Source organism: Henckelia pumila, chromosome 4, assembly GCF_033568475.1.
Source record: "Henckelia pumila isolate YLH828 chromosome 4, ASM3356847v2, whole genome shotgun sequence".
Lineage (NCBI taxonomy): Eukaryota > Viridiplantae > Streptophyta > Magnoliopsida > Lamiales > Gesneriaceae > Henckelia > Henckelia pumila.
In genome coordinates this window covers 179571383-179643471 of record NC_133123.1, presented here as the reverse complement: position 1 = coordinate 179643471, position 72089 = coordinate 179571383, and the positions used below count along the sequence as shown (strand labels likewise).

At 35.7% G+C, this 72089-nt stretch overlaps 1 protein-coding gene across 1 annotated transcript; it reads right to left on the bottom strand.

The window, feature by feature from the left end:
* Positions 1-20000: 20000 nt before the first annotated feature.
* On the bottom strand, positions 20001-28644 carry LOC140866900 (uncharacterized). The gene is made up of 11 exons (XM_073271964.1): positions 28244-28644; positions 27768-27892; positions 27092-27536; positions 26881-26996; positions 25888-26671; positions 25114-25551; positions 24725-24913; positions 24399-24626; positions 21248-21596; positions 20943-21126; positions 20001-20827 (listed from the first exon to the last, which is right to left on the bottom strand). Exons 1-11 carry the CDS (start codon positions 28436-28438, stop codon positions 20350-20352), a joined length of 3531 nt encoding a protein of 1176 aa, XP_073128065.1. The 5' UTR covers positions 28439-28644; the 3' UTR covers positions 20001-20349.
* Between the last annotated feature and the right edge of the window lie 43445 nt (positions 28645-72089).

The following is a 72089-nucleotide window of genomic DNA, read 5'->3' as shown; positions in this document are numbered from 1 at the left end:
AGACAGTGGATGTTTTAGACATATGATTGGGAACAAAGATCTACTCCAATCCATCAAACCAAAGGAGAAGGGAACTGTCAACTTTGGAGACAACAGCAAAGGAGTAATTGAAGGAATCGGCTCAATAGGTATATCTAAATCTTGCTTGATTGATGATGTACTCCTAGTGAAAGGGCTTAAACATAATCTACTAAGCATAAGTCAATTGTGCGATAGAGGTTATGAAGTCAAATTCACTCCCCAACACTGCATTATATCACTCACGACTGACAAATCCATAAATTTCAAAGGATATAGAAGTGAAAATGTATACAAGGTTTCTTTAAATAATTTATCTTTATCAAATATCAAAAGTCTTGTATCCTTGAATGTTGATGACAACATTCTTTGGCATAGACGACTAGGTCATGTTGGTCCTAGTACCATAGAAAAACTTTTTAAACTTGATTTAGTTGTTGGTATGCCAAAACTCAATTTAAAATTAGATTTTGTTTGTGATGCGTGCCAACTTCGCAAACACACAAGGGAATCTTTTAAAAGCAAAAATTTTGTATCAACTTCTATGCCCCTTGAACTTTTTCACCTAGATCTATGTGGTCCCTCGAGTAACTCTAGCCTAGGAGGGAAGCTTTATGCATTTGTCATTGTGGATGATTTTTCATGTTTCACGTGGACACTGTTTTTAGCCCACAAAAATGATGTCTTTGATTATTTTAAAACTTTTGTCAAACGAGTTGAGAATGAGAAAAATCTTTCAATAAAACAGATCCGTAGTGACCATGGAACTGAATTTTAAAATGAGAGTTTTACAAACTTTTGTGAAGAGAAAGGCATCGGTCACAATTTTTCTTGTCCTAAGACTCCTCAACAAAATGGGGTCGTTGAGAGGAAAAATAGGACACTTGTGGAGATTGCGAGGACCATGATATGTGAGCATTCTCTACCAAAATATTTTTGGGCTGAAGCAATGAACACTGCCTATTACATCATCAATCGTGTAACAATAAGGTCAATTCTCAAGAAAACTCCATATGAATTATGGAGAGAGAGAAAGCCTAACATTTCATACTTTCGGGCCTTTGGATCAAAATGCTATTGATGCAACCTGATGGCTTTGTTGATGCATTATTGTCTGATCATGTGTTTAGACTTAACAAAGCATTGTATGGTTTGAAACAAGCTCCTCGAGCTTGGTATGAAAAACTATCAACTTTCCTTCTCTCAAATGGTTTTTCGAGAGGAAAGATTGACATTACTTTATTTACCAAAAATGTCAAAGATGATTTATTGATTGTGCAAATTTATGTTGATGACACATAATTTTTGGTTCTACTAACGAAACTCTCTGTCAAGATTTCTCCAAACTTATGCAGGAACACTTTGAGATGAGCATGATGGGGAAACTTAACTATTTCCTCGGATTGCAAATCAAACAGTGCAAGGATGGGTTCTTTGTGAACCAAAGCAAATACATCAAGGAGATTCTGAAGAAGTTTGGGATGGAGAACACAAAATCATCATCCATACCGATGAGGACAGCAATTAGACTCGACAAGGATGAAAATGGTAAATCTGTAGATCAATCTTCCTTTCGTAGTATGATTGGCTCCTTATTATATGCTACTGCTAGTAGACCGGAAATTATGTTTAGTGTTTGCTTGTGTGCACAATTTCAATCATGTCCAAAGAAATCACATTTGTTCGCCTTAAAACGCATTTTCAAATATCTTTCAAATACTCCAAATCTCGGCTTGTGGTATTCGAAAAATTCTTTCTTTGATTTAAAAGCTTACTGTGATGCCGACTTTGGTGGATATAAGGTGGACAGGAAAAGCACTAGTGGAACCTGTTTCTTTTTAGGAAACTGTTTAGTTTCTTGGTTTTCCAAAAAGCAAAATTGTGTTGCGTTGTCAACGACCGAAGCCGAATATATGGCTGCCGGTAGTTGTTGTGCGTAAATTCTTTGGATGAAGCATCAATTGCTTGACTATGGTGTATTTTTTTCAAAAATTCCTATTTTTTGTGACAATACTAGCGCCATATGTCTTACAAAGAATCCAATTCAGCATTCGCGCACCAAACATATTGACATTCGTCATCATTTTATTCGTGACCACATCGAACGAAATGAAGTTGAACTTCAATATGTTGACACGACAAATCAAATTGCCGATATTTTTACAGAACCACTAGATGAAAATACTTTTATTCGTTTGCGTGGTGAACTTGGCATGATTGAGTTGTAATCACTTGTAGACATATTTTAAATGTAATGTCATATTAAGGGGGAGCTTAATAACAAATTCGAGCAACTAAATTTTGGATAATACAAATTAATTGTATTTATTCAAAATTATAAAGCTCACATTTTATGTGAAATTTATGTGTTGCATTTTAGAAATCATATTTCAATTCTCTTGTTTTACATTTACTTTTCCAGTCTTTTTGATTATCACAAAAAGGGGGAGAATTAGTTTGGTTAAATACTTTAACTAAGGGAGAGAATTAGTTATTAGATGCTATAACTAAGGGGGAGAATTAGATGCTTAAATGAAGATATAATGGGGAGAATAAAATTGGTTATTTGATAAACAAACTCTTCTTAACTAATTGTTTAATTTAGGGGGAGTTTTATTCATGGAATTTTATTGTGCAAATTTAAATTGTTTATTTAACATTGTACATTTATTTCTCCTATTTAACCAAGTTTTGTGATCATCAAAAAGGGGAAGATTGTTACACCTTAAACGCATACAAATCGCGTGTGATAAGATTAATGTTTTTAATGCATTAACAAGTCTCATAATATTATGTTTTGATGATTACAAAACTCGGTTAATTGTTACTAACTATTTAAAGTGAGATTTTGCAGATTAGATTTATTGACAAATAAATTATTGGAAGTTATTTTGAAGCTATAAATGTATTTATGAAGTCTCATATTGCTCATATAATGAACACAATGTTATGTGGATGTCATGAAACATTGTTATGAGGATATGAAGAAAGGGACAAGAAGAAGCCAAAGTATGGAGCAGCAACTTCCAAAAATTACTGGGCATTTTTTATGCATTGAAATCCGATCTCCACCAGTCATAATCTTGATGAGGAATTTTTACATGTACTGTCCAAATTTGAGAGAAATCCAACGGCTAGATATGGAGCTATGATTTTTCCACAAAAGTTGTGCAGTACCTATTTCTGCAGAACTTGAAGCGAAGGATGAAGAATCAACTTCTGAAAATTACTGGACGTTCTTGAGACATCCAAATCAAATATCCACCGAGCAAAATCAATATCCGGATGTTTTCAAACTTATAGCGAAATTTCATTTCAATCCAACGGCTAGACATGGAGCTATGATTTTTTCACAAATGTTGCACAGTACCTATTTCTGCAGAACATGAAGCAAATTATGAAGAATAAAATTCAAAAAATAACTGGGAATGCTTGAAACATCCAAATCAAATCTCCACCAATGAGATTCAAATTTAGGATGTTTTACAACCTATGTCCAAATTTCGTATCAATCCAACAGATGGATATGGAGATATAAATTTTTAAAATTTGTTGCACAGAACAAGTTCGAAAACTTGATGAAGCGACTTCCGAAAATTACTGGAAATGTTTGACTCTTTAAAATCAAATCTGCGCCTTTCAGAATAAAGATTCAGATGTTTTAAAGCTTTGGTTTAAATTTCAGATCAATCCAACGGTTAGATTATGAGATATAATTTTTCCACAAAATCCGCTCAGTGCTGAGAAAAAGTAGGCAGCGGCGCCGAACACTTTTTGTCACTCCTTGACTTCTCAACACATGCTCCATGCACTCAAAGCAGATTCAAATCTTTGCCAACTATAAATAGAGGCCATCCAAGGTCATTTGGAGACATCCCAACTCATCTCTTCTCTCCTTTGCAAGCAATTTCTCACTATCAAAGTGTTTGTGTGATATATTTGAGAGTGTTTGTAAAAATAGTTTTTTTTTTTTTTTAAATGCAGCATATAAACATTTTTTTTTTTTGGTACAAAAGTACATCAGAACATAAGACATAAAAGACTACAAGAGTCCGTTTGTAAAAATAGTTTGTGAGTTGGTTGTGCTATTGTTGTAAACACTTGAGTGTGAAGCCAAGTGTGTTGTGCTATCGTTGTAAGCACTTGAGTGTGAAGCCAAGTGTGTGTTGAGGCTATCCTTGGAGCCCTTAAGGCCAAGAGTATCGAGTTGTATCGGCGCGGTGATCGTGTCAAGTTTTAACCGCTATCCTTGGAGCCATCAAGGCCAAGAAGTTGAAGTGCTAGTGAATCCTTGGTTAATCGATCTTAACCAAGAAGGGGAGACGTAGACGATTTATCGTCAAACTTCCATAAACATATCCTATCTCATTTATCGCTTTATTTTTTTTACGCATTTATTTACCGCATTTATTTTTGATTGTTTTAAGTCTTCCGCTTGCGTATTTGCATAATCGCTTTAAATTGATAAAGTTGTCAATAGAACCCAAATCCCCCCCTTCCCCCGTTAGGTTCTAACATTGTGTGTACTTTTTAAACATTTGTAAAAAGTTATTTCTCAACAAGATATCGGCTCCTGTATCATGGAAATATATTGGTGGTGTCTTTACCTTGTACCAAGGAGTCTGACCTGCGCCTCCCATAAGGATTTCTGCTTGTTTTATTCATCTACAAAGAATAAGAATTCTTTTCGAGAAATCACGTCCAGCAATTTTTGGCAATTCTTCTTCACAATCTGTAGAGAAGACTCCTCTTTTTGCTGTACGAATTTCTGCTCCTGAATCAATATATGCTGCAAAGTATTCAGCCTTATATTGTTCATACAACATCCCTATCGGAATGTATATGAAGAAAGGACTTGTTGTCATTTTTTAAAGGGATTACTAAATGGCCCCGCCATCTTTAACAGACTGTGTTGTAACTCAGTAATCCGATTAAGACTATTCACCTTTAGTTTTTCTAAGGCCTCAGAAGGTAGAATATGGTTACTCATTTCTATTTCTTCAATGCGTTCTAGTAAATCATGTTCATGACTTACTAATTTCAAAAGTTGCTTCTTCCTCTGTTTGTGAACAGAGTTTCTGAATCTGATTAAGGGATTGTCCCTTATCCAATTCTCTTGTTTTTCCATCTCCTAGGATTCTTATTGAATTCTCCAAGTTTTTTTTTCCATGAACTTTATTTTTTTTCAAGGCGTTTTCATGGTTTATGATCTTCCAGGAATTCTAAGCCAAGAATTAGTTGATCTATTTCTTTTCCCGGGATCCCCGAAATTTGAACTTCCAATTCACCAACATTTATTAATCCTTGGTAAGTTCCTTTTACCTATTGTTCTAAATAGTAAATCGAATTACAAGAAAATTGGTTCATGTGACTTGTAATTTCGAATATTATTTTGACTTCTTTCCATCCTTCTGGGGATCTAAGTCTTCCTATTATAGAAAACTCCTTTTCTTCGGGTGGAATTTCCTGAATAGGAGATTTATCACAACTTCGACTTGTCATTCGGTCTCCTTGGAAAGATAACCTTCGGGGTTCTATTTTAAGTTCTCTGCATAGAACCGACTTATCTTGAATTTGAATGTCTGTTTCCTGAATTAAAGAAAACTCTATTCTTTTCGGGTATATTTCTTGAGCAACTTTTTCGAAGATCTCTGGAATTTCAATAAACTCATTTCTAATAAATAATTCATAATGGTGAGTATTAGAAAGAGCATATGAAATTTGGTATGTAATAGAATATGGCCTATTACATTTCTTCATTAATCTTTTTTTCTTGAAGTTTTGATGCAACGTCAAGGCTCGACTAAAGTCTTTGTCAGCTAAATTGTAGGCTATTCTCGGATAAATAACTCCTACAATTTTTCCTGCACATAGATTTCCTGAGATAGTACCCAGAACAGCATCTTGGATATTCCCCATTCTTTTATCACATACTACGATATTTATGGGTGAATCTATTCCTTCTTTAAAAGTTGCCTTGATCATTATTTGGATTGCTCCAATATGAATCCAAGACATCGTCCTTGCTACCTCACTTTTCAGCTTTTGCAATTCCTCTCTTATTTCTTCAAAAGGAATTAATTGCATCTCTATTTGATTACTCGTTAACTCCATAGGGATTGCCATTTCCCTTCTGGATACTTTGTAAATCAAATGATGTCTTCTTTTTCTAAACCCCAGGTTGTCTAAGACTCTTTCTACTTGTCCTGCCAAAAATCCTTGGTATTTAAAGTTAGATTTTCTCTCATAATTCTTTGGACCATATTATGAGATATCGTGGTTTGACTAAAAAACCCAGCCAAACTCTCATGTGTTTCATGTCGAAACAACTCTTCTTTATTTTGATTCTGATTCTGATTCATCATCAGATTTTTCTTGGTTAAACAATATCTCTTTTTCGTATATACTTTTATCTGAGGAGATATCCTCAAATTGATATACTTGGACTAGATCTTGAAAGAAGACCGCATCATCCATATCTGGTGTTGCTTCAAAGATTTTAACTCCTTTTTTCTCATTTTCTGGACAGTTTGTAGATATATGTCCTCTTGCTCCACATGTCCAGCGGTTGCAATACTTGAAACTTTCACTTGCTCTTGTATGAGTTCTTCTGAAAGTTTTTCTAGATGGTGTTCTTCCCCTGCTTTGCGACGAGATTGTTGCTGGAGATGTTCTTGTAGGTCCACTTCTTTTTTCCGATCTATAAGATCTGGCCTTTTGTTTGGACAAAAATGTTCTTGGTTTTCAAGAACTTCTCATTCTTTTATTGTAGGGATTATTTCTGAATTTCTTCCTCTTAAATCCTTTGATCTGCTCCCAATAACTGTAGGGAGATCATTTTCTCAATAACATAAAGGAGTATGCTTATTAATACCCCTTATCTTTTTGTAGTTCTTTTGTAATGCTGCCATATGACACCATTTTGCCAATTTCCTTTAAGAAAAGAGGCTCGTCTTGCCAACGTATCTGGATTACCTGGAACGTATTCTTTTATCAACATTTCTCTCCAGGGACTTGGCATCTTTGCAAAAAATAGCTGAATAGCTATATTTTCCTCGACTCCTGAATTCCATCTGTATTTAGTGAATAACATAATGTATTCATCAACTAAACAGATATCGTGCAATTCGCCAATTCGAGACTATACAGAGCTTGAGTATATCTTCTTTTTTTCTCTGTATCTTGATTATTAAAATAATCCACTCCTATAAATTGTGCCTTGAATAGGGTGGCCATTCTTCCTCCAATTTCGCTTAGAGATTCTCCTGCTAAGACTGATTCTTTAGTCTCTGGCATGGTCATTTCCCAAGCTATCTTAACAGATCCCATTAGACTCATTTCCAGAAGTTTGATAAATCCTTCTTTATTGAGATCTAAAGTTCCTGCTGCTATTCTCATAGCTGATGTCCAATCATATATGAGATCTTCTCTGTTTTTGAAGTCCAGAACATCAAGGTTTAACATAACCCCGTAAGGATGTATCGGATCTAAAACAGTTTCTCCGTAAGGAGTTTGATGTAGTGGTATCTTACTCTTTCTTGACCTGGTTCCTACTGGATGTGAATTTTCCCCGACATGGAACTCACTTTGTGGTTATTCTGTTTTAACCACATATCTTGGAGGATTCCCTATGTATTGTTCACCCTCAGGGGAATTCATTTTTAGATATACTACTTTGAGATTCGCAAATGAATCTGCAAGATCTTGTAGATCCTCGAGATTTAATCTTTCTAAAGTAGTCATCAGATAGTATTTTTCTCTGATACTGCTTTTATAAGATTAATCATCATTTCTTCATCAGCTAAAGGTTTTTGTACCATTTTGGTTTTACCTTTTTGATGTAACAAAGGTTCGGTACCAAACGAGAGTGGTAACCTGCCTCTTGTATTCCTTTTCTAGAACCAGAGGTGTGTTCTAGATTTATGATTTTTGTTTGAAGATCCTTTAGAGTTCCAAGAATTTCTTCTTGTTTTTTAAGGATTTCTTTAATCTGCCGAGGTATTTCATACAGCTGATTGCTGTAATATTGTACCATCTTTTGAATTTCTATAAGATCTCCGGAGATTTTAGAGGAATCTGGTGTAATTTCTAAAAATTGAGAATTAGAAATCATAATTTTTAATTTCTTTAGAACGTCTAAAAGACCCAAGTCTTTTTAACTTCTATTGTAAATAATCTATTTTAAATAGATTCACTTGTTTATGGGATTTTATGTACATGAAATTCTTCTGGTTCAAACTCTCGTTTGAATCCATGGTTTGTTGAAAATCTCTTCCTCAACAAAGAAAAGTATGATTTAATGAATAATATAAAAACTGAATAAATTACCTAGGCTTTGATACCATTTTTTGAGCCTAAGGGAAGAATTAAAATGACATTTTAGTCTAAGGTTATTATAGGAAATTTTTAGTCTGGAGGACATATCAGGGAACATTTTTGTAAAAAGAGGGACATAATTGGAAACGAATAAAGTGTTAGTATATTTTTGGGAAACTAAGGAAAATTTAGGGACATAATTCATTATTATCCCATTTTTCTCCAACATATTGTGCATTCCTTTCAAATTTAAACTAGGTGCAAATTTCATCCACTATTGATGAAGCTCTTAATGACCCAAAATGTAAAGCGCTTGTGTTTGATGAGATAAGGACTTTCGAAAAGAACAATACATGGAAAATTTCTAATCTTCCACCAGGAAATAAAACAGTTGGTTGCAAACGGATCCTCACGATTAAACACAAGTATGATGGAAGTATAGAAAGCTTCAAAGCACAACTTGTAGCCAAAGGGTACACACAATCAGATGTTATTGACTACCAAGGAACATTTGCTACAATAGCGAGACTCAACACCGTTCGAGTCCTCTTATCAGTTGCTACCAACTTAGATTGACCGTTTCATCAACTTGATGTGAAAAATGTGTTCCTTAATGGAGATCTTGAAGAGAGGTATACATGGACATTCCTTCTGTTTTGCATAAACATTCACAAAAAATAAAAGTGTGCATATTTCAAAAGTTACTTTATGGTCTCAAACAATCACCCAAGGCCTGGTTTGTCCGATTTTCCAATGTCTTGAATGGGGATGGACACACCCAATGTCAAGTTGATCATACTTTATTTGTAAAGCATTTGGGGAAAGGAAATACTACGGTACTCATTGTTTATGTAGACGAAAATGAGAACACCGCACGAAGACTGGGCAGTGGTTTGGTCTCCAAAATTTGGTCGCGCACCTCATCAAGTGTGTTGTGAGGCCCAAAAAAAAATTAAAGATTCGCCTTTGTTCCATAATTTTCTGATAGCATCTTTCACGTCTGGGCATTTCCACTCGTAGGTCTCAAAGAGATCGAGTTGTTGCCAGTGTCGAGCGAGGGTGGTGAAGTAAGTCGTCGCTATGGAGTCCTTTTGTCGAAGGTCATGCAAGTTGCTTTCAATGCCAAATAGATCCGATTATATTGTCTATGGAGGAATAGGTGTCACAGACAGATCCCATATCTCCCTTGTCGAATGAAATAAGAGGAAGTTTTATCTGATTTCTGTTGTTATCAAGTTGACTAGCCAAGACATAATCATATTGTTCTCGAAGTTCCACACCTTAAACTTCGGATCGGTGGATTCAGGTCATTTGATGCACTAGAGATGAAGTCTTCCTTTCCCGTGCCTCAAATAAACATGAGGACAGACTGAGACCATTGCAGGAAGTTTTCTCTGTTTAATTTTTGGCTGGTTATTGGAGTAGGATTAGGAGAGGTGTAAGGCCCGAAAATAATAAGTTCTTAATTACTGGATTTAAGATTTAAATTCCGAATAAAAGTGAAAAGATGAATTTAAGAATTTATGAAAATTAGAGATTTCAATTTCGGGTCAGAAATATTTAATTTGAGGATTTTCGGATTTTAAGATTTTAATATCCGAAATTCTTAAATTAAAAGATTAAAAATATTTGAATTGATATTTATGGAATTTAAGATGTGAATTCCAAGATGATAAATATCAAAGATTGAATTTGAGGATGAAATCCGAGCAAGGACCCATTTGAAAATATTGAGCACTTCAAGGACTAAATTGCGATAAGGTCCAAAATGATTTAATTTTAATTCAAGAATATTTAATTTGAGAATATTTAGAGTTTAGAATTAAATTCTATTATTCTTAAATTATTTAGGATTGAAATTGAATTAAATCGCTTGTCCGGGGACTGAATTGCAAATATGCCAAAGTTAAGGGACTAAAGTGCATTTTGGCTTATATATGTCTTCTCTTCACCTTGTGTTCATCAGATTACACGTGATTATATGGGAAGAAGATCAGAAAAACGTTTGAAGCCATTTTTGTCCCTTCAAGTTCCGATTAAATTCAATTCGCCCGGTAGAATTTCTGATTGAGCATATTTGCGATCACAGCTCCGAGTGCTACGTTTTGACGTAAGTTTTAAGTTCTACCATGTTTGAATTTTATGATGTTGCTATAATTAAGATTTTATTGTATCTACATGTTCTAGCATATACGACGATAGCATATCTAAGACGGATCGTGAAAAGATCGTCGTTTGATCATGTTTTCGAGTTTTGAAAGAATTTTCGAAATTTTGAATTTATGAGGCAGATGATTTCGAGATTATGCTAATGAATTGGTGATGATATTGAGCTTAAATGATTAACAAGATGATGTTTATGCTTTTGGAAAGACCGAAATCGTACCGTTACGCCGCCGGTTATTTTGAATTGATATGCATTCTAAAGGTCTAGAGCTCATCTTCAAGTTTATTGTAGATGAATTGAATATGAGATTGAGTTTAGAATGTAGATATAATGAGATTTGAATCAAAAGATTTATCGAACTCGAATAGTGGCGACGTCGGTTTGAATTCCGATTGTATTAGCAAGATTTGAACTGTATAAGCTTTAAAGAACCATCGATTCAGATTGGAATTGATGTTTAGATATCTTATAATCTATTTCAGATTTGAATTGAAGATTATCGAATTTAAATCAACGCGTTCGAGTTCGAATGACTTGAAGTGTTTGACGTTGAATCAAGAATACCTTCAAGTAGCACTGATTGAAAAAGCAGATTTTGATGACCGATTTGGCTAGCGTTGAGATGATCATCATTGGCAACAGATTCAAGAGGTTTGAATCGCGATGAAAGGTATGAATCGACATTATTCCTGCCAGGTAGAACAACTCGAGAACGTGGTGGTTTTCGAGTTATCCTGAAATCACATACTTAGTTGTTTAAGTGCTCTTATGTGATTTACTTGTTTTTGTTGCTATGAATATTGACTTATGTGTTCAAGATGTTTATCAGTATTTATTTGATTAATGCATACAGATTATGTTGCATTCATCTTGAACCCTACCTTGAATAGCACAGAGGGCAGAATGGCCTAGAGTGCATATGATGTTTGGAGAACTGTAGTGAGTGGCATGAAATATAGATTTACTTCCAGAGTCAGATGTCTCATGGCACGGAATATAGATTTATTTTTCCAGAGCTAGATGACTCACTATAGTTGCACCAAAGTCAGGAAAATTGAGATATTTAACACCACCTCGATTGGGAGAGTCGGTGGGTAGTTAAAGATTTTATTCCCCGGGATCCCAAGAACTAAGCTTATTGATATCAGATTTGATAGCCTATTCCTTGGCACATGCATTGCATTTATGCATTAACCTAGAGTTTTCTATGGTTTAGAATATGCAGTTATAAATGCTAGCATGTTGTGATATGTCATTCTAGATATGAATGTTTTATTATGTTTTATATACTATTGCTTTAGATGAATCGTTATGTGTAAGAATTTAAGAGTCGATGATGATTCTATGATCTACATGTTATTACATGTTTTATGATTTTAGAGTTTTATAGCATATAGATTCCATATGCTTTCATGATGTATATGCATGTCTTTCATACTGAGATTTATCCTCACCGGAGTTATTCGGCTATTGCTTTGTTTGTATATGTGCATTGCATCAGGTTGGGGCATGATCAAGCTAGAGTTGGCTTGGATAGCTTGAGAAGAGAGATAGCATGTGGTGATTCGGGTTTTAAGCAGATGATATGTATTGTTCATAACATTTAGAAGACCAAGAATCTTGTACATGTTTCTATTTAGTAAATCCTAGTTTATATTCATGAATTGATGTATTTATGAGTTAGGATTTATTTGTCAATGCATGTATATTATTTTGTAGCTTGTATAAGACTAGATGTCTTTATATTCCATGTTTGACAGCATTAAGTTGCAGCAGAATTTCCAGAATTTGGAGCCCGCTCGATCGGGTGACTTTTGCGGATCGAGCGCGGCCTGTGTTTGCAAAAACAGAGTATTGAGCTTTTGGGCTCGCTCGATCGGGTGATTTCCACCGATCGAGCGAGGCCAAATATGTTCAGACCCGAGAGCACGATATTCTTGCTCGCTCGATCGGGCAAGTTTACCCCATCGAGCGAGGTGCTAAGATTTTAAAAAAAAAAATTGTTTAGCTCTTAGTTTGAATATTCTTTTAATTGTTCGATTAATTGTTTATTAATCATTAATTGCCCTAAGATGAGATTAGCAACCCGGGTCCCCACAACAGGTGGTATCAGAGCGTAAAGTCTTGGACTAAGATAAAAGTTGAGCGGGGTAGATTGAGTCTCATGCATTTATAGTATTGCATGATTATGCTTTACTTGCTTTACAGAATTGTATGCGACGATGATTGTTTGATTGAACACTGCTTGCTTTATTGATATGCGAATTACATGCTTATATACTGATATGTATGCATGATTTCTTGAATTCATTAGAATAAATGAATTCGTTGTAAGCATGTATTATGTGAAAAGCATGAGAATTTGCAAGCATGTGTTCTATTTAAAAGAATATTACAGGTAAGTGAGTTAATTCTAGTTAACCTCTTATATATTGATTTCATAGTATACAGTCATAGATTAGTGATTTGTTATGCTATAATCCGTATCTGATGAGCCTTTATTCAATGTATTTGCTGAGATTTTTGCCTTTGAGTAGAAGAAATGCATTTGAATGAGTAGACAGAGAAGATGAAATACAGACTTGAGGAAATAAGATTGAATATGCTAATATCAGACGTGAGATATTAAGCTAGAATGCATTATAGAGATTAATGCAATAACTGAGTATCAGATAAGAGTTGATTGAGTATGTGCAGTGATTACGTTAGATCAGCAATAGCAATGAGTAGAGATCTATTTGATATGAGTTGCAGAAATAACTTTCTATTATGTCGGTACTGTTTATATCACGATGATCGTAGAAGAATGTCAGTAGAAGTCTAGTCGATATATTGAACTAGTACAGAATTAACCTAGAATTGACAGCTATGTCAGTGGTTAGAATGTACAGAAATAGTTCAATGACATATTTCGACCTTTCTACAACATGAATGCAGTTCTATATAGAGTGGTGTCTAGTACAATGGTATTATGACAACTTTTATAGAAGAGCATTATTGAAACTGAAGAACTTCAGAAACAGCTAGCAGATTGCGTAGAAAAGAGTTATATAGTACCGAAATGATGATTAATTCTATGACAATAAGTTAAGTCGAAAAGAGTATATTCGACTATTGTCAGCTAAGAATTAATAACTGAACTCATGTCAATAGAGAATAAGAAAAATCAGTTACAGTTGAGCGTTATCTTCAATTTTGCTGAAGCTATTCCATCATAGAAATCATGATTCTTGAATTTCTTGCTATCGATTCTGAGGTTTTTGTATTCGACCTCGATCGATTTTGATTGACTCTTATTCCTTTGCTAGAGTCTGTTTTGATTTATTTGCATTGAGTTTTGAAATGCAAGTGAGTTGTTTTCACTTAGTAGATTTTGTCATTCAGAATAGTTGATTTTGGATGACTTTGAATTGAGCGAGTTTCTTTGATTTGAAATTTGAGAATTATTGATTATTTGATGTGTTTATTCAGTATATCTTGAAGTATTTGGCTCGTAACTGATAGAAATTCATATTCAGAATACTAGCAAGATTTCTGGGTTTTAGCTAATTGATGGAATTATTGGGTACAGATCTGTACTTGTTGAATGTTTATGCTTGGCAGATACTTAAACAATCAGAATTGTTGTGATCCAAGCTAAACTCGAATTAGTTTGGACAGATAAAAGCAACAGATTGATTGAGAATGCTAGATTAAGATAAGAGATAAGACAGCAGAGCAGAACAGATGAATGTTTGTGGTGATTAATCGTTTGATTGTGCCAGATATTCTAGATATGGAATATCAGATTCTGAAATAGGCATATGACAACATATTTAATATCTATTCAGTTGTCTAAACATGTATGACTTACATGTAGTATTTACTTGGAATCAGTATTGATGAAAGAAATGAAGCAGATACGACAGTACCAATATTAAAATTCCAGTAAAAGAAGCAGAAAAGAAGAACTCATGTGGTTTATGTAACAGATTAGTTACATAAGAGTTGAAATCAGATCAACTTTGTAAATGACTTTAGTTCTAATCTACTTGAATCGTCATGCTTTTGCAATGTAGATTGTAGTAGATTTCGACAGATTCATGAATATGTTGTATTGGATATGATACAAACATAAAAAGATACTGGTTATGCATTTAGCAAGATGATCAGATTACAGGAATTCTTGAAATCTATTGTCGAGATAGAGACTTTAGATTTATTTTCTAGATTGTGGCATTGATTGTCAGATGTTCTGAGTGTTTGGTTGTATGAGATTTCATTATACCATCCTCTGACTAGTGGACTATCAGATGTGATTATCCAGATTTCCGAGAATATGCTCAGAACTATAGTACTAGATTCGGTACTAGTTGATTTATTATGTGCCACGTGATTACTATGATTCCTGTGACAGCTATTTGATAGATATAAAGACAATATTTTGATGATTGATTGATCAGAAACACAGAATTGTCTTTATATTGAAACAATCTTACAGACATATCAGCTATCAGACCAGATATGAGTCAAGAAACGATAGAGAATGTGAAGATTGTTTCGAACATAATAAGACTAGAGCAGCATTAACAGAGCTAGTAGATGAGTAACCGATAGAGAGTTGAAGCCTGAACAGAATGATCAGAAAAGAAAATTTTCCCAAGCATCATTAGGTTCAGAAAGAGGTTTCAGAATTGATTCCTATGAGTATTTGATCTAGCTTATGGATTAATACTCGAATTGTCAGATAGATGAATTGTTATCCATATGCATTGGCTGAAGAATATCAGCTAGAATATGTATGTGCATTCAATTCAGATACAACAGAAGTCTATAAGCTTGTAAGCAAGATAGACTAACTGATGTAGAGTTAGATCACGAGAAAGAGCAACTTAGATATAAGTTGACTCAGTGATTATATGTATTGCAGAAGCAATCAGAAAGAAGATTAAGATACGATAAAAGAGAAGATATCAGAATAGATATCGAAAGCTCAGAGAATTGAAGTCAGTATTACTTTAGTCAGCTATACAGTTTACGAGAATCCGCAGTCAGATCGAATGCGATTTCGAGGACGAAATCATTCCTTAGAGGGAAGGAATTGTAAGGCCCGAAAATAATAAGTTCTTAATTACGGTATTTAAGATTTAAATTCCGAATAAAAGTGAAAAGATGAATTTAAAAATTTATGAAAATTAGAGATTTCAATTTCGGGTCAGAAATATTTAATTTGAGGATTTTTAGATTTTTAGATTTTAATATCCGGAATTCTTAAATTAAAAGATTAAAAATATTTTAATTGATATTTATGGAATTTAAGATGTGAATTCCAAGATGATAAATATCAAAGATTGAATTTGAGGATGAAATCCGAGCAAGGACCCATTTAAAAATATTGAGCACTTCAAGGACTAAATTGCGATAAGGTCCGAAATGATTTAATTTTAATCTGAGAATATTTAATTTGAGAATATTTAGAGTTTAGAATTAAATTCTATTATTCTTAAATTATTTAGGATTGAAATTGAATTAAATCGCTTGTCCGGGGACTGAATTACAAATATGCCAAAGTTCAGGGACTAAAGTGCAATTTGGCTTATATATATCTTCTCTCCACCTTGTGTTCATCATATTACACGTGATTAGATGGGAAGAAGATCAGAAAAACGTTTGAAGCCATTTTTGTCCCTTCAAGTTCCGATTAAATTCAATTCGCCCGGTAGAATTTTCGATTGAGCATATATTTGCGATCACAGCTCCGAGTGCTACGTTTTGACGTAAGTTCTATGAAGTTCTACCATGTTTGAATTTTATGATGTTGCTAGAATTAAGATTTTATTGTATCTACATGTTCTAGCATATACGACGATGGCATATCTAAGACAGATCGTGAAAAGATCGTCGTTTGATCATGTTTTTGAGTTTTGAAAGAATTTTCGAAATTCTGAATTTATGAGGCTGATGATTTCGAGATTATGTGAATTGGTGATGATATTGAGCTTAAATGATTAACAAGATGATGTTTATGCTTTTGGAAAGACCGAAATCGTACCGTTACGCCGCCGGTTCAAGATTTTGAATTGATATGCATTCTAAAGGTCTAGAGCTCATCTTCAAGTTTATTGTAGATGAATTGAATATGAGATTGAGTTTAGAATGTAGATATAATGAGATTTGAATCAAAAGATTTATCGAACTCGAATAGTGGCGACGTCGGTTTGAATTCCGATTGTATTAGTAAGATTTGAACTGTATAAGCTTTAAAGAACCATCGATTCAGATTGAAATTGATGTTTAGATATGTTATAATCTATTTTAGATTTGAATTGAAGATTATAGAAGTTAAATCGACGTGTTCGAGTTCGAATGACTTGAAGTGTTTGACGTTGAATCAAGAATACCTTCAAGTAGCACTGATTTAAAAAGCAGATTTTGATGACCGATTTGACTAGCGTTGAGATGATCAGCATTGGCAACAGATTCAAGAGGTTTGAATCGCGATGAAAGGTATGAATTGACATTATTCCTGCCAGGTAGAACAACTCGAGAACGTGGTGGTTTTCGAGTTATCCTGAAATCACATACTTAGTTGTTTAAGTGCTCTTAAGTGATTTACTTGCTTTTGTTGCTATGAATATTGACTTATGTGTTCAAGATGTTTATCAGTATTTATTTGATTAATGCATACAGATTATGTTGCATTCATCTTGAACCCTACCTTGAATAGCACAGAGGGCAGAATGGCCTAGAGTGCATATGACGTTTGGAGAACTGTAGTAAGTGGCATGGAATGTAGATTTACTTCCAGAGTCAGATGACTCATGGCACGGAATATAGATTTATTTTTCCAGAGCTAGATGACTCACTATAGTTGCACCAAAGTAAGGGAAATTGAGATATTTAACATCACCTCGATTGGGAGATTCGGTGGGTAGTTAAAGATTTTATTCTCCAGGATCCCAAGAACTAAGCTTATTGATATCAGATTTGATAGTCTATTCCTTGGCACATGCATTGCATTTATGCATTAACCTAGAGTTTTCTATGGTTTAGAATATGCAGTTATAAATGCTAGCATGTTGTGATATGTCATTCTAGATATGAATGTTTTATTATGTTTTATATACTATTGCTTTAGATGAATCGTTATGTGTAAGAATTTAAGAGTCGATGATGATTCTATGATCTACATGTTATTACATGTTTTATGGTTTTAGAGTTTTATAGCATACAGATTCCATATGCTTTCATGATGTATATGCATGTCTTTCATACTGAGATTTATCCTCATCGGAGTTATCCGGTTGTTGCTTTGTTTGTATGTGTGCATTGCATCAGGTTGGGGCATGATCAATCTAGAGTTGGCTTGGATAACTTGAGAAGAGAGCTAGCATGTGGTGATTCGGGTTTTAAGCAGATGATATGTATTGTTCATAACATGTTAGAAGACCAAGAATCTTGTACATGTTTCTATTTAGTAAATCCTAGTTTATATTCATGAATTGATGTATTTATGAGTTAGGATTTATTTGTCAATGCATGTATATTATTTTGTAGCTTGTATAAGACTAGATGTCTTTATATTCCAAGTTTGGCAGCATTAAGTTGCAGCAGAATTTCCAGAATTTGGAGCCCGCTCGATCGGGTGACTTTTGTGGATCGAGCGCGGCCTGTGTTTGCAAAAACAGAGTATTGAGCTTTTGGGCTCGCTCGATCGGGTGATTTCCACCGATCGAGCGAGGCCAAATATGTTCAGACCCGAGAGCAGGATATTCTTGCTCGCTCGATCGGGCAAGTTTACCCGATCGAGCGAGGTGCTAAGATTTTAAAAAAAAAAATTTGTTTAGCTCTTGGTTTGAATATTTTTTTAATTGTTCGATTAATTATTTATTAATCGTTAATTGCCCTAAGATGAGATTAGCAACTCGGGTCCCCACAAGAGGTATCGGTCAATGTTCGTGTTGAAGCCATTGTTTCGGGGCCGGAGGATTTGGACGATGAAGCCATATCGTATTTGATTGGGTCTAACTCAACCCTAAAAGCTAGCTCAAGACCAACACATAACAATGAGACCTAGTTTTTTTATATCATATATGTGGTTTTTATGAAAGAGAAATAGACTATTTTATTTATATTCATATGAAAATGGAAAATAAAAGGCTCTACTCCTAACTAGAATTCTACAATAACATATTGATTATCCTCATCCTAAGATTTAAAATACAAATGCATAAATATAAAATCTTATCTAATCTTAATTAGTTGATAATCATACAATATTTAGGGAGTGTTTGCAATAGATTATGCTTTTGTAAAATTGATTAAATTTATAAATTGTAAAAAAAGTGAAGAGAAATCAAAAGTTAGTAGTGTTTGAAAACAAAAGTGAAAATCTAAAAATCAAAGTTGAGCAATGTTTGATAAATATGTGATTATAGTAATTTTATAACTAACATTTTATTATAATCACTTTTGGAAACTCATAATCACCATATGACTAGTTTTTGGATTTTAATTAAGTTGAACATAAATTAACACATAATCTTGGTATAAAAAATACACAAAAGTGATTTTTTTAAGCCAAAATCTAATAATCACTTTTTTCTAGTGATTGCAAACACCCCCTTAATGTTCAACAAAAATCAATAAAATATGATGAAGATATATGTACCTTTAGTTTGATATCAAAAAATTACGTTAAATTCGATTAATAAACTAAGAGTATGTTTGGATTAAGAAGCTAGAAGAAAAAAAATATTTTTTTTAAGAAAAAAGTGTTTTTATTGTTCCAAATGTGTTTGGGTAGGTTTGAAGTGCTTTTAAAATCCTTATTTAAGCCAAAATAAATGCATTTTTAAAAAACTCATATTTATAGCTTTTAAAATATTTTTTTTATAACTCAACTAAAAAAAATGTTTTCAATATATTTATCCAAACACAAAATTATTACAGTTTTTACTTAAAAAAATACTTTTAAAAGCCAACTTTTAAAAACAAAATGCTTCTGTAACCAAACTGACCCTAAATATATGTCTCATTTAATATAATAAAATATTCTATTTTTATTTAATAAAAAGTTCAAAAAATTTATTTTTATTTTTATTTAATAAATAAGTCATAAAAATCTATTTTAATAAATTTACGGATGAATTTGACAATCACCCCTCAATATATTTCATCTTTTGTCTAAAATGATTTTTTTATAAAAAAAGAAAGAAAAGAAAGAAAGAAAGAAAAACTCATCTGACCGTTTAGACAAAATATTTTAATATTTAAAAAACTACAAATTAAATGAAAATTAAAAAATTTTATAAAATAATTATTCAAATACATTCTTAGTTATTTTTAATAATAACTGTTTTTTTAAAATAATAATTATCCAAACTTTTTTTTAAATAATTGCCCTAAGATGCCCTACAAGACCCAACATTTTTATAAAATTCCATCCAACAAATTTATTTGTCCCAACAGACAAAAACCAAAATGGGGGTAAAAGAATCAAACGAACGAAGATTAGAAAGAACAATACAATACGCAGCAGTATTTCGAATAAATGTTATATTATTTGTACAAATGTACACCTTTTATACATTCATCACAGATTCTGGCAGATACAAATCCTAGTAAACCATTTATTTACAGAGTTTCACATGAACTAACCATAGCATACCCTACTCAACACCAACATTAACTAAAATCACACCCCCACATTCCATATCTCCTACTCAGGATGACGAAACATCGTTTACAATAGAAAACCAAGACCGCACCCACCCTATTACTCCCCCCTGTCCGTATTCACATCTAAAATTTTGTACATAGTAGCTAAGAATAACAATCTGTACAAGACAAGCCACAGACAAGCAAATTTATTGTTTCAGTAGATTTGCATACCACGGGCCATGAACAAGAACTGATACCTTGGCTGTCACAGCTAACACTGATGCAGCCTGCACCACTTCATCCAGGAGTAACGTCGCTCCCACTTTCTGTAACGCCATTTCTGCTAATTCTCTCCCTTGCTTAATGTTTTCTCCGAGCACAAGCCCTCTAGCAGCAAGATACGCAGCCCGTGAAACTCGGGTAAAAACTGGGTCGTCTTCTTGCAGGCTTTTGTTCAGCATCCTTGCCATGATTTCCTTCATCGGCTCATGATTCGGGTCTACCGATTTGTCGTCTTTATCTATGGCAGTGCTAAGTATTTCAATGATATCTTGGATGCCAGCATCTGCTGCAGAGTCCAGACACTCAGAAAGTCGTTTGACAGTGCTTGAAAGTATGCTATCCATTTGAGCTTGGCTGGTAACAATTCGTTGGCTTACAAGAGTTTGTCGCAGGACCAGAAGGCTGCATAAGAAATTCGAAAGCCCCACAAGTAGATGAAGAGGAAAATCAGCTCACGATATCAGGGAATCAAAAATAAGGGACAATAATTATCAAAATGGAGAATCGTTAAACCTACCTTGTTGCCATCACGATAATCTTCTGAACTTGGGATTGGACACTTCTTAGCCTGGAGAGATTTAGGATCATAGTTTCAGGTAGTTCACCTTCTGTCAAACCGGCGATTTGCCTTACCAACTTCAGTAAACCTAGTCTCACCAACAAATCAACTTCCTCTTGGTTGTGCTCTAACTCGACAGTTTCTGGAGCAGAAAGTAAAGAAAAAGGTGCGACGAAAACTGACAGTTGTTAGATCACATTCAATGAGGTTACAACTATGTGATTCAAAGAAATAGCACAGATATCCTAATTCCAAACACAAACCTAAATAATTGGTAGCATTGGAGGTTGAAGATGCATCAACTTGCTTCCCACCCATTGTAACTAAAAAGTTTCCACCAGTTCGGAGAGTGGCGGAAGGAAGGTAATTTGACGAACTCTCCTGCCCTGTTGTCAACTCTGAGATTGATTTTTGGTGGTCATTCAATTCCTCATCTCTGCCATGTCTTGCAAATGAAAGCCATTTGATTGTCAACGGCAATTTGTTTATAGCATTAGAAGGATGCCCATAACGACTCGTGAAAGATTTTCCAAGAAAATACAAAGCCTCCGGTCCCTTCAAGAATGGTTCCAGCATTCTTATACGTGCTTTGCTAATTTCTTGCTTCAGTTCCTGCAGAAGTAGTCAGCATGAGAAAATTTTTTAAAAAATGGTACGCATGTTTAATTACTTGTTCTAGGCCAAAATTTGATTATCCTACCATATCTATCACCAGTTTTTATTTCTTTCTATTTTTGGCGTGAAGACGATAGTAACATATCAGATGTCAACAAAATCACTGAGTTGCCCCGAAGAAAAAAGCCTGGCAACTACTGTTAGGCTACTGGTTTCTTGGCCACAAGAATTAGATAAAAACACCTAAAATTAATCTTGGAAGAACAAACTTGAACAACCCAGAGATAACCTCTGTACATAAACCCTAGCCAAAGCTAGTATTTCCCTGGCAAAAATGCTAGTTACAACGTTCAAAGAAAACAACCGAATGAATGAAAAAAAACTCCCTTCCTTGTGCCATTTATCTATTGCCCTGTATAAGACACTCTTGGGCTATTCAGATCTAGGCCCACCATCTATACTCTTCTAAGACTCTTGGGCTCTCTTTAGGTTTGGGCTCAAAAATATTAAAGGCCAAAGCGCATAACTGTATTTGAGTCCCTAACAATACCGTCCTCCCCAAAAACAGTCTTGTCCTCAAGACTGAAATTTTGAACCAGCTTGGATAACATAAATTTGTCTGTCCAGGTGGCCTCCTCAGTTGAGGAATCTTCCCAGCGTCCCAAAACTTGCAGCTTTTGCTCATGCCTTAGTTGCTTGGTTTGTTGAGTTAAAACCGGAGTGACTCGAGAGCCCGTGGTAACTGATGCGTATAGATGCCCTCCCCTCCCTTGTCAACCGGTTCTGACCCAAGTTGTTTCCACTTCCCTCTTCCTTGATCTTTCTTTGTCATCACAGTGGCATCTACCAGCCTAAAATTCTTCCCATTTGTCCGGAACACGAAGCTGTCCACCTCGATCACCTCAGTTGCCACTCGTATTTTCAACCCATTACATCTCTTACTCCCTCTATATTGATACCCAGCACCTGCCCATACTCTATCCATGTTTGCTTCATCAAAAGATGACCCCCTTATATGCAAGTTATCCATAGAACTAAAAGTCTCATTCTCAGCCAATGTTTGGTTCCGTATCACTAACATGAAGTCCACCCCGTCTATTTTCATTAGGGGCAGTCCACCCTCTACCCTATTTACGAAGTTTCTGTCAGTGGTCAATCCCAATCTCAGAATCACGTACTTAGAATTATAGGTTTGGCTTGTTCCAATATCCTCCCTTGCAAAAACAGAAATTCTAACAAGTATACTAACTAATATCCCAACAATAAGTAGATATGTACCTCCCACTATTGTCATCTGTTGATCTAGCAACTTGAGGTTGCATTCTACTGGTTTTTTAGTACTTAATTCTTCAACCACAGCCTCTGTCCACCCTTGTTTGGGCAGCTTCTTCACGACTTCTTTAAAACCTATACGCCTTATTTTTTCCTTCTTCAATTTCTTTGTACTGTATTGTTTGGCTTTCCGGATTTTCCGGATTCTCTGTTCTTAAACTTCTGTCAGTTCCAATAGAGGTTGACCCACTGTCACACAACCGCGTTCTCTTGAAGATTAGGGTTTGTTAGTTAGCAGCTTCTCTCTGATGATCGCGCGGCGATCTACTGATATCCTCCATCTCAGGCCTCAATGCCCAAATCGTTATAGCTGGTCCAGGGGCTTCTGCGTGTCTCCAATTAACAGGTTTGGGCCCAATAGAAAGGCAGCCCATGTTAGTTTCTTCAATAAGAGCCCTCTTCTGGGTAGTCCAAACCCTAGGCAGCACAATCTGCAAGCCCACGATCGGCTCCCCTTTCTTCAACACCACGATAAATTTCCATGGCGGTTTTTCCTTTTCTGGATCTTTCTTTTTAAGCCATGGGAATCCTTGGATCATGGGTCTGACTGCAACTCTTGGATCGGTCTCTGAGGAGAGTTCCACCACGTTCCCTGAAGCCCAATTGCGGAGTGCATCAGTGACGTTGCTGTAGGAGAATTCTGGGCGTCTACTCCTAGATCCAAACCCATCCTTGATGAGCGTCGTGTATTCTACCTCCTCGTGTGTGGCTTGTTGGCTCTCTTCCTTCAGATACAGCTCCTTCGATGATTCATGTTGGGCAAAGGTTGGGTCATGGGACTCATGAGAGCCAGGGTGGTGGCCGGGATCCTTGAATCTATCGGGCAGCAACTTCTCCACAAGAGAAGTTATGTAGTCTAGCTTTCTGTGGACTGAATCCATTTCTTCCTGAAGCACCGAGACTGATTTTTCGAGAATCTCAATCTTTTCGTCCGAACGAGTGGTGGCCATGGCAGGTCGGACCAATTGTTAGGCTACTGGTTTCTTGGCCACAAGAATTAGATAAAAACACCTAAAATTAATATTGGAAGAACCCAGAGATAACCTCTGTACATAAACCCTAGCCAAAGCTAGTATTTCCCTAGCAAAAATGCTAGTTACAACGTTCAAAGAAAACAACCGAATGAATGAAAAAAACTCCCTTCCTTGTGCCATTTATCTATTGCCCTGTATAAGACACTCTTGGGCTATTTAGATCTAGGCCCACCATCTATACTCTTCTAAGACTCTTGGGCTCTCTTTAGGTTTGGGCTCAAAAATATTAAAGGCCAAAGCCCATAACTGTATTTGAGTCCCTAACAACTACACATCTTAATTTTTGCCTCACTTATCTTAGTTAAGAGTAACTGATCGGAGGTCAGGACACAAGTGAATCATGCAACTTGATAGACAGATGATCTCAACAGACATTCAAAATATATAAGATCAAAGCACATGTATTAAGGCATGTAATGTTGTAAGGAGAAACCTGTATCTGTTCCAGGACAAAGCGCAGACCCTTGATTAGAGTAATAACATTTGAATTCTCAGAACTATCATTGGCCCAACGTGCCTCAACCAGCTCTGCCATAAACTGTTGGTGTTTTTCCTTCAATTCATTCTCATAAGCGGGAGCAGAAAGCTTCTGCAGAGTGATCAATGCAAATTCCAAAATCTTTCCAAAATAATCAATATCCAATTTGCCCGAATTCAGAACCTACATCAAAAAGCCATGATGAATTCTGAATAAAAGAAATTGACATACAAGCAGTTGGAATGGTGAACAAGCAAATAAAATGCATAAAAGATATATACCTGAGTGAGAATTTCCACGTCAATAGCTTCAAAAATATCTAGCCTCCAGCTAAAAGGAGCCATCGCACAAATTTCATCCCTCACCTCCCTCATTAAATCCACAACACGGGTGTAATTTGGATCACACTGTCTGACAGATTGAATAATGCCATCCCAGAAGGCATTTTCCATCGTCTGTTTTAACTTTTCCTGGTCATGACATGATCGAGCAATTAGTATTTCAGGCAATTGAAAAATATATTGCAGCCTATCTAGATGCAGGTTGGCAAGTCTGTCGCCAGAGTAAATTCGTACCATTTTCAACGATTAAAAGGTCATAAGCATAAAACTAGCCATAATAAATAGATCATGGAATGTAATCCACAAAAGTAAGTCGAGATATCACTAACCATAATGTTGTTTCCGGACCCTCCAACAGAATTGGAACTATCAGCAAACTCAAGGTGCCCCCCGTGAACATATTCATTAACTATCATAACATTCTCCATATCCATACTTTGTAGAGAAGATTGAGTAATGTTGTTTCTTGAAGTGGAGGGAGAAGCTTCCTTATCATTAACTTCATCCCTGAACAAAGACCGTACAACAGAGCTTTGCTTATGTGCATTCACAGTCAATGTACTTGTATCAACTGTGCTACCAAAAGCAAAAGAAACTGGCTTCTGTGATACAATGGGTTTGGTTAGTGGCTCAGCTGTGCTTCTGTTCTCCATTGAAATAAAGAACTTCATTCGCGTGTCAGCAAGGGCATTTTCCATACGCTCAATACCAGCATCTCCAGAGAGGTGTAGAACTTTCTCTCTTAAAAGTTTTTGATCTTCAGATACCTGTTTCAAAGGATTGTCACATCAACCATGAACACGACAGAAATCTTTGGTATCCAACAGATCATTGAAGTTACTGTGTCTAATTGGTGAAGGCTATCATTGTCAGACCATAATCAATTTCCTACTTCCAGATTACAACAGAACTTTCTTTGAACACGTTACAAGTGTTGCGTGACAAAAAGTGAAATTTGAATTGTTTAATTCCATCAATGTTCGGAAAAAAATATTCATTTCTCAAGCATCTTGATCAAAATCATATAAGAAATAGAAATTATTCAGCAGCAAGCTAGCAACTTGCTTTTCCTTGGAGTGCAAGATAAAGGTAGTCAAACTAACCTGTTTCTGGATAGCCTTCATATCATGCGAGAGAGGAGCACTAACTCCTTCAGGAGTCATCTTGCAAGTTTGGATCATGGAAAGTTCAAGACGGCAGGCAGCCCTGACCAAATCTTCCTCGAGTGACCTAGCATCCTTGGACTTCCACACCACAAAGCTGTTCAAAAAGGAGCACCAGGCCGAATCAAAAGCAGAAAGTTGGATCCTGAAGGTTCGACGCAGCACTGATGAATCATCAAATTTCTCGTTGGGAACATCTAATGGCCCATTCAGTAGTATCTTTATTAACAAATGTAACTCCAGTACAAACTTCTCAGCAGATTTTAGCAAAGCAGTCTCACGCTCTCCTCGCCCACTGATAACAGCTTCTGGATGCCCCAATATCATGTAGGCACAAAGCACAACTCTGACTTGGTACCTTGAAAATGATACGGCAGAATTCCCAGCTTGTCCAGAAAATCCTGTATTTTTAGTCTCTCTGCCAGAGATAGTTTTCCTGGGTGTGTTTTTCCTTCTCGGGGAGCCTACTCGCTTGAGGAGGTGATCAATATCATCCCAACTAGAAGGATTAGGGGCAGATCCAACACCTCGCAACAATTTGTAGCGGCATTCAAGCCTATCAAGTAATGTTTTAACTGTACGAAGGACGGTAGGTGACTGAATAACAAGAGCAAGTTGCTCAAATGGCATTGATTTCACAGATTTCTCATTAATATACAAATCGTTATAATTCTTGGCAAGAAGTGCAGTTGTTTTCCTCAGCTTGGTGAAATTCCTCCAGCACCTAAACATGGATATCAACCAAAGAAAATGAATTGAAATTTATGTTGCGAAACACGTTGAGTGATTCATCACTTTCATGAACACCTCATTGCAGGATAATATTGTTCAGAATTCTTGAGATTCACATGTAAGATGCATAAAAAATAAGGTTGGAATACCTGGAAGTCTGAAGATAATTAATGTGAGAGTAAACATGAGAGCACCAATTACCTCGCTAGTTTTATCGAAAGCATCTCAGCCTGCTCATGCATCAAATTCCAACCAACGGCAGCATTATTGTATGATCTTCCTCTCTGCATTAAATAATCGGCTCTCCTTCTCCTCGCCTTCATATATTAAAATCTCAAGTTTAAAATGTAGTCAACTATGGGACAAAAGGAACATAGTATTAAAATCAGTGGTCAGAAACAATTACGAGTACCTTTTGCAGTCGATCTTCGAGCTTATTCTTCAGTTCCCTCCTCTCCATGTCTCGCTGGTGACTAAGGAAATTGGCTGCCTTTTGCACCTGCATGGACCTAGCATGTGCTCGCCTCTTCTCAGCTTCTAGTAATCCTAGTCGCTTCTTCTCAGCAGCTGCACGTTTTTGAAATATTGCAGCTCGCACTCGCTCTTTATACTTGCTCTCACAAGCCATTTGTCGAAGTAATGACTGAGATATCCTCTCCTTCACAGAGGCTCTCCTTTGCCGATAACTTCGAAGAATAAGCAATCTATTTGCCTCAGCTTTCTGTACTCTCATTTTGGCCTTTGTGCCTAACTCAGCACGTTCCTGTTTAAAACGCATTTCTGCCTCTGTTTTAGCAACTTGCCTTAACTCATCAAGTTTAGCCAGGCGCAGCTGAGCATTAGTCAGAATGCTCAACCTACAAATTTGAACGATAGTTACAAAATGAGCATGGGAGTAGATGCCAAAGTGCTAGTTACATGCATGATGTACAATCTTAGCAAAAGAAAGAGATCAACAAATCACCGGAAAAAAAAACACTTGTAATCAGACCATCAATATGACACGTAGAAGGTCAAAAATCTTAATACATAGAATGAAGAACTGCATCGATTACTATATTTATGGAATCAGGGAAACAAAAGTTCACCGTTTCTCTTCTGCGGCAAGGAGTTTAGCCTCGAGGCGATGTCCCAGATCATCCGAATGTGATGCAGACCTCGTAGGGCTTCTAGGCTTTGGCCTGGCCTTGCTTACCAAATTCTCGTAAAATTTCTGCAGTTTAATCAACAAGAATTTCCGTTGATTAAACCATACTTACAATACAGATACACTGAACCTGAAGCTCATAAAATCGTTAGTTAAAACAGAAAGAAACTCACATACACTTCTTTCCATAAATAATTACAATTATAACCCGAAACCTAAAAATTATTAATACGTACTAGCAATAAGAAAAAAAAATTTAACTGATTATATATATATTACTTGTGAAAACATGAAAAGCCAATAATATAATATAATATAATAAAGACAAAAGGTAAAGTTATCATGATCAACGGTTCATTTTTCCCAAAGAGAGAGAAAGAAAAGACGCAAAAAATAATAAAAAGAAAAAACAAGAACCTGACGACGAAGATCGGCGTCACGAAGCTTGGCTTCGATTTCTTCAACAGTAGACGGTGAAGGCGCCTTCGACTCCGAGAGCCGCCTCCGGAGCCAGGTGGGGACGGTCGGCGGCGAGCACGACATAGAGCCGTCAGTCCCCGGAATTTCCATGGCTATACCCACCAGCGGCTTACCCCTCTCCGGCGACTCCATCAACCGATCAAAAAATAATCGAAATCAGCAGCCAAAACCCCGCGACAGTATCAAGACACAGAAAATCAAAATCTCAAGAAAAACACAGAATTCCACACAAATCTCGGCGCGCGTACGTACACGTGCTTGCGAGAGAAGGTGGAGGAATCGGTAAATTGTTGACGAAAGAATGAAGTGAAATGTGATGGGTTTTTGTTTTCTACGTTTGCTCTTGCTTTTGTAGGGATTAAATTACATTAAATTAAAATAAAGTCGTGTTTCTGTGTTGGGTAAAAACGTGTCATTTGAAGGTGGGGAAGTTTGACACGTCACTATTTGCTAGCTAGCTGCCCAAACGGTACGCAAGAATTCATTTCGCCCACAAATTGTGGTCACACGTTTTTATTTTGCTTAGTGTACAAACTTTTTTTTCCCCTTATCTTAAAATTAAATTTCTTTAATGAATAATTTCGTCATATGAAATCCATTTCCTCTCTTTTCCTCGACATTTTCTCTCACCCACCCACATATGTGTATATATACATGTAGATACATGTTCATGGGTTGTTAATTCATGTGCTTATATTATTCAGCAAAATAACTATAAAAGACCAAAAGGAAGGAAATATAGAGTATGCTATTTATATGTGGGCTATAAATTTATTAGGAGAGTTGTTTTCTGCTTTCTTTTGCAAAAGGGTTGACCCCGAAGGAGACCTCATCCCACATGAGTCAGAGGCCCATTGGCTCATATGGAGGTTAAATCGAGGGATGTGCACGAGTAGGCAGGGACCTGTTTTCTGCTTTCTTTGTTGGAGGAAAGAGTGGATATTTTTGTTTATTTATTTAAACCAGCTTTAAATAGTTGTTGATATCTGATAATACACAAAAACATAATCTAAGACGGTTTTATAGATTAATTTTATGATACATGTCTCTTCTTTAACATGATATGTGAAAATTATTATTTTTCCACCAAAATTTTTTTTTCCCTTATCTTAAAATTAACTTTAATGAATAATTTCGTCATATGAAATCCATTTCCTCTCTTTTCCTCAACATTTTCTCTCACCCACCCACATATGTGTATATATACATGTAGATACATGTTCATGGGTTGTTAATTCATGTGCTTATATTATTCAGCAAAATAACTATAAAAGACCAAAAGGAAGGAAATATAGAGTATGCTATTTATATGTGGGCTATAAATTTATTAGGAGAGTTGTTTTCTGCTTTCTTTGTTGGAGGAAAGAGTGGATATTTTTGTTTATTTATTTAAACCAGCTTTAAATAGTTGTTGATATCTGATAATACACAAAAACATAATCTAAAACGGTTTTAATGGTCAATTTTATGACACATGTCTCCTCTTTGACATGATATGTGAAAATTATTATTTTTCCACCAAAAATTTTACTTTTATTGTAGTTATTAGGTAAATTTTATGACACATGTCTCTTCTTTGACATGATATGTGAAAAATTACTATATTTCCACCAAAAATTTTATTTATATTGTAGATATGAGTCAGATCAACTCGTTTCACAAATATAAATTCGTGAGACTGTCACATCATGAAGATATACTTTTAATTATATATTATATCTTTGATTCCTCGTTACTTTTTTTTTTTTACTATTATTAATATAATATTAAGTATTTAAAAATATCGAGTAGTCACTTTGATGTATCAACGTGATAATAAAATTTATTTCTAGTAATACTTTTACAAATTTCTTATATAACTTTAATGATGTGTATTTGTTAATAATTTTCGCACATCTATGATCTAACTATCTTGTTTCCAATTTTCCCTGACGTGCTATTATTAATGATATGTATAAAGATTTCTTGTTCACTAAAACAACAAAGAGCAAATATGAAACACCAAACAAAATAAAATTTATATAAAACATTTAAAACACAAAAAATATTTAGTGAAATTAAATTTAAAAAATATAAATATTTTTTTTGTATAAATATTTACATATTAAATACAAAATATATAATGTAAAATATGTTTGAAGGATGAACTTCGAATTCTGAATCAACAGGAACAATAGCAACTTAGCAACTATGAGATTAGTCGATGCGAGAGATTCTCTTTATCTGCAAGACGAAATTGCCCGTTAACAGTGCACAACGTAGGCGGCAATCGTCTCTAAGATATAACGACTTCACGATCGAGATATAGTAGCACAACAAATATCTTATCTTCGACGAACGAAAATATGTGTCAACTTGACTATTATGAGAGAAAGGAAAGAATTTGCAGAAAAATATGAAATCTGATATTTCACGTTATCATATGTCAAAGATATATGTATTCTGCGTTATAACTTATCATATATATAGACTGAGTCCCAAAGAACACGTCTTATAGCCTGTTAGGAATCAATCCGTAATTTAATATTCGAGAATTCACCACGCAAACGAACACACAAGAACAATAACACAATCCCAGAACAGATAAAATCAACGCACACAGATCAAACTCAACTCACGCGAAAGCGATTAAAGAATACAAGTATTTACGTGGTTCGGCAAGAAATTTGTCTACGTTCACGGGAGAGCAACACAACCACTTTATTAATCACCAACAGAACAATCCAAGCTCAAACAACAGAACTTATTATAGAGATAGACCAAAAAACTCTTAATGCTAGATACAGACACGATTCAAGCTATTGATACTTGAATCTTCCCGTCACAATCTCCGCCCAAGTTTTCTCTCTGAAATCTCTCCTTCTTCTCTCTCAATATATTCTGAATAATTTGATTTTCTGTTATCTTCATTGCGGCCATCTTCCATCTGCTTATATAGAGAATTATACCGACTTTCATCTTGGGCTTTAGGTCAACAGTAACTTATGGCCCAATTATAAATTCAACATGGTCCAGCCCGATAAACCTTCATTCATCAGTCTGATCTGCTCTTGTACTTCGATCTGCTTGCAAGCTTTCCGCTTTACGAAAACTCCATCTGACTTCTAACCAAGTCACAATACTCAAGCAATCTATCTGCATGAACTCATCCGAAGACTCATCCGACCATCACATCGATCTGATCCCAATATTCGATCTGGACCATGAACTCATTTGAACACCGAGCTCATCTGATCTGTACTATTTGATCCGATCTCTTATCTATTTTCATTCAATCTGATAGAATCATACTTCAATAATCTCCACCTTGATTTTTCAGGTTGAATGCTACTCTCCATCCTAGCCTCCTTGGCTAATTTCCAATCACCGCATTAACTAAGTCCAAACATTTCTTGAACTTAGCATATGGCAGTGACTTCATCATAGCATCTGCAGGGTTTTCTTCTGATGCTATCTTCACAAGGATCACATCTCTCACGAAATGCATCTTCACATCTATGTGTTTCGATCGTTCATGATAGACTTGGTGTTTCGTCAAGTGTATTGCACTTTGATTGTCACAGTGTACTACTACTTGATCTTGTTTTACACCCAACTCCGCTATCATCCCTTTTAACCACAATCCTTCCTTTATGGCCTCAGTAACAGCTATGAATTTTGCCTCAGTAGTAGAAAGGGCAACCACTGATTGTAGATTTGACTTTCAGGTGATCGATGTGCCATAAAAGGTGAACACATATCCAGTCAACGACTATCTCGTGTCTAAGTTCCCAGCAAAAGAATCCACATATCCAACTACCGGATCAATCCCATCTTGCTGTTTTTCAAACTTCAACCCCAGCCCAGTTGTGTTTATGAGATATCGGAGAATCCATTTCAAAGCTTCCCAATGATATGTACCCGGATTAGCCATAAATATTGATACAACACTGATTGCATATGCCAGATCAGGCCTACTACACACCATTCCATATATGAAACTCCCCATTCCACTAGCATATGGAATACCAGCCATCTTCCTCTTGTCTTCCTCACTTTCAGGTGACTGACTCGCAGATAGCTTCAAATGTTGTCCCAGAGGGGTCAAGACAGATTTTGCTTGATTCATGTTATACCGCAGAACAACCTTCTTCAAATAGTTCTTCTGACCCAGATGAATCTCCTGTCTTTTCCTGTTTCTCACTATGTCCATGCCCAGAATTCTCTTCGCTTCACCCAGATCTTTAATCTCAAACTCTATGTTGAGCTGTTGTTTCAAGGATGATATCTCTGTCCTACTTTTACTTGCGATCAAGATATCATCAACGTAAATTAGTAGGTACAAGATAACCTGCCCATCATCCTTCTTCAGATAGACACATCTGTCATATTGGCTTCTCACAAAACCAATACCAATCATGAACTCATCAAACCTCTTGTTCCACTGCCTCGGACTCTGCTTCAGCCCATACAATGATTTTCTCAGTAAAAAGACTTTGTTCTGGGTTTTTGATGTATGAAGCCCTTTGGTTGTTCCATATAAATGGTTTTTTCCAGGTCACCATGTAGAAACGCAGTTTTCACATCCATCTGCTCAAGCTCCAAGTCGAGCTGGTTCACCAGTGCTAACATAATCCGGATGGAACAATGTTTGACCACTGGAGAATAGACCTCATAAAAATCTATCCCTTCTACTTGACCAAAACCCTTTGCAACCAATCTTGCTTTATACTTGATCTGATTTGTACCAAGAGTTCCTTCCTTCTGTTTATAGATCCACTTGCATCCCAATGTCTTTTGATGCTTCGGTCTGTCTACTAGCTTCCAGGTTTGATTCTTCTCAAGTGATTTCATCTCTTCATTCATAGCTTCAATCCACTTGTTTTTCTGTTTACTCGTCATAGCTTCATCATATGTATTCGGCTCTGAATACTCCATGAGAGTCGTGTTTTGTTTGCATATTTTGTTGTTATTTTGTTGGTAGTTTGTATGCATTTAATTGTGTTTGTTCATGTTTCATCTTAGTTTTGTCTTTTGCATGCATTTATATTCATAACATACTCCCGGGTTTAATGTGTAGGAGATTTCAAAATGAAGAAAACGAAGGCAGAATATTGGTTTTTCCCATGCAATCTATCCCACGTACTCAGCAGGATCGAGCGCGGGCCGAGAAGTTGAAAACAGAGAAACGCATATTTTCACACGATCGATCGGACGAACTCACGCGATCGAGCGCGCGCAAGGAATTTTGGGCAGGGAATCGTGTAAAATAGCGTGCTCGATCGTGCGTACTTATGCGATCGAGCGCGCTCGTCTGTCGGGAAAAAAGTAGTAATTTTGGAAACTTTGTTATTTTATTCTCTAGCCTTTATTAGACTCTTAATTCCGATTTTGGAGGATTATTATCAGATTTTCGAGACTCTCTCTTGGAGGCTAGGTTTTGTTCCTCAATTTCTTCTCTAGTTTTCTTCTTTTCCTTTGAATTTTTATGAATTTAGTTATGAATCATTGTAGCTAACTTTTTAATACTTGGTTGAGGGAGACGAAACCTTGATATATTTTGTTCATGAGATTCGATTCGTAGTGTTAAATCTTTATTAAGTATCAATCTTTGATCTGTTTGATTTCATGTTTGTATGCGAGATTTTAGGATTGGCCATCTTAGAGTTTTGTATTGCGAACGATAGCTGAATTAGAATTCAAATCCGTAATTATTTGACTAAACTAATTTGCGAAAAAACTACGTTTGATATTTTCTGCTGTTGAATTTATTAAATCGTAGGATCAATTATTGACTAGGCTAAATACAACCGCTTGTGTTTGTGTTGTCTAGGTTCGTCAGTTTTACTAGTTTGAATGCTACCGTGGATTTAAATCTAGATTGCTGTTATCGGGTTCATTCATTGGTAAGGGTTAATTTAGAATGCTGTTTTCTAATTAACTAAAATTACGGTGAAACAGGAATTTAGTTTTCAGTGACGAATATTCAATAGGATTAATTATTTTTAGGGAATTGATGATTGAATGAATGAATATCAAAGGTGTAGTCGATCGATACCAAGTCTCGTCTCCTATTGATTTTCTCCAGTCTTTTATTTAATCTTGCATGTTAGTGAATTTTAATTGTTTAAAATTTTCAGTAGTTAATCTCAACCTCAAAACCCCCATTTTATTTATTTAGAACACATTAAATTTACCTTTCCTCGTGGGAACGATCCCTACTCATACTACTGCATTATTTGTTTATCTGAGTGAGTCGGGTAATTTGGGCGTGACACGATTAAGCGCTACCAAATTTTGGCGCTGTTGCCAGGGAACGGTGTTAATTTATTGTGTTCCTTTTCTTTTTGTTTTGTTTTGATTAATCTCACTCTCTTCTTTTTTTCTTTGTTCCTAGTTCTTTCTAGTTCATGCTTTTAGGTGATTTTACTAAAGAAGACTTTCTCTACGATCCGGAAATTGAAAGAACTTTGCATAGGAGAAGGAGAGAACTTCATAGGCAACAACAAGAGGCAGCTGCTCGAGCTGCTTTTCCAGAAGAAGAAGAGATGGCTGCTAATGCGAACTTGAGTCTTAGACAATTGGGCACTCTTGATCCCAATCAACAACTTTTATGCAACTTTTGAGCTTAAGTCTGGATTAATTCACTTACTACCTTCTTTTCATGGTCTTGCAGGTGAAGATCCCAATAAACACTTGATGGAGTTTCACGTGGTCTGCACGAGTATGAAACCCCATGAAGTGACATAGGAACATATTCAGCTAAGAGCCTTTCCTTTCTCTTTGAAGAGTGCTGCTAAGGATTGGCTATACTACTTGCCCTCTGGCTCCATCACAACTTGGACGGAGATGAAAAGAACCTTCCTGGAGAAATACTTTCCAGCCTCTAGAGCTGCAAATATCCGGAAGGAAATCTATGGGATCAAGCAATACTCCGGGGAATCACTGCATGAATACTGGGAGCGGTTCAAGAAGCTTTGTGCTAGTTGTCCGCAGCATCAGATAAGTGAAAACCAATTGATTCAATTTTGCTATGAAGGTTTGTTACCTCATGACAGGAGCATGCTGGACGCAGCCAGTGGAGGAGTTTTTGTTGACAAAACTCCGATACAAGCAAGAAATTTGATAGAGAATATGGCTGCCAATTCTCAAAAATTTGGCACCATCAGGAACGAGCATCCACCAAGGAAGTACAACGAGGTAAATGTCTCTTCCCTTGAACAGCAATTAATTGAATTGACGACTCTTGTGCGTCAGATGGCTGTAGGGAATGGACAAACTGCAAAGGCGTGTGGAATTTGTGCTGCAATGGGACATGCTACTGATACGTGTCCCACACTTCAAGAAGAATCAGTTAAACATGTCAACGCTACTGGAGGATTTCTTGGACCACCCCAGCAAAAATATGATCCTTATTCCAACACATTCAATCTTGGTTGGAAGGATCATCCAAATCTAAGATATGGGAATCCTCAAGCAAATCAATCGGGGCCTCAAGCACCACCACATAATCAAAATTATAGGCCGCCGTATCCTCAACAGCAACAGCAGCGACCTCAGATACCAACACCAGGTGAGTTTCTCGAAAATATAGTTAAGGAACTTGCCACTAACACTGCAGCTTTTCAACAGGAAACAAGAGCAAGTATCCAGAACATGAACACCCAGATGGGACAGCTCGCCACCGCCATTAACAAGCTAGAAGCACAGCATTCCAATGCTTTACCATCTCAAACAATTCCAAACCCAAGAGAAAACGCAAGTGCAATCACTCTAAGGAATGGGAAGGAGTTGAAGATTAAGGAAAAGAAGTGGAGGCTTCACCCAAGGAGAAACCGCAAGAAGAGTCGAAATCGACTAATGGAGAAGCATCCAAGGAGGAAGCGCCAAGAGGTAAGTTTCCTCCACTTTCTGAATACAACCTGTTGCCCCTTTTCCCTTAGCACTAAAAGAGTCTAGAAAAGATGAAGGGATAAAGGATCTTTATGAGACTTTTCGTAAATGTGAGGTGAATATTCCGCTGTTAGATGCTATTAAGCAGGTGCCTCGATACGCGAAGTTCTTGAAAGAACTGTGCACATCCAAGAGGAAACAGACATTGAAGGGTTGTCAAAAAGTAAAACTTGGTGAGAATGTATCTGCTGTGATCCAAAGAAAATTGCCCGCAAAATGCAAGGATCCAAGTATGTTTTCTATCCCATGAACCATAGGAAATGTTAGACTTGAGAAGGCCATGTTAGATCTAGGAGCATCAATCAATGTTATGCTTTATTCTATCTATGCATCCTGAAACTTGGCCCATTGAACAAAACTGAAATTGTTATTCAACTAGCTGATAGGGCTAATGCATATCCTAGGGGAGTAGTAGAAGATGTGTTAGTGCAAGTCAATGAATTGGTGTTTCCTGCAGATTTTTATGTGCTAGATATGGAAAACGGTGATCATAATAGTCCTATTTTGTTAGGCAGACCGTTTTTGAAAACTTCCATGACAAAAATTGATGTTCACAGTGGCACACTTACTATGGAATTCGATGGCGAGGTTGTGAAATTTAATATTTATGATGCCATCGGCACACTTACTATGGAATTCGATGGCGAGGTTGTGAAATTTAATATTTATGATGCCATGAAATTTCCTGATAGTGATGATTGTGTATTTTCTGTTGATATTGTGGATTTCTTGGCCCAAGATTATTGTGAGCATGCAGGGAAAGATGAGCTAGAGGTGGCTATTACAGCACCCACTATGCAGACGGAAGATGGGATTCGATGCAGTCATGAAGTGGAAGAGATTGAGAAACTTCTGAATAGTTCGCCTGAGCTACCTCAGTCAGGTAAGGCCTCTTACTTATCCTTGCCAATCTCTAATACTAGGCGTCTTCCATCTGTTTTGCAGGCACCAGTGGTCGAATTAAAGATGCTTCCAAACCATCTGAAGTATGTTTTCCTTGGTGAAGGAGAAACACTACCGGTTATCATCTCCAACAGTTTGGAAGCCGATCAAGAGGAACAGTTAGTCAAAGTATTGAAAGAGCACAAGACTGCTATTGGATGGACTATAGCAGACATCAAGGGAATTAGCCCTTCCACATGCATGCACCGAATATTGATGGAGGAAGGAGCAAACCCCTCACGTCAGCCGCAACGCAAACTGAATCCACCGATGATGGAGGTGGTAAAAGGTGAAATTATGAAGCTACTTGAAGTTGGGGTTATCTACCCAATTTCTGACAGTCAGTGGGTCAGTCCGGTTCAAGTGGTGCCCAAGAAAACCGGAATTACTTTGGTAAAGAATAAGGATGACGAGATGGTTCCCACTCGTATTCAAAATGGGTGAAGGGTTTGTATTGACTATAGGAACCTGAATGCCAGAACCCAAAAGGACCACTTTCCTTTACCCTTTATTGATCAAATGATTGAAAGGTTAGCGTGTTATCCTACTATTGTTTTCTTGATGGATATTCTGGTTATTTTCAGATTGCTATCACGCCAGAGGATAACGAAAAGACGACTTTCACATGCCTGTTTGGCACCTTTGCATATCGACGGATGCCCTTTGGACTTTGCAATGCACCGGCCACTTTCCAACGGTGTATGGTTAGTATTTTTTTGGACTTTATTGAGCATATCTTAGAAGTTTTCATGGATGACTTCACTGTCTATGGTGATTCCTTTGAAAACTTTCTATCTAACCTTGCACTTGTACTTAAGAGGTGTGTCGAAACCAACCAAGTTTTAAATTCTAAAAAATGTCATTTTATGGTTGGGCAAGGTGTGGTTTTGTGTCATGTTGTGTCATCTAAGGGCATAGAGGTAGATAGGGCTAAAATTGATATCATTCAGTCTCTCCCTTATCCCACATGTGTGCGGGAAGTGCGTTCTTTTCTTGGCCATGCAGGTTTTTACAGGAGGTACATCCAAGATTTCGCCATGATCGCATCCCCCATGTGCAAGCTATTACAAAAAGATGTGTCATTTGAGTTTAATGAGTCATGCAAATCATCCTTTGACAAATTGAAAAACTCCTTGACATCTGCACCAATAATCCAACCACCGGATTGGAGCAAGCCATTCGAGATTATGTGTGACGCCAGTGACTATGCCGTTGGCACGGTTTTAGGCCAAAAATTTGGGAAAGCATCGCATGCTATTTATTACGCTTTGCGTATCCTGAACGATGCCCAATGGAACTAATCCACCACTGAAAAGGAGCTTTTAGCTGTTGTTTTTGCATTAGAAAAATTTCGCTCTTATTTACTTGGTGCTAAAGTTATTGTTTACTCTGATCATGCAGCTCTTCGTTTTCTGATGGCGAAGAAGGAGGCAAAACCAAGGCTGATCTGATGGATATTACTTTTGAGCGAATTCGATGTGGAAATCAAGGACAAAAGAGGGACCGAGAATCAAGTTGCTGACCACTTAAGTCGCCTAGTTCATGTTGATGAGGAGCTGAAATTGCGAGAAGAATTTCCTGATGAACAGTTGTTTTCAGCGAGCGCCGAATTACCCTGGTACGCAAATATTGTGAATTATTTAGTTACTAATGGGTTTCCTTCTGAATTTTCAAGGGCGCAAAAAGACAAAGAGAGAAGCGATGCGAAGTATTATGTGTGGGATGATCCTTACTTGTGGAAACACTGTGCTGATCAAGTTATACGTCGATGTGTTCTCGCGAGTGAGGTAATCCCTATCCTCACGTTTTGTCATTCTTATGCATGTGGTGGCCACTTTGGGCCGAAAATGACGTCAAGGAAGGTGTTGGACAGCGTATTTTTCTGGCCTTCCTTATTTCGAGACGCGTACCTGTCATGTAAGTCGTGCGCTCAATGCCAAAAGACAGGTAACATCTCCCAACGAAAGGAGATGCCCCAACAACCTATTCTAGTTTGTGAGATCTTTGATGTTTGGGGCATCGACTTCATGGGACCCTTCCCGAGTTCATATGGTTATATTTATATATTACTTGCTGTGGATTATGTCTCGAAGTGGGTGGAAGCAAAGGCCACCCGTACTGACGATTCTCAAGTTGTTGCAGAGTTTATCAAGCATAACATTTTCTCTAGGTTTGGAATTTCGAGAGCCCTCATCAGTGATAGAGGTGCACACTTCTACAACCGAACTGTGGCAAATTTGCTTAAAAAGTATCATGTGACACACAGGATTTCCACAGCATATCATCTGCAATCCAACGGTCAAAGCTGAGGTATCAAACAGAGAGATCAAATCTATCCTAGAAAAGACCGTGAATCTTACAAGAAAGGATTGGAGCTTAAGGTTGGATGATTCCTTGTGGGCATATAGAACCGCATTCAAGACACCGATTGGAATGTCTCCATATCGGTTAATTTTTGGGAAAGCCTGTCATCTGCCAGTGGAATTGGAGCATAGAGCCTATTGGGCTATCAAAAATTTTAACATGCAGATGGATGAGAGCGGCGAGCACCGAAAGCTACAGTTGCAAGAATTGGAAGAGATCCGGAATGATGCCTATGCTAGCTCTAAGATTTACAAGGACAAAACAAAGGCCTTCCATGACAAGATGATCTCTCGACGGAACTTCGAAGTCGGTCAGAAAGTTTTGCTCTATCATTCACGACTTTGGTTGTTTTTAGGTAAGTTATGTTCGCGTTGGAATGGACCGTTTGTTGTTACTAATGTCTTTCCTCATTGTGCAGTCGAAATTCAAAGTTTGGACACCTCCAAAATATTCAAGGTGAATGGCCACCGGCTGAAGCACTACTATGAAGGAATCCAAGTGAACGTCGGAGAGGATGAGCATGATATTACTCTTGATGCTCCGCAAAATGTCGACTAAAATTGCGGCATGCAGTCGAGCTATAGACTGACTGTAAATTTAGCGCTGACTGGGAGGCAACCCAGTGTTTCTTTCCCTTTCGTTTTTACTTGCTTTTCTTATTTTGGTTTATTTTCGCTTTATTTTTTTGTTTTTTGTTTTTCGGTAAATTTTGGAAAAATCAAAAAAATAATTTTTTTTTTTAGCTTTGTGTGCTCGATCCTGCGTATTCACGCGATCGAGCGCACATTTTTCCCCAAGTTTCTGCCCCGGAATTTTTAAAGGGCGCGCTCGATCCTGCGTACTCACGCGATCGAGCGCGGCCCCCCTGAACCGCCTATTTCTTTCTTTTTCCCCCCTTTTCCCTTCACTTTCTCTAACCCTCTCTCTCGGCTACTTGAAATCCCTAATTCCCCAAATTTGATTTTTTTTTCAAATCTTCACAATTTCTCTTGGAACATTGCAGGTCTCCTACTAAGGATTGCATTCACCATCCTACGTCTCTTCTCCACTAATCTAGTGCCCAATTTTGCCAAGAAACACCGGAATTCTTAGTGCACGCCACGTGTTCGATATATTGCCCCGGTCAAATTTCTTGCTCATCTCACACATTTATGGGCCCAAAACGCACTCGAGAGCGCGGAGAATCATCTCTCCAAGGAGTTAGGAATACCCAGGACCCAATCCACCCAGCCGGCCAATTCGTCAACCAAGCGGCTCGGGATCGATATGATCATGCTAAAGCCCATCGCTCCCCTATTACTAAAAGGGGTTTTTCTCTAATGGACTACGAAAGCGATGTGGCTAACCAAGTTGTCAACCGTGGGTGGGGGTCATTTTCTCGACAGCCATCCCCGGCTATTGTCCCTATTGTGAGGGAATTCTATGCCAATGCAGCAGCGCGCACGGATGATAAGGCCTTCGTCCGGGGTATTCTAGTTTCATATGCACCACAAGATTTGAATAGCCTTTTGGAGACGCCCGACGTCGATGACAGTCTCTACCAGAGCATAGCTTCCGGCCCGGATTTGGACGAAGTCATTCAGCAAATATGCATGGTCGGGGCTGCTTGGAGGGATCCGGTTGCATTCAAGTGATTTAAAGAAAAATATCTGCTGATGGATCCGGCAAGTTGGTACATCTTTGTAGCCCGCCGCCTCATGCCCATTACCCACACGAGTGAGGTCCATGTTGAGAGGGCCGTCTTACTCTACGCTCTTGATCTTCAATTACCGGTGAATGCGGGGCGTGTGATACACAGTCAGATGAGGCATTCCATCACTACGAGGACGGCGGGTCTCTACTTTTCGATGATTATCACGCAACTGTGCTTGCGTATTGGGGTGCCACATCGACCCGACGAAGAATGGTTACAACCCATGCGTCCTATTGACGGCGCGACTGTTGATGCCAAACGAGAATATCGGAGGAGCCAGTTCATGGTGGACGATCAATTTGTGCCGGTGCCCGACCCACTACGCCCTCCACCGCTTCCACGCCGAACCACTACTGTCACGGTTCGAGCGTTGGCCAATCAAGCCCAATATCAGAATGCTTTCAATGCAGCGGTGGCCTCAAATTTTCAGGCCTTGGACTTTGTTTGTCGAGGCATTTCCGAGCGGCTTGGGATTGACCCCACCACATTGCCCCCGTCTATCCCATTTCCACAGCCTTCTGACTTTCAAGGCGCCGATCCCGTCCTACCTCCCGAGCATGAAGAGGAAGATGCTGCCGGTCATTGAACCAGGGGAGTTTTGCTTTTCTTTTGTCGCTTAGCATTTTGTTTCGTTTTTTGTTTGTGTTTTGTCTTGTAATGCATTGAGGACAATGCTTAGGTTTGGTATGGGGGGGGTGCATTGTTCGCATTTTGCATTTTGTTTATTTTGTTTTGCATTTTTCTTGTGTTGTTATGCATCATATTGTTGTGTTGTCATTTTTGTTGTTCAAATGCATAAGTTGAGGATGATTTGTTAGCCTATGATGAGGTAGTTGAAAAATGAAATTTTTGAAAAATTTTACTCTTGATTGGACATGAGAAACCATAGGTTGATTGTTGAATATTCTTAAGCACGCATGTTTAACCAGTGAAGTGTAGCGATGTATTAGATATAGTGGATGTCTGTTGGACCATTGCACGACAATAGGTGTTTGTGGAACTTGATGGTTCTTAAGTCTTGATGATCCTGTTGATTTAGCATTTACTCTCTTGGGTATTTTTAGAAGTAGAAAAGAAAAAAATCAGCTTTTATAGCATGTTTATGAAGTAATCAACTCCATCCGGGTTGCAAGCAAGATGTTTGAAATCCTACTCATCTTGTTTGTGGCTAAGTCTGCGGGAAAAAAAAAATAAAATGGGGTTTAGCCTTGAAAAAATAAATTAGTAAGGCATCAGTTCCATCCGGGCTTGAAATGTGTTTGAAATCCTATTCACTATTTCATAGCTAAGTATGCGGGTAATTATTGGGACTGCAAAAGAAATTGCAAATTAGTGCTTAGTTAGCTTGAGAGAGTTGTGTTTTGTTGATGGATTGTTGGGAGGAGAGTTCTTGATTGTGAGACTTGCACTAAATTGTTATAGGTCGGCGAATAATCTTGAAACTTTGTTCTTTTGAAGTTGCATGTAACTGGGGTAACATGGCATACACACACGTTTTCATTCGACTGAATGTGTATCATTGATGATTGAGAGTAGCTATGAACTTGTTTTTTTTTATGAAAGTGGTTTTCTCTGAGGCTAAATTTTATGCATAATCGTCCTGGCTTATGTGTTTATCCTGTTTCATTTTGTTTTTGCATGACTTGCTCGAGGGCGAGCAAGGATTAAGTCTGGGGGTATTTGATAGTCGTGTTTTGTTTGCATATTTTGTTGTTATTTTGTTGGTAGTTTGCATGCATTTAATTGTGTTTGTTCATGTTTTATCTTAGTTTTGTATTTTGCATGCATTTATATTCATAACATACTCTCTGTTTTAATGTGTAGGAGATTTCAAGATGAAGAAAACGAAGGCAGAATATTGGTTTTTCCCATGCGATCGATCCCACGTACTCAGCAAGATCGAGCGCGGGCCGAGAAGTTGAAAACAGAGAAACGCATATTTTCACGCGATCGATCGGACGAACTCACGCGATCGAGCGCATGCAAGGAATTTTGGGCAGGGAATCGTGTAAAATAGCGCGCTCGATCGTGCGTACTTATGCGATCGAGCGCGCTCGTCTGTCGGGAAAAAAGTAGTAATTTTGGAAACTTTGTTATTTTATTCTCTAGCCTTTATTAGACTCTTAATTCCGATATTGGAGGATTATTATCAGATTTTCGAGACTCTCTCTTGGAGGCTAGGTTTTGTTTCTCAATTTCTTCTCTAGTTTTCTTCTTTTTCTTTGAATTTTTATGAATTTAGTTATGAATCGTTGTAGCTAACTTTTTAATACTTGGTTGAGGGAGACGAAACCTTGATATATTTTGTTCATGAGATTCGATTCGTAGTGTTAAATCTTTATTAAGTATCAATCTTTGATCTGTTTGATTTCATGTTTGTATGCGAGATTTTAGGATTGGCCATCTTAGAGTTTTGTATTGCGAACGATAGCTGAATTTGTAACGTCCGGAAATTTGCTACGTAAATTCGCATGCATAACTAAGAGATTTAATAAGTTTAAAATAATGTGAAAATGTGTTAAATTATTTTTATGAGTGATTATTTAAATTATGTGATTTATTTTCATGTTTTAAATATTTTTTCGGCATTTAAATTTGTTTTCTGTGGTTTATGAATTTATTTGAGAAAGTTTATTTTATGATCGCGTAGGCGGGGCCGTGGATGGACGAGATATTTGTTTTCACCCAAAATATTTTCGGAGATTTTTAGGAGCCTTAAAATATTATTTTAAGGTATAATTTGAAGAAAATTATGATATTTATATATATGTATATTTAGATGTCCGTTTTTACCCAAAATAAATCATTTTAATGACTTTTATTAAGTTTTAAAAATCACCTATTTTATTATTTGGGGATTTTTAAGTTTTTAGAAAATTATCATGTATTTTTTTAGTTTAAATTTTAGTAATTATCTACCCAAAGTATTTATTTAAATATTTAACCTAGACTACCCAAATATTATCCTAAGATTTTCTACCCTATCTCACGCCTCAACTCCCTAGCCGCCTCCCTCAACCTTTCTCCATCATCTTCATCGTTCCAGCAAGATTTTCACAGCCCCGTAGCCGAGCTTTTAAGATTTTATATTGGTTGGATATCTGTTCGTCCCGGAGAGCCGTACGACGCGACATAAACGTTATTTCTTGCAAATATTCATCAAGGCACGTTTGAATCCCTTCTTGAACACCATTTAAGTCATATTATTCTGATTTTAGCATGAAAATTATGATCTTGCATGATATATGTGGTTTTAATGAAGAACATTCATGAACATGCATAGAACCTACGTTTTTAAAGCTTATGAATCAATTTTATCACGTTTTTCTGTCATGGATTGTTCTAGCTTGCTGACCAATGGGTTGAGGGTTGATATAGGGTCCCTAAGGTCGTGTTTGGATGACGGTTCAGTGGCTTTAGTCGTTGGTTTGGGCTAGGTTCATGCTGGACGCAGGTTTAGACGCAAACTGAGCGGTTTGCGTGCGAGGGCTCGTTCTTGGTCCACAGGACGATTTTTAGGTTGGTTCTAGTTGAGTTATAATCCCAAGACCTTTGGAAAGTTTTTCCAGGTGGTTCTCCGGCCAGTGGTGGCCGGAGATTGGCGGCCGAACGGCCGGAATCAGCGGTCGCGTTCTGCACGAACAGCAGCAGATGGGCTCTGTTGTTTTAGTTTGTTCTCCTTCTACAGGGCTCGGTTTAAGGTCATATTTGTTGGGTTAGAACCGTCTGGGTGTTGGCTAAGTATGGGAGGTGGTTTCACATCCAAAGGTGGCCTGAGCAGGCGGCACGATCAGATTTTCGGAAGCCGCTCAGGGCTGCCTCGAGTTGGGCTTAGGGAGAGGTAAGCTAGGGTTGTGTCTGGTGTTTTGGCAGGCCGGGCTCGGCTTTTCGGGTCCGGGTTGGGTCTAAAATATAATGGGTCAAGTTAGTTTGGTTTGGGTTTGGTTTATATTAGTTGGACTCGGGTATTTTTATTTTGAATTAAATAAGAGATTAAGTTAATAATAAATGAGTTTGGGTTCGAGTTAATTAATTAATTAGACTAGTTTAATTTTAATTATGGGCTTAATTAATTAATGAAGTGAGCCCACTAATTTGTCATGGGCCGTGTGATCCATGAAAATTATTGGACCAAGTTGTGGCGGGTTTAGTAATTTTATCGGTCAAATTTATAAGTTAATGGCTAGTTAATAATTTTATTAATTTAACTTTAAGTTAATAAGTTGATGGGCCTAAATTATGTTTTTAGTAAGCCCATTAGTTTTCCATGGGCCTGGGGGCCCATGAAGCTTAATGGGCCTTTCAGGTCGGGCTTTTGGGTTTTTGAGTCAGTCTAAAAATTTATGGGTTTAAGTTAAGTGGTCTGCAGCTCGAACAAGTCCTTGGAAAAATAAACGTCCGTAAATATATATTTAATTAATGCATGCATTTTTATTAGATATATAAGTATGATTTTTAAGAAAATAAATTAAATATATATTTACGGACAAATTTTCATGAAATAAAGAAATAAATGATATTTTTTTAAGTTCATGCATCATGTAAGAATTTTTATGATAAGTTTAAATGTATGTTAAGAAAAATATATTTTTATGGAAGTTGAAGTGAAGGTGGAAAGTGATGTGGTTGGAGGCCGGGATACCTGGGCCCGGTGACCTTCCTAATGATGTATAAGTATGATGAGATTATGGATCCAGCTGAGAGGGCTGGTGAAGTGGCAGCACAGAGGTGAAAACCCCACCGCCGCGTACGTTGGTTTATAGATTGATCAATCGCTCAGTATGATGCCACCGACATGGATACGACCTGTTGAGAACTAAGAAATTATGATAAGACATTTTATGAGATTTATTAAATATGATGTTTATGTTTAGCATGATGATGAAGCATTATAATTATTTATTCATGTTTATATGCATAATATTTTAAGAGCATGCACGTATAATTATTATTCACGTATTTTATATGATGTGTGCTTGTGTGTGGTTTCATTTTGTTATATAAGGATAGAACGTGCTGAGCCTCTAGGCTCACTAGATTTAAATGGTGCAGGTGAGCAGAATGTTAATGAAGTTAATGTGTTCCCGACTGGTGGCGGGGCATATGAGTATCCAGGCGGCTAGAACCCGTGACCATTGCTCTAAGATGATTTTTATGTTGAGACTAGAACATATATTTTCGCATATGTATTATTATTATAGATTTTTAGTATATGCATGATTTTACATTTAAGTAATTATTTTCTAAGTTTTCATGAATTTTTGTGAAAGAAATATTATTTAGGAATTTTATTTTGACATTCTTATAAATTATTATTTAGTAATTAGTTTTAAGTATTTAATTGCATGTGTGTACCTTTATTGTATTTTTTTGTGTATTTTTATTTTAAATTAAGTAAAGTTATTTTTAAGTACGATATATATATGTATGGGCATATATATATTTATATTCATTATTTTATAATAAGAGATTTAAAAAAAAATAAAAATTCAGTAGTAGTTTTAGGATGTTTCATTTGGTATCAGAGCTATGGTCCTTGGAGGGTTACTAGCCTGCTACACGGAGCTCAGAAGCCGCACTGCCAGTCTGTAAGTTTTAAATGTTTTAAATTATGTTTTATGCATGGGACACATGATTTTTGTTTTAATGATTTATGAAAATGATAATTTTAAGTTATGAAAGTCTTAAAGTTAAAAAAAAAAATTAGTTATGCAATGCGGTTACGTAGAGAATTTATGGAAATTACAGTATGTTTCTGAGACACGTTACACACCAGGATGACTAGAATGATATTTGTTTAAAAAATTAAGTTTGATAATTTATGAGACGTAAGTTTGACATTTAGATTTGTAGATTAAGTTATGATTTTAGATTTTAAGTTTGACAAGTTAGGAATTTTTTTTCTTTTTGAGATTTAAGTTGAATTTTAGATATATAAATTAAGTTATGTTTTTGGGATTTAAGTTTAAAAAAATTAGTTTTGAAACATTTTAGTCATGTGTTATTAGACGACTAAGTTAAATCAAATTTCGAGGACGAAATTCCATTTAAGGGGGAGATAATTGTAACGTCCGGAAATTTGCTACGTAAATCCGCATGCATAACTAAGAGATTTAATAAGTTTAAAATAATGTGAAAATGTGTTAAATTATTTTTATGAGTGATTATTTAAATTATGTGATTTATTTTCATGTTTTAAATATTTTTTCGGCATTTAAATTTGTTTTCTGTGGTTTATGAATTTATTTGAGAAAGTTTATTTTATGATCGCGTAGGCGGGGCCGTGGACGGACGAGATGTTTGTTTTCACCCAAAATATTTTCGGAGATTTTTAGGAGCCTTAAAATATTATTTTAAGGTATATTTTGAAGAAAATTATGGTATTTATATATATGTATATTTAGATGTCCGTTTTTACCCAAAATAAATCATTTTAATGACTTTTATTAAGTTTTAAAAATCACCTATTTTATTATTTCGGGATTTTTAAGTTTTTAGCAAATTATCATGTATTTTTTTAGTTTAAATTTTAGTAATTATCTACCCAAAGTATTTATTTAAATATTTAACCTAGACTACCCAAATATTATCCTAAGATTTTCTACCCTATCTCACGCCTCAACTCCCTAGCCGCCTCCCTCAACCTTTCTCCATCATCTTCATCGTTCCAGCAAGATTTTCACAGCCCCGTAGCCGAGCTTTTAAGATTTTATATTGGTTGGAGATCTGTTCGTCCCGGAGAGCCGTACGACGCGACATAAACGTTATTTCTTGCAAATATTCATCAAGGCACGTTTGAATCCATTCTTGAACACCATTTAAGTCATATTATTCTGATTTTAGCATGAAAATTATGATCTTGCATGATATATGTGGTTTTAATGAAGAACATTCATGAACATGCATAGAACCTACGTTTTTAAAGCTTAATGAATCAATTTTATCACGTTTTTCTGTCATGGATTGTTCTAGCTTGCTGACCAACGGGTTGAGGGTTGATATAGGGTCCCTAGGGTTGTGTTTGGATGACGGTTCAGTGGCTTTAGTCGTTGGTTTGGGCTAGGTTCATGCTGGACGCAGGTTTAGACGCAAACTGAGCGGTTTGCGTGCGAGGGCTCGTTCTTGGTCCACAGGACGATTTTTAGGTTGGTTCTAGTTGAGTTATAATCCCAAGACCTTTGGAAAGTTTTTCCAGGTGGTTCTCCGGACAGTGGTAGCCGGAGATTGGCGGCCAAATGGCCGGAATCAGCGGTCGCGTTCTGCACGAACAGCAACAGAGGGGCTCTGTGGTTTTGGTTCGTTCTCCTTCTACAAGGCTTGGTTTAAGGTCAAATTTGTTGGGTTAGAACCGGCTGGGTGTTGGCTAAGTATGGGAGGTGGTTTCACATCCAAAGGTGGCCTGAGCAGGCGGCACGATCAGATTTTCTGAAGCCGCTCAGGGCTGCCTCGAGTTGGGCTTAGGGAGAGGTAAGCTAGGGTTGTGTCTGGTGTTTTGGCAGGCTGGGCTCGGCTTTTCGGGTCCGGGTTGGGTCTAAAATATAATGGTTCAAGTTAGTTTGGTTCGGGTTTGGTTTATATTAGTTGGACTCGGGTATTTTTATTTTGAATTAAATAAGAGATTAAGTTAATAATAAATGAGTTTGGGTTCGAGTTAATTAATTAATTAGACTAGTTTAATTTTAATTATGGGCTTAATTAATTAATGAAGTGAGCCCACTAATTTGTCATGGGCCGTGTGATCCATGAAAATTATTGGACCAATTTGTGGCGGGTTTAGTAATTTTATCAGTCAAATTTATAAGTTAATGGTTAGTTAATAATTTTATTAATTTAACTTTAAGTTAATAAGTTGATGGGCCTAAATTATGTTTTTAGTAAGCCCATTAGTTTTCCATGGGTCTGGGGGCCCATGAAGCTTAATGGGCCTTTCAGGTCGGGCTTTTGGGTTTTTGAGTTAGTCTAAAAATTTATGGGTTTAAGTTAAGTGGTCTGCAGCTCGAACAAGTCCTTGGAAAAATAAACGTCCGTAAATATATATTTAATTAATGCATGCATTTTTATTAGATATATAAGTATGATTTTTAAGAAAATAAATTAAATATATATTTACGGACAAATTTTCATGAAATAAAGAAATAAATGATATTTTTTTAAGTTCATGCATCATGTAAGAATTTTTATGATAAGTTTAAATGTATGTTAAGAAAAATATATTTGTATGGAAGTTGAAGTGAAGGTGGAAAGTGATGTGGTTGGAGGCCGGGATACCTGGGCCCGGTGACCTTCCTAATGATGTATAAGTATGATGAGCTTATGGATCCAGCTGAGAGGGCTGGTGAAGTGGCAGCACAGAGGTGAAAACCCCACCGCCGCGTACGTTGGTTTATAGATTGATCAATCGCTCAGTATGATGCCACCGACATGGATACGACCTGTTGAGAACTAAGAAATTATGATAAGACATTTTATGAGATTTATTAAATATGATGTTTATGTTTAGCATGATGATGAAGCATTATAATTATTTATTCATGTTTATATGCATAATATTTTAAGAGCATGCACGTATAATTATTATTCACGTATTTTATATGATGTGTGCTTGTGTGTGGTTTCATTTTGTTATATAAGGATAGAACGTGCTGAGCCTCTAGGCTCACTAGATTTAAATGGTGCAGGTGAGCAGAATGTTAATGAAGTTAATGTGTTCCCGACTGGTGGCGAGGGCATATGAGTATCCAGGCGGCTAGAACCCGTGACCATTGCTCTAAGATGATTTTTATGTTGAGACTAGAACATATATTTCCGCATATGTATTATTATTATAGATTTTTAGTATATGCATGGATTTTACATTTAAGTAATTATTTTCTAAGTTTTCATGAATTTTTGTGAAAGAAATATTATTTAGGAATTTTATTATGACATTCTTATAAATTATTATTTAGTAATTAGTTTTAAGTATTTAATTGCATGTGTGTACCTTTATTGTATTTTTTTTGTGTATTTTTATTTTAAATTAAGTAAAGTTATTTTTAAGTACGATATATATATGTATGGGCATATATATATTTATATTCATTATTTTATAATAAGAGATTTTAAAAAAAAAAATTCAGTAGTAGTTTTAGGATGTTTCAGAATTAGAATTAAAATTCGTAATTGTTTGAATAAACTAATTTGCGAAGCAACTACGTTTGATATTTTCTGCTGTTGAATTTATTAAATCGTAGGATCAATTATTAACTAGGCTAAATACAACCGCTTGTGTTTGTGTTGTCTAGGTTCGTCAGTTTTACTAGTTTGAATGCTACCGTGGATTTAAATCTAGATTGCTGTTATCGGGTTAATTCATTGGTAAGGGTTAATTTAGAATGCTGTTTTCTAATTAACTAAAATTACGGTGAAACAGGAATTTAGTTTTCAGTGACAAATATTCAATAGGATTAATTATTTTTAGGGAATTGATGATTGAATGAATGAATATCAAAGGTGTAGTCGACCGATACCAAGTCTCGTCTCCTATTGATTTTCTCCAGTCTTTTATTTAATCTTGCATGTTAGTGAATTTTAATTGTTAAAAATTTTCAGTAGTTAATCTCAACCTCAAAACCCCATTTTATTTATTTAGAACACATTAAATTTACCTTTCCTCGTGGGAACGATCCCTACTCACATTACTGCATTATTTGTTTATCTGAGTGAGTCGGGTAATTTGGGCGTGACACGATTAAGCGCTACCACTCCACCTCCTCAGCTACTGTCAGCGCATACCAAGCCAGATCAGCTTCACCAAACCTCTTAGGAGCTCTGATCTTCCTTCTGGTTCTGTCCCTTGCAAGATTATAAGTACTTAGATCCTCTGTTGGATCTACTGTTGTCCCATTCTCATCTTGCATCTCTTCTGACCCTTCATCTGGAACAGAAGACTCCACCTCAATCGGTAGTTTATCATTCACACTGACCTGATTGTCCTTTCCATCTGTATTCATTTTATACCCAAGTTTGGATTCATCAAACTTCACATCCCTGGTGTTGAAGCACTTTGGACCTCTTGACTCCAGGTTCCAAACTTTATAACCCTTCACACCATCCGGATACCCAATGAATATACATCTGACTGCTCTTGCTTCCAACTTGTCATGTTTCAGATTAGCATATGCAAGACATCCGAATACCCTCAAGTTTGAGTAGTCTGCAGGTGTTCCACTCCACTTCTTCATTGGTGTCTTGAAACCAATCGCACTGGATGGACACCTATTGACCAAATAGCATGCAGTAGATAATGCTTCTCCCCAGAAGGACTTAGGAAGAGAAGCATTGATCAACATACATCTGACCCTTTCCAGAAGAGTTATGTTCATTCTCTCTGCCAGGCCATTTTGCTGTGGCGTTCCTGCCACTGTTCTGTGTCTGGTAATGCCTTTCTCCTTACATAGCTTGACAAACTTATCTGATAAGTATTCCAGTCCATTATCTGTTCTCAGGTGTTTAACTCTTCGATCACTCTTGTTCTCAACTGCCAGCAGCCATTCTCTGAACTTGTCATAAGCTATATCCTTAGTCTTTAAGATGAATATCCATACTCTCCTTGAGTAATCATCTATCAAAGACATGAAGTATCTGCCTCCTCCATGAGTTTCTGTCCGAGAAAGACCCCATAGATCTGAATGAATGTAGGCCAATGGTTGCTCAGTTGTGTGACTTCCTTGTCCAAACGATACTCTTTTTGATTTCCCAAGAGCACAGCTATCACACAATTCCAGTGATTCGATCTTATCTCCACCTAACAGACCCTGTTTTGACAGCTCATGTAATCCCTTCTCACTTACATGTCCAAACCTTAGATGTCATAGCTTGGTTCTGTCCTGCTGTTCCTGAATACTTGTTGTACTACCAATAATCGTGTTACCTTGAGTACATACAGGAGGTTCCTTTTGACAGCCTTCATAACAACCAAAGATCCTTTAGACACTGAGATACTGCCTGCTCCTGATTTGAATGAATATCCCTGAGCATCAAGTATTCCCAATGATATCAAGTTTCTCTTCAACTCGGGCACATACCTCACTTTGGTGAGTACTCTGTCAATTCCATCATGCATCCTTATTCTGATATTTCCAGATCCCTTTATCCTGCATGATTGATTATTCCCCAACAGTACCATTCCCTGATCTGATTCCTCCAATTTTTCAAACCAAGATCTTATAGGACACATGTGAAAGGAGCATCCTGAATCCAATATCCATTCATGGTTTAGATCACCTTTAGAAACCACCAATACTTCTGCTGAGTCATATCCATCTGTAGTTATGGCCAGAGTACCATCTTCTTTGGGTTTTTCCTGCTGCTTCCCTTTCATTTCCAGACAATCTCTTCGCAGATATCCAAGCTTCTGACAAGCATAGCACTTCATATTACCCAAGTTTCTGTTCTGGTTTCTTCCTTGACTCTTCGATCTGGACTTTGGCATGTATTTCCCACTGGATGTCCTCTTATCACTTCTGCCTCTCGCCGTAAGACCTTCTCCATGTGATTCAGTGTTTTTGTTTGATTTTCTCTGAAGTTCCTTGGATTGAATAGTTGACATAAATTCTTCCAATGCTATCTTCTGTTCTCTTCTATATAGCAAAGCATCTCTGAAATTTTCATATGCTTTTGGAAGAGCATTCAGAAGTATCAAAGCCCGATCTTCATCCTCAAGCTTTACTTCAATATTTTCCAAGTCATCCAATATCTTGGTGAATTCTTCGATCTGGTCTTACAGGTTCTTATCATCCTTGATCACAAAGGAATACAATCTCTGTTTCATGTACAGACGGTTAGCCAGGGATTTTGTCATGTATAGATTCTCAAGTTTAAGCCACACAGCCGCTGCAGATTCTTCTCTGGCTACCTCCCGAAGAGGTCTATCACCCAGACAGAGAATAATTGCACTGTGTGCTTTCTCGAGTAATTCATCCTTGTTCTTTATCTCATCGGACATCTCCTCCTTCTTCTTAAGAGCCTCCACCAATCCTTGTTGTATCAGGATTGCACGCATCTTAATCATTCAGAGCGAGAAATCGTTCTTGCCCGTGAACTTCTCAATATCAAACTTCATTGATCCCACCATATTTGCTTGGTTTCCCACAGACGGCGCCACTTGTTAGGAATCAATCCGTAATTTAATATTCGAGAATTCACCACACAAACGAAGACACAAGAACAATAACACAATCCCAGAACAGATAAAACAAACGCACACAGATCAAACTCAACTCACGCGAAAGAGATTAAAGAACACAAGTATTTACGTGGTTCGGCAAAGAATTTGCCTACGTCCATGGGAGAGCAACACAACCACTTTATTAATCACCAACAGAACAATCCAAGCTCAAACAATAGAACTTATTACAGAGATAGACCAAAAAAACTCTTAATGCTAGATACAGACACGATTCAAGCTATTGATACTTGAATCTTCCCGTCACAATCTCCGCCCAAGTTTTCTCTCCGAAATCTCTCCTTCTTCTCTCTCAATATATTCTGAATAATTTGATTTTCTGTTATTGTAATATCTGAAAAATCCATAAATCTATTCATGATTTATTACAATAAATTTTAATTATTTTAAGTTATTTCATTTGATTATTTATAATTTAAACGTTATTCTTAATTAAATATTATGTGTTATGTAAATGATTTAAAAATTTATGTTTCATGTATTAAAATATGTATTTAGTTGTTGTATTAAATGATTTTATTAAAATTGATTCTGGACTGAGAATACAAGTCTAGCCTACGAACGATATCGTAGAAAATAATTCTACGAGTGCTTTGAGTATAATATTGATTTTATTTTAACCATCGGGAGGAGAAAATTTTATTAGTCGAGTTTGATGTGTTTTGGACAAACTACATTTGATGTAGTCTTCCTAACCACCACCTCTCACTTTATGATTCCTACCCCATCTCAATTATAATTCTTGTCTTTGTTTCCCCCCCTCAATCAATCACACGGTTCTCTTCCCTTCTACATTTCTTCCTTCTTCTTTTAGTTTCTCCTACAATTCTTAATTTCCTTTCATTTCCATGCTTCTTCCTCCTCCCTCGGTCATGTATATCCAAGGTGAGTTTAGCTTCCAAATTCCGGTTGTACTAAGGTTAGTCCGTTTCCAAGGTTCGAATCTTCTCAATCTCCAACTCTCCAACTCGCCATCCTATGAGCAGCTGTCGTATATTGCTCATAACTCCTTCATCCGGTGTCCAAAATTCATTCCGTTTGAAGGGTCATCTTCCTTACATCCGTATCTTCGATTTGAGCTATGAATCGCTATTTTTGGTGGTTGTTTCAGCCTAGATCGAAGCCATTTTGTAAGACATTTCTGCACATATTTTCTATTCCCTTTCTTCTTGTATTTTGTCTTTGATTCTTGGTGTATTCTCACCATATTATAAAAGTGTTATTTGATCTTAGGAACAGCTTAACAACCTCTTGGATTTCATCTTCCTTTGGTTACCTTTTTATCATGTCTCGATTCCGTTTGAGTAAGGTTATATCTCTACCAAGATCCAAGATAGTTCCGTTCTTCAAATAACAAGGCAAGTTTTTCAACTAGTATTTTAAGGTTTTGAAACCCATTCAAGATTATAATTATTTTTATATGAAAATATGTATGTATGCATGATTTTCAAGAATTTCAAGAGCATGAAGTTTAGATTTTAAGGGTTTGAAGAGCATGTTATGTGATAGTATGAAATCGTGAAGTATACGCCGTTCTTGTCATGTTCTTGAATTTGATTCAAGAGCTACATGTTTCATCTAAGTTTTTATGTGTTCTTGAAGTTTCAAGGGATGTTTTATTTAAAGGATATAGCTGGAGGAGTAGAAAATATCATATTTTGAATTATTGAATTAGTTTGAGTGAAAGTTTTGAAATATTACTTATGTTGGATTGTTCCGGATTAGCGGCACTTGTTACTATTTTGAAGATAAAAATTAGTGTATTGATCCAAATGATATGAGGTCAATTGTATTTGAAAAACAACTTATTTATCTACAACTTTCATGTTTTGAGTTTTGTCAAAATCATTTTGGAAGCTTGGTCAAAATCATCCCAAAGTGTGTCAAGTGTTTTGATTTCCCGGCAGTGACACATCTGGGGTGAATGAGCATAACGTTTTACTGCAAATTCCAATTAAGGTGCAGTTTTCCGCATTAGAAAGCCAAGATCAAGGGATAAAACTTTCATGTTTACCACTTTTCCGAATTCCGACTGGAAAATAGAGTTTAAGAATGAACAAGCAGACCCATCAGCAGGGTATGCGCGCCCGCGCCCGAAAAGTAGCGCCCCCGCGCATGGCCTTCTGATTTGAAGCTTTATTTATGTTATTTTGGGGTCCTAAATTCATGGTTATGATCTTTAAAGGCTTATAAAGTATATTTAAGAATTATTATGCAAAAATTTTCAAGTTTTAAGTCAAGAACGACTTACGTGGATCGATTACGTTATGTGATGCATGTACATGTCTATGTTTCATTCATGAAACATATGTTCAATATGAAAGTATGATTTTTTATCACTTATGACGTGCATGAAGTTATCGAGTAAAGTTTAATGTTAATGAAATGAAAGTTATGACAGAAATTACGATGATATGATGATGCTTCATAAGAAAATGATATGTTATAATGATATGATGATGAAATGAAAGATGATGAAGCATGAATGAATAATTTTATGATGAAGCATGAAGATATGATATGTTGATGCATGAAAATATTTTGATGTTTTATGTGTCTTTGTGGTGGCAATACGGGACTGGTACTCCGGTTTGGGCTCCGGAGGGACCTTTCCAAATATGGCTCAATGTACGGGTTAGGTCCTCCGGGATGAGCTCCGGAGGGGCCTCCGAAAATGAAAGAATGTTATGAGACGTAATGCCATATGATTGTTGATCAACAAGAAAAGATGAATGTGCCCATTATGACGGTTGCCACAATTTCACATAATTCATCACCCCAAAATGATGAGTTTTTATGTTATATTCATGGTTTATGTTCATGGTTTAATGTATGTCCAAGTTGCATGATCTTCATTAGATATTAAATGCAAATGTTTATTTAAGAATGAAATGGTAAAGTTTTGAGGAAATGCATGAAGTCTATTTTCAAGATTTAAAGTTAAGTAAGTTGATGTCCATGTTTAAGTTCCTTGCATCTTTTAAGAGTTTTGAAGTTCATGTTTAAGATTTTAAGTTTAATGTTCCATGATGTTTATGTTAAAATTCTTCAAGTTCAAGGTATCATGTTATATATGTTCAAGTCATTTTAAGTTTAAATTATTTTGAAGCTATAATGATATCGATATGAATATTTTAATCTTGCTGAGTCGTTTAGACTCACTATACTTGAATGGTGCAGATGGTTTAGCAGTTTTCATTTAAAAAGCTTTGGTAGCACGGCTGAAGAGTCCAAGAGGCGAAGTCATTGCATGGCACGACAATTCAGAAGCTCTGATGTATTTAAAGCAAAAAGATTTAATTATATTTATTTATGTCATGTTGTTATAATATTTTATGTACTATGGTTAAGAGTAATGATTTAATTTATTTAAATTGTCAATCTTTTAAAGATGAGTTGGAATTCAAATATTTCGTCTTTTAAATGTTTATTTTAGTTTGATATTTGTTGTGTGAGTTCTACGATTATTTCAAATGTATTTTATATACATAGTTAATTAATTGAACTCACTTTTCTCTATCCTCTTTAAATGTTAGTAGTAGGTTTGACGTTCTGTATCTTAGATGGACTTAAATGTAGGGTTGCATCCGTGTTCCATATTTTGATTGTTGATTCACTACGGAGATACATTCCCTGCATTGTTTATTAAGTTTAGAAAAATTTTATCACTCTTTTTCCGCAACTCTTTTATTAAATGTTTTAAAATACGGGACGTCACAGTTGGTATCAGAGCAATTTGCTCTGGGAGATAGTTCGTGCATGAAATTTCCTCAAGGACTCGAATGCTCCTTCCTCCATGACTGTAAGTTCAATGTTTTAAATTTTCAATTGTGTTTTCTCTTACGGTTATGATCACATGTGATTTTCAACAGAAAAATTTTCCTATGTTTGATGGATTTTTGGATTGGAATTGTGATGAGTCTGACTTGATTAAGAGTATCTTGGGGAAGTAATGTTTTGTTGATGAAAATTTTCTTCTTTGGCATTACAGTTAAGATTATTGTCTAATGATGTTATATTTTCACCATGAGGAATGTAAGATGATAAATGATTTTTCGTTGGAATACTCTTGTTGTATAGAATAGTTTGATGACAAATAATGTTCTCGGTGATTGTTTCTTTGGACTATGAGAAAAATGATTTAGGATCAGCTGTGACACGAAAATTTGTTGACATGTGAAATTACTTTTGGAGTATTACAAGGTTAAGTTTGTTAGAACAAGCTTATTTTTAAGGTTAATAGTTTGAATGCTAAGTTTTTACGGATGAAATTGAGAATTTGGTTGAGCTTAGAAAAATTCTATCATTATGACAATACAATATAAGGGAAGAACAAAGAGTACAAGCATATGTAAGAACAAATAAAATACGGGTAATGGATATTCACCGAAAAAGATAAGGCTCGTGAATAAGACAATCATAATAGTTACAAAGAGTAACATTGCAAATCCCATCTTCTTCTTGGAGATCTTGGAGAAATAACTTGGGAGAGAAAGAGTAAGTTGAGTGTGATTAAAATTTGTTTTGTGATCATATTTATAGGGCGAAAGAAGAAGAAAACAAGCCGTTTTGTTACCGTTTTCTTTGACCTTTAGCTAGCGTTGGGAGTAGGAATCACGTGTTTGAAGATATTGAGGATTCTGGTGATCTGAATTACGTCGTAAAAAAAAAAATTTACAGCCGACTTGAAAAGATATGTTTTGATTTGATAAGATTAGAATTGCAAATAAGAATGATGTAATAATTTTGTTTATCAGAGTGCGCAGCGGATGTATGATTCATGAGACAATGAATTTAGGAAATTGAAATGTAAATGTGGGATTGTATGGATTAACTTGAGGAAAACTTATGTTTTTAGAAATTGATCAGTCGAATTTCGAGGACGAAATTCTTTTTAAGGAGGGTAGATTGTAATATCTGAAAAATCCATAAATCTATTCATGATTTATTACAATAAATTTTAATTATTTTAAGTTATTTCATTTGATTATTTATAATTTAAACGTTATTCTTAATTAAATATTATGTGTTATGTAAATGATTTAAAAATTTATGTTTCATATATTAAAATATGTATTTAGTTGTTGTATTAAATGATTTTATTAAAATTGATTCTGGACTGAGAATACAAGTCTAGCCTACGAACGATATCGTAGAAAATAATTCTACGAGTATTTTGAGTATAATATTGCTATGATTTTATTTTAACCATCGGGAGGAGAAAATTTTATTAGTCGAGTTTGATGTGTTTTGGACAAACTACATTTGATGTAGTCTTCCTAACCACCACCTCTCACTTTATGATTCCTACCCCATCTCAATTATAATTCTTGTCTTTGTTTCCCCCCCTCAATCAATCACACGGTTCTCTTCCCTTCTACATTTCTTCCTTCTTCTTTTAGTTTCTCCTACCATTCTTAATTTCCTTTCATTTCCATGCTTCTTCCTCCTCCCTCGGTCATGTATATTCAAGGTGAGTTTAGCTTCCAAATTCCGGTTGTACTAAGGTTAGTCCGTTGCCAAGGTTCGAATCTTCTCAATCTCCAACTCTCCAACTCGCCATCCTATGAGCAGCTGTCGTATATTGCTCATAACTCCTTCATCCGGTGTCCAAAATTCATTCTGTTTGAAGGGTCATCTTCCTTACATCCGTATCTTCGATTTGAGCTATGAATCGCTATTCTTGGTGGTTGTTTCGGCCTAGATCGAAGCCATTTTGTAAGACATTTCTGCACAGATTTTCTATTCCCTTTCTTCTTGTATTTTGTCTTTGATTCTTGGTGTATTCTCACCATATTATAAAAGTGTTATTTGATCTTAGGAACAGCTTAACAACCTCTTGGATTTCATCTTCCTTTGGTTACCTTTTTATCATGTCTCGATTCCGTTTGAGTAAGGTTATATCTCTACCAAGATCCAAGATAGTTCCGTTCTTCAAATAACAAGGCAAGTTTTTCAACTAGTATTTTAAGGTTTTGAAACCCATTCAAGATTATAATTATTTTTATATGAAAATATGTATGTATGCATGATTTTCAAGAATTTCAAGAGCATGAAGTTTAGATTTTAAGGGTTTGAAGAGCATGTTATGTGATAGTATGAAATCGTGAAGTATACGTCGTTCTTGTCATGTTCTTGAATTTGATTCAAGAGCTACATGTTTCATCTAAGTTTTTATGTGTTCTTGAAGTTTCAAGGGATGTTTTATTTAAAGGATATAGCTGGAGGAGTAGAAAATATCATATTTTGAATTATTGAATTAGTTTGAGTGAAAGTTTTGAAATGTTACTTATGTTGGATTGTTTCGGATTAGCGGCACTTGTTACTATTTTGAAGATCAAAATTAGTGTATTGACCCAAATGATATGAGGCCAATTGTATTTGAAAAACAACTTATTTATCTACAACTTTCATGTTTTGAGTTTTGTCAAAATCATTTTGGAAGATTGGTCAAAATCATCCCAAAGTGTGTCGAGTGTTTTGATTTCCCGGCAGTGACACATCTGGGGTGAATGAGCATAACGTTTTACTGAAAATTCCAATTAAGGTGCAGTTTTCGGCATTAGAAAGCCAAGATCAAGGGATAAAACTTTCATGTTTACCACTTTTCCGAATTCCGACTACAAAATAGAGTTTAAGAATGAACAAGCAGACCCATCAGCAGGGTATGCGCGCCCGCGCCCGAAAAGTAGCGCCCCCACGCATGGCCTTCTGATTTGAAGCTTTATTTATGTTATTTTGGGGTCCTAAATTCATGGTTATGATCTTTAAAGGCTTATAAAGTATATTTAAGAATTCTTATGCAAAAATTTTCAAGTTTTAAGTCAAGAACGACTTACGTGGATCGATTATGTTATGTGATGCATGTACATGTCTATGTTTCATTCATGAAACATATGTTCAATATGAAATTATGATTTTTATCACTTATGACGTGCATGAAGTTATCGAGTAAAGTTTAATGTTAATGAAATGAAAGTTATGACAGAAATTACGATGATATGATGATGCTTCATAAGAAAATGATATGTTATAATGATATGATGATGAAATGAAAGATGATGAAGCATGAATGAATAATTTTATGATGAAGCATGAAGATATGATATGTTGATGCATGAAAATATTTTGATGTTTTATGTGTCTTTGTGGTGGCAATACGGGACTGGTACTCCGGTTTGGGCTCCGGAGGGACCTTTCCAAATATGGCTCAATGTACGGGTTAGGTCCTCCGGATGAGCTCCGGAGGGGCCTCCGAAAATGAAAGAATGTTACGAGACGTAATGCCATATGATTGTTGATCAACAAGAAAAGATGAATGTGCCCATTATGACGGTTGCCACAATTTCACATAATTCATCACCCCAAAATGATGAGTTTTTATGTTATATTCATGGTTTATGTTCATGGTTTAATGTATGTCCAAGTTGCATGATCTTCATTAGATATTAAATGCAAATGTTTATTTAAGAATGAAATGGTAAAGTTTTGAGGAAATGCATGAAGTCTATTTTCAAGATTTAAAGTTAAGTAAGTTGATGTCCATGTTTAAGTTCCTTGCATCTTTTAAGAGTTTTGAAGTTCATGTTTAAGATTTTAAGTTTAAAGTTCCATGATGTTTATGTTAAAATTCTTCAAGTTCAAGGTATCATGTTATGTATGTTCAAGTCATTTTAAGTTTAAATTATTTTGAAGCTATAATGATATCGATATGAATATTTTAATCTTGCTGAGTCGTTTAGACTCACTATACTTGAATGGTGCAGATGGTTTAGCAGTTTTCATTTAAAAAGCTTTGGTAGCACGGCTGAAGAGTCCAAGAGGCGAAGTCATTGCATGGCATGACAATTCAGAAGCTCTGATGTATTTAAAGCAAAAAGATTTAATTATATTTATTTATGTCATGTTGTTATAATATTTTATGTACTATGGTTAAGAGTAATGATTTAATTTATTTAAATTTTCAATCTTTAAAAGATGAGTTGGAATTCAAATATTTCGTCTTTTAAATATTTATTTTAGTTTGATATTTGTTGTGTGAGTTCTACGATTATTTCAAATGTATTTTATATACATAGTTAATTAATTGAACTCACTTTTCCCTATCCTCTTTAAATGTTAGTAGTAGGTTTGACGTTCTGTATCTTAGATGGACTTAAATGTAGGGTTGCATCTGTGTTCCATATTTTGATTGTTGATTCACTACGGAGATGCATTCCCTGCATTGTTTATTAAGTTTAGAAAAATTTTATCACTCTTTTTCCGCAACTTTTTTATTAAATGTTTTAAAATACGGGACGTCACAGTTGGTATCAGAGCAATTTGCTCTGGGAGATAGTTCGTGCATGCAATTTCCTCAAGGACTCGAATGCTCCTTCCTCCATGACTGTAAGTTCAATGTTTTAAATTTTCAATTGTGTTTTCTCTTACGGTTATGATCACATGTGATTTTCAACAGAAAAATTTTCCTATGTTTGATGGATTTTTGGATTGGAATTGTGATGAGTCTGACTTGATTAAGAGTATCTTGGGGAAGTAATGTTTTGTTGATGAAAATTTTCTTCTTTGGCATTACAGTTAAGATTATTGTCTAATGATGTTATATTTTCACCATGAGGAATGTAAGATGATAAATGATTTTTCGTTGGAATACTCTTGTTGTATAGAATAGTTTGATGACAAATAATGTTCTCGGTGATTGTTTCTTTGGACTATGAGAAAAATGATTTAGGATCAGCTGTGACACGAAAATTTGTTGACATGTGAAATTACTTTTGGAGTATTACAAGGTTAAGTTTGTTAGAACAAGCTTATTTTTAAGGTTAATAGTTTGAATGCTAAGTTTTTACGGATGAAATTGAGAATTTGGTTGAGCTTAGAAAAATTCTATCATTATGACAATACAATATAAGGGAAGAACAAAGAGTACAAGCATATGTAAGAACAAATAAAATACGGGTAATGGATATTCACCGAAAAAGATAAGGCTCGTGAATAAGACAATCATAATAGTTACAAAGAGTAACATTGCAAATCCCATCTTCTTCTTGGAGATCTTGGAGAAATAACTTGGGAGAGAAAGAGTAAGTTGAGTGTGATTAAAATTTGTTTTGTGATCATATTTATAGGGCGAAAGAAGAAGAAAACAAGCCGTTTTGTTACCGTTTTCTTTGACCTTTAGCTAGCGTTGGGAGTAGGAATCACGTGTTTGAAGATATTGAGGATTATGGTGATCAGAATTAAGTCGTAAAAAAAAAGATTTACAGCCGACTTGAAAAGATATGTTTTGATTTGATAAGATTAGAATTGCAAATAAGAATGATGTAATAATTTTGTTTATCAGAGTGCGCAGCGGATGTATGATTCATGAGACAATGAATTTGGGAAATTGAAATGTAAATGTGGGATTGTATGGATTAACTTGAGGAAAACTTATGTTTTTAGAAATTGATCAGTCGAATTTCGAGGACGAAATTCTTTTTAAGGAGGGTAGATTGTAATATCTGAAAAATCCATAAATCTATTCATGATTTATTACAATAAATTTTAATTATTTTAAGTTATTTCATTTGATTATTTATAATTTAAACGTTATTCTTAATTAAATATATGTGTTATGTAAATGATTTAAAAATTTATGTTTCATGTATTAAAATATGTATTTAGTTGTTGTATTAAATGATTTTATTAAAATTGATTTTGGACTGAGAATACAAGTCTAGCCTACGAACGATATCGTAGAAAATAATTCTACGAGTATTTTGAGTATAATATTGCTATGATTTTATTTTAACCATCGGGAGGAGAAAATATTATTAGTCGAGTTTGATGTGTTTTGGACAAACTACATTTGATGTAGTCTTCCTAACCACCACCTCTCACTTTATGATTCCTACCCCATCTCAATTATAATTCTTGTCTTTGTTTCCCCCCCTCAATCAATCACACGGTTCTCTTCCCTTCTACATTTCTTCCTTCTTCTTTTAGTTTCTCCTGCAATTCTTAATTTCCTTTCATTTCCATGCTTCTTCCTCCTCCCTCGGTCATGTATATTCAAGGTGAGTTTAGCTTCCAAATTCCGGTTGTACTAAGGTTAGTCCGTTGCCAAGGTTCGAATCTTCTCAATCTCCAACTCTCCAACTCGCCATCCTATGAGCAGCTGTCGTATATTGCTCATAACTCCTTCATCCGGTGTCCAAAATTCATTCCGTTTGAAGGGTCATCTTCCTTACATCCGTATCTTCGATTTGAGCTATGAATCGCTATTCTTGGTGGTTGTTTCGGCCTAGATCGAAGCCATTTTGTAAGACATTTCTGCACAGATTTTCTATTCCCTTTCTTCTTGTATTTTGTCTTTGATTCTTGGTGTATTCTCACCATATTATAAAAGTGTTATTTGATCTTAGGAACAGCTTAACAACCTCTTGGATTTCATCTTCCTTTGGTTACCTTTTTATCATGTCTCGATTCCGTTTGAGTAAGGTTATATCTCTACCAAGATCCAAGATAGTTCCGTTCTTCAAATAACAAGGCAAGTTTTTCAACTAGTATTTTAAGGTTTTGAAACCCATTCAAGATTATAATTATTTTTATATGAAAATATGTATGTATGCATGATTTTCAAGAATTTCAAGAGCATGAAGTTTAGATTTTAAGGGTTTGAAGAGCATGTTATGTGATAGTATGAAATCGTGAAGTATACGTCGTTCTTGTCATGTTCTTGAATTTGATTCAAGAGCTACATGTTTCATCTAAGTTTTTATGTGTTCTTGAAGTTTCAAGGGATGTTTTATTTAAAGGATATAGCTGGAGGAGTAGAAAATATCATATTTTGAATTATTGAATTAGTTTGAGTGAAAGTTTTGAAATGTTACTTATGTTGGATTGTTTCGGATTAGCGGCACTTGTTACTATTTTGAAGATCAAAATTATTGTAGTGATCCAAATGCTATGAGGCCAATTGTATTTGAAGAAAAACGTATTTATCTACAACTTTCATGTTTTGAGTTTTGTCAAAATCATTTTGGAAGATTGGTCAAAATTATCCCAAAGTGTGTCGAGTGTTTTGATTTCCCGGCAGTGACACATCTGGGGTGAATGAGCATAACGTTTTACTGAAAATTCCAATTAAGGTGCAGTTTTCGGCATTAGAAAGCCAAGATCAAGGGATAAAACTTTCATGTTTACCACTTTTCCGAATTCCGACTACAAAATAGAGTTTAAGAATGAACAAGCAGACCCATCAGCAGGGTATGCGCGCCCGCGCCCGAAAAGTAGCGCCCCCACGCATGGCCTTCTGATTTGAAGCTTTATTTATGTTATTTTGGGGTCCTAAATTCATGGTTATGATCTTTAAAGGCTTATAAAGTATATTTAAGAATTCTTATGCAAAAATTTTCAAGTTTTAAGTCAAGAACGACTTACGTGGATCGATTATGTTATGTGATGCATGTACATGTCTATGTTTCATTCATGAAACATATGTTCAATATGAAATTATGATTTTTATCACTTATGACGTGCATGAAGTTATCGAGTAAAGTTTAATGTTAATGAAATGAAAGTTATGACAGAAATTACGATGATATGATGATGCTTCATAAGAAAATGATATGTTATAATGATATGATGATGAAATGAAAGATGATGAAGCATGAATGAATAATTTTATGATGAAGCATGAAGATATGATATGTTGATGCATGAAAATATTTTGATGTTTTATGTGTCTTTGTGGTGGCAATACGGGACTGGTACTCCGGTTTGGGCTCCGGAGGGACCTTTCCAAATATGGCTCAATGTACGGGTTAGGTCCTCCGGATGAGCTCCGGAGGGGCCTCCGAAAATGAAAGAATGTTACGAGACGTAATGCCATATGATTGTTGATCAACAAGAAAAGATGAATGTGCCCATTATGACGGTTGCCACAATTTCACATAATTCATCACCCCAAAATGATGAGTTTTTATGTTATATTCATGGTTTATGTTCATGGTTTAATGTATGTCCAAGTTGCATGATCTTCATTAGATATTAAATGCAAATGTTTATTTAAGAATGAAATGGTAAAGTTTTGAGGAAATGCATGAAGTCTATTTTCAAGATTTAAAGTTAAGTAAGTTGATGTCCATGTTTAAGTTCCTTGCATCTTTTAAGAGTTTTGAAGTTCATGTTTAAGATTTTAAGTTTAAAGTTCCATGATGTTTATGTTAAAATTCTTCAAGTTCAAGGTATCATGTTATGTATGTTCAAGTCATTTTAAGTTTAAATTATTTTGAAGCTATAATGATATCGATATGAATATTTTAATCTTGCTGAGTCGTTTAGACTCACTATACTTGAATGGTGCAGATGGTTTAGCAGTTTTCATTTAAAAAGCTTTGGTAGCACGGCTGAAGAGTCCAAGAGGCGAAGTCATTGCATGGCATGACAATTCAGAAGCTCTGATGTATTTAAAGCAAAAAGATTTAATTATATTTATTTATGTCATGTTGTTATAATATTTTATGTACTATGGTTAAGAGTAATGATTTAATTTATTTAAATTTTCAATCTTTAAAAGATGAGTTGGAATTCAAATATTTCGTCTTTTAAATATTTATTTTAGTTTGATATTTGTTGTGTGAGTTCTACGATTATTTCAAATGTATTTTATATACATAGTTAATTAATTGAACTCACTTTTCCCTATCCTCTTTAAATGTTAGTAGTAGGTTTGACGTTCTGTATCTTAGATGGACTTAAATGTAGGGTTGCATCTGTGTTCCATATTTTGATTGTTGATTCACTACGGAGATGCATTCCCTGCATTGTTTATTAAGTTTAGAAAAATTTTATCACTCTTTTTCCGCAACTCTTTTATTAAATGTTTTAAAATACGGGACGTCACAGTTGGTATCAGAGCAATTTGCTCTGGGAGATAGTTCGTGCATGCAATTTCCTCAAGGACTCGAATGCTCCTTCCTCCATGACTGTAAGTTCAATGTTTTAAATTTTCAATTGTGTTTTCTCTTACGGTTATGATCACATGTGATTTTCAACAGAAAAATTTTCCTATGTTTGATGGATTTTTGGATTGGAATTGTGATGAGTCTGACTTGATTAAGAGTATCTTGGGGAAGTAATGTTTTGTTGATGAAAATTTTCTTCTTTGGCATTACAGTTAAGATTATTGTCTAATGATGTTATATTTTCACCATGAGGAATGTAAGATGATAAATGATTTTTCGTTGGAATACTCTTGTTGTATAGAATAGTTTGATGACAAATAATGTTCTCGGTGATTGTTTCTTTGGACTATGAGAAAAATGATTTAGGATCAGCTGTGACACGAAAATTTGTTGACATGTGAAATTACTTTTGGAGTATTACAAGGTTAAGTTTGTTAGAACAAGCTTATTTTTAAGGTTAATAGTTTGAATGCTAAGTTTTTACGGATGAAATTGAGAATTTGGTTGAGCTTAGAAAAATTCTATCATTATGACAATACAATATAAGGGAAGAACAAAGAGTACAAGCATATGTAAGAACAAATAAAATACGGGTAATGGATATTCACCGAAAAAGATAAGGCTCGTGAATAAGACAATCATAATAGTTACAAAGAGTAACATTGCAAATCCCATCTTCTTCTTGGAGATCTTGGAGAAATAACTTGGGAGAGAAAGAGTAAGTTGAGTGTGATTAAAATTTGTTTTGTGATCATATTTATAGGGCGAAAGAAGAAGAAAACAAGCCGTTTTGTTACCGTTTTCTTTGACCTTTAGCTAGCGTTGGGAGTAGGAATCACGTGTTTGAAGATATTGAGGATTATGGTGATCAGAATTAAGTCGTAAAAAAAAAGATTTACAGCCGACTTGAAAAGATATGTTTTGATTTGATAAGATTAGAATTGCAAATAAGAATGATGTAATAATTTTGTTTATCAGAGTGCGCAGCGGATGTATGATTCATGAGACAATGAATTTGGGAAATTGAAATGTAAATGTGGGATTGTATGGATTAACTTGAGGAAAACTTATGTTTTTAGAAATTGATCAGTCGAATTTCGAGGACGAAATTCTTTTTAAGGAGGGTAGATTGTAATATCTGAAAAATCCATAAATCTATTCATGATTTATTACAATAAATTTTAATTATTTTAAGTTATTTCATTTGATTATTTATAATTTAAACGTTATTCTTAATTAAATATTATGTGTTATGTAAATGATTTAAAAATTTATGTTTCATGTATTAAAATATGTATTTAGTTGTTGTATTAAATGATTTTATTAAAATTGATTTTGGACTGAGAATACAAGTCTAGCCTACGAACGATATCGTAGAAAATAATTCTACGAGTATTTTGAGTATAATATTGCTATGATTTTATTTTAACCATCGGGAGGAGAAAATATTATTAGTCGAGTTTGATGTGTTTTGGACAAACTACATTTGATGTAGTCTTCCTAACCACCACCTCTCACTTTATGATTCCTACCCCATCTCAATTATAATTCTTGTCTTTGTTTCCCCCCCTCAATCAATCACACGGTTCTCTTCCCTTCTACATTTCTTCCTTCTTCTTTTAGTTTCTCCTGCAATTCTTAATTTCCTTTCATTTCCATGCTTCTTCCTCCTCCCTCGGTCATGTATATTCAAGGTGAGTTTAGCTTCCAAATTCCGGTTGTACTAAGGTTAGTCCGTTGCCAAGGTTCGAATCTTCTCAATCTCCAACTCTCCAACTCGCCATCCTATGAGCAGCTGTCGTATATTGCTCATAACTCCTTCATCCGGTGTCCAAAATTCATTCCGTTTGAAGGGTCATCTTCCTTACATCCGTATCTTCGATTTGAGCTATGAATCGCTATTCTTGGTGGTTGTTTCGGCCTAGATCGAAGCCATTTTGTAAGACATTTCTGCACAGATTTTCTATTCCCTTTCTTCTTGTATTTTGTCTTTGATTCTTGGTGTATTCTCACCATATTATAAAAGTGTTATTTGATCTTAGGAACAGCTTAACAACCTCTTGGATTTCATCTTCCTTTGGTTACCTTTTTATCATGTCTCGATTCCGTTTGAGTAAGGTTATATCTCTACCAAGATCCAAGATAGTTCCGTTCTTCAAATAACAAGGCAAGTTTTTCAACTAGTATTTTAAGGTTTTGAAACCCATTCAAGATTATAATTATTTTTATATGAAAATATGTATGTATGCATGATTTTCAAGAATTTCAAGAGCATGAAGTTTAGATTTTAAGGGTTTGAAGAGCATGTTATGTGATAGTATGAAATCGTGAAGTATACGTCGTTCTTGTCATGTTCTTGAATTTGATTCAAGAGCTACATGTTTCATCTAAGTTTTTATGTGTTCTTGAAGTTTCAAGGGATGTTTTATTTAAAGGATATAGCTGGAGGAGTAGAAAATATCATATTTTGAATTATTGAATTAGTTTGAGTGAAAGTTTTGAAATGTTACTTATGTTGGATTGTTTCGGATTAGCGGCACTTGTTACTATTTTGAAGATCAAAATTATTGTAGTGATCCAAATGCTATGAGGCCAATTGTATTTGAAGAAAAACGTATTTATCTACAACTTTCATGTTTTGAGTTTTGTCAAAATCATTTTGGAAGATTGGTCAAAATTATCCCAAAGTGTGTCGAGTGTTTTGATTTCCCAGCAGTGACACATCTGGGGTGAATGAGCATAACGTTTTACTGAAAATTCCAATTAAGGTGCAGTTTTCGGCATTAGAAATCCAAGATCAAGGGCTAAAACTTTCATGTTTACCACTTTTCCGAATTCTGACTGCAAAATAGAGTTTAAGAATGAACAAGCAGACCCATCAGCAGGGTATGCGCGCCCGCGCCCGAAAAGTAGCGCCCCCGCGCATGGCATTCTGATTTGAAGCTTTATTTATGTTATTTTGGGGTCCTAAATTCATGGTTATGATCTTTAAAGGCTTATAAAGTATATTTAAGAATTCTTATGCAAAAATTTTCAAGTTTTAAGTCAAGAACGACTTACGTGGATCGATTACGTTATGTGACGCATGTACATGTTTATGTTTCATTCATGAAACATATGTTCAATATGAAAGTATGATTTTTATCACTTATGACGTGCATGAAGTTATCGAGTAAAGTTTAATGTTAATGAAATGAAAGTTATGACAGAAATTACGATGATATGATGATGCTTCATAAGAAAATGATATGTTATAATGATATGATGATGAAATGAAAGATGATGAAGCATGAATGAATAATTTTATGATGAAGCATGAAGATATGATATGTTGATGCATGAAAATATTTTGATGTTTTATGTGTCTTTGTGGTGGCAATACGGGACTGGTACTCCGATTTGGGCTCCGGAGGGACCTTTCCAAATATGGCTCAATGTACGGGTTAGGTCCTCCGGGATGAGCTCCGGAGGGGCCTCCGAAAATGAAAGAATGTTACGAGGCGTAATGCCATATGATTGTTGATCAACAAGAAAAGATGAATGTGCCCATTATGACGGTTGCCACAATTTCACATAATTCATCACCCCAAAATGATGAGTTTTTATGTTATATTCATGGTTTATGTTCATGGTTTAATGTATGTCCAAGTTGCATGATCTTCATTAGATATTAAATGCAAATGTTTATTTAAAAATGAAATGGTAAAGTTTTGAGGAAATGCATGAAGTCTATTTTCAAGATTTAAAGTTAAGTAAGTTGATGTCCATGTTTAAGTTTCTTGCATCTTTTAAGAGTTTTGAAGTTCATGTTTAAGATTTTAAGTTTAAAGTTTCATGATGTTTATGTTAAAATTCTTCAAGTTCAAGGTATCATGTTATGTATGTTCAAGTCATTTTAAGTTTAAATTATTTTGAAGCTATAATGATATCGATATGAATATTTTAATCTTGCTGAGTCGTTTAGACTCACTATACTTGAATGGTGCAGATGGTTTAGCAGTTTTCATTTAAAAAGCTTTGGTAGCACGGCTGAAGAGTCCAAGAGGCGAAGTCATTGCATGGCACGATAATTCAGAAGCTCTGATGTATTTAAAGCAAAAAGATTTAATTATATTTATTTATGTCATGTTGTTATAATATTTTATGTACTATGGTTAAGAGTAATGATTTAATTTATTTAAATTGTCAATCTTTTAAAGATGAGTTGGAATTCAAATATTTCGTCTTTTAAATGTTTATTTTAGTTTGATATTTGTTGTGTGAGTTCTACGATTATTTCAAATGTATTTTATATACATAGTTAATTAATTGAACTCACTTTTCCCTATCCTCTTTAAATGTTAGTAGTAGGTTTGACGTTCTGTATCTTAGATGGACTTAAATGTAGGGTTGCATCCGTGTTCCATATTTTGATTGTTGATTCACTACGGAGATGCATTCCCTGCATTGTTTATTAAGTTTAGAAAAATTTTATCACTCTTTTTCCGCAACTCTTTTATTAAATGTTTTAAAATACGGGACGTCACAGTTATCTTCGTTGCGACCATCTTCCATCTTCTTATATATAGAATTACACCGACTTTCATCTTGGGCTTTAGGTCAACAGTAACTTACGGCCCAATTATAAAGTTAACATGGTCCAGCCCGATAAGTCTTCATTCATCAGTCTGATCTGCTCTTGTACTTCGATATGCCTGCAAGCTTTCCGCTTTACGGAAACTCCATCTGACTTCTAACCAAGTCACAATACTAGAGCAATCTATTTGCATGAACTCATCCGACCATCACATCGATCTGATCCCAGTATTAGATCTGGACCATGAACTCATCTGAACACCGAGGTCATCTGATCTGTACTATTCGATCTGATCTCTTCTCTATTCCCATTCAATCTGATAGAAGCATACTTCAACATAGTCTAAAGATGCAATCCATGACAGAAGAAGCCCAAAAAGAATCGCGACTTTTTGGAATACAGACAGTGTGCTCGAGCGGTAAGATTTTACCGCTCGAGAGGCAAACGCTCTGTTGCATACTTCTTGACGTTGCGCTCGAGCGGTAAGATTTTACCTCTCGGGCGGCCAAACTTCTGTCCCGCAGGTGGAGTGCTGCGCTCGAGCGGTAATATTTGTCAGCTCGAGCGGCAGGTTTGTACACAATAAAATAATAATAAATATTATTTTAACTAAATTTTATCCAAAAAGAATAATTGGATCATAAGACCCCATCCAACCTCACCTCACCGAGCAAGCCGGCCGCGCGCGCGCATGTTATTTGCATCGACTATCGTCTTGCCCCTTTACAAAACATCTAGTTCCCTAAGAACCCAATCTCATAATCCAAATACATTGGATTTTTTCCAATGTGGGACAAACCTTTTCCTCCTTCAAATTCATTAAGACAAGTTTTTCCCTCCAATTCATTCACCAAATTCAAATTTCATTCACCAAATTCAAAATTTTCCAACAAAATAAAATCCATGTGATATAGTGTAACAATATATTTTTTTACTAAGAGAAATATAAATACAAAAAAATCAAGTTAAATACTTGCAATATTTTCTTTAAAAAAAACGCTTGCAATATATATATATTTGAAAATTTAGTGGTTTGATTTTGCTAATAAATTTTCTATCACTATTCCATCATGAGTAATTATCTCCACATTTAATATAAA

What these genes read in the sequence shown, in the direction of transcription:
- LOC140866900 (XM_073271964.1), bottom strand. Translation starts at nt 28,438, where the DNA reads ATGGAGTCGCCGGAGAGGGGTAAGCCGCTGGTGGGTATAGCCATGGAA. An exon ending in TCGAAGATCGACTGCAAAAG is followed by an intron (nt 26,997 to 27,091) that starts GTACTCGTAATT and finishes TAATATATGAAG; the next exon opens with GCGAGGAGAAGGAGAGCCGA. An exon ending in ACGTGGAAATTCTCACTCAG is followed by an intron (nt 24,627 to 24,724) that starts GTATATATCTTT and finishes TTTTTGATGTAG; the next exon opens with GTTCTGAATTCGGGCAAATT.